Source organism: Rhinoderma darwinii, chromosome 3, assembly GCF_050947455.1.
Source record: "Rhinoderma darwinii isolate aRhiDar2 chromosome 3, aRhiDar2.hap1, whole genome shotgun sequence".
NCBI lineage: Eukaryota > Metazoa > Chordata > Amphibia > Anura > Rhinodermatidae > Rhinoderma > Rhinoderma darwinii.
Window position 1 is genome coordinate 250,830,236 of NC_134689.1, and position 72,089 is coordinate 250,902,324.

At 42.4% G+C, this 72,089-nt stretch overlaps 1 protein-coding gene across 2 annotated transcripts; it reads right to left on the minus strand.

Annotated features, from left to right (window-relative positions):
* Positions 1–16,665: 16,665 nt before the first annotated feature.
* On the minus strand, positions 16,666–57,132 carry PKM (pyruvate kinase M1/2). Of its 2 annotated transcripts, none has more exons than XM_075857719.1 (11): positions 57,025–57,132; positions 39,799–39,961; positions 39,585–39,676; positions 38,116–38,247; positions 32,699–32,885; positions 30,864–31,134; positions 29,535–29,685; positions 29,290–29,442; positions 22,959–23,125; positions 19,263–19,444; positions 16,666–17,168 (listed from the first exon to the last, which is right to left on the minus strand). In XM_075857719.1, exons 2-11 carry the CDS (start codon positions 39,953–39,955, stop codon positions 17,062–17,064), a joined length of 1,599 nt encoding a protein of 532 aa, XP_075713834.1. In that variant the 5' UTR covers positions 39,956–39,961; positions 57,025–57,132; the 3' UTR covers positions 16,666–17,061. The 2 variants fall into 2 exon arrangements, with proteins under 2 accessions (XP_075713834.1, XP_075713835.1); XM_075857720.1 differs by lacking the exon at positions 22,959–23,125 and adding an exon at positions 23,370–23,536.
* Between the last annotated feature and the right edge of the window lie 14,957 nt (positions 57,133–72,089).

Below are 72,089 nucleotides of genomic sequence, written 5' to 3' on the forward strand. Positions count from 1 at the left end.
CAATTAGTAGCTTGTGAACATATGCAATAAAACAGCACAATTTTTTTTAATATTTGTTCTTTAACAAAAAAACAACCAGATGTATTCTGGATTGCTTATTAATAATAATAATAATAATAATAATAATTTATATAGCACCAACATATTCTGTAGCACTTTACAATTCAGAGGGAACATGTACAGACAATATCAGACATTACATAGTGACAAAACTAATTAACAATTTAAACAAGAGGAGTGCGGACGCTGCTCGCAAGAGCTTACAATCTATAAGGAAATAAGGGAGGCACAAAATTTAAAAAAGTGCTTGTTAAAGGGATTGTCCACCTTCTAACAACTGATGACCTATCCACCGAATAGGTCATCAGTATGTCATCGGTGCGGGTCCGACACCCAGACCCTGCACGATAAGCCGCTCCGGTGACCTGCGGGCATCGGATGTTTGGCACATAACGCTATGAACAGAGCCCAGAAACAGTTGCATAGCGGCCGTGCTGCAGCTCTGCTCCTATTCACTTGAATAGGAGCAGAGCTGCAGTACTGCTGCCCGGCCGCTATTCCGTGGCCGGCGCCATCTCCTTCCAGCTTGTACGTCCGGTGCACAGAGGCACGGGACCAAATGACCTGTGCGGGGCCCGGTTGTCGGACCCCCACAGATCATGTACTGATGACCTATCCAGTGGATAGGTCATCAGTTGTCAGAAGCTGTAAAACCCCTTTAAGTACAATGGTCCAGCGATCTTTTATACATATGCGGTAGTACACATAAAGCTACATGAGCTGGTCACCAACCAGTATTTGTGTAGGGCAGACATGAAGTGCATTAGGGTGAAAGGAGTGCGATACTGCTGAATGAGGGGGTCAGGATTTGATAACTAATGTAATAGGGGGGACAAGGAAAGTAGTCAGATTCAGGAATGTTATAGGCCTGTCTAAAAAGATGTGTCAGGGCACGTTTAAAACTGTGGATGTTGGGAATTCATCTGATCGTCCGGGGTAGCACATTCCAGAGAACTGGTGCAGCACGAGAAATTTTTTTGAGACGGGTTATGAGTGGGACGTTGAGATTATGGAGGATGTTAATCTTAGATCGTTGGCAGAATTTAGAGAGCGGGTAGGGTGGTAGATAGACAGACACACAAATACTTAGAAGTGGTAGAGGAAATATAAGTCAGAGATTTCTTTGAAGAGCAAAATAATTTCTGCACGTTTACTTCCCATAAAAATAGATTCCTAAATTTGTAAAATGTAAATAAAAAATTAATACAGCGTTCCAGGCTTAAAAAATAAATAAATCACTTTGCCGCCAAAGAATGGGATTTTTGGTTGCAAAATTAAACATCAACATTATTACATGTAAAATAACAGACCCGCATTACACTAGAATATGAACTGACGAGCAGCAGCATTTACACTAGACCAGGGGTCTCAAGCACGCGGCCCGCGGGCCACATGCGTCCCCTGAGGCGGTCATCTGCGGCCCGCGGGACACAGAGCCGCTAGTATCGGCTCCGAGAGTCTGTGGAATCCCCCTGACATCGCTGTCGATATATGGACAGTGCTGTCAGGGTCTTCCCCAGAGTGGAGTCCCGGGCAGAGCGCTATATAGGCTCTGCTCTGGGACTCTGTGGAATTCCCTGACATCGCTGTTCATATATGGACACTGTTGTCAAGGTCTTCCCCGGAGCGGAATCCCGGGCAGAGCGCTAGTATCAACTCTGCTCCGAGTCTCTGTGGAATTCCCTGACATTGCTGTACATATATGGACAGTGTTGTTAGGGTCTTCCCCAGAGCGGAGTCCCGGACAGAGAGCTATATAGGCTCTGCTCTGGGACTCTGTGGAATTCCCTGACATCGCTGTTCATATATGGACACTGTTGTCAAGGTATTCCCCGGAGCGGAATCCCGGGCAGAGCGCTAGTATCAACTCTGCTCCGAGTCTCTGTGGAATTCCCTGACATTGCTGTACATATATGGACAGTGTTGTTAGGGTCTTCCCCAGAGCGGAGTCCCGGACAGAGAGCTATATAGGCTCTGCTCTGGGACTCTGTGGAATTCCCTGACCGCTGTTCATATATGGACACTGTTGTCAAGGTCTTCCCCAGAGCGGAGAAGAACATATTGACAGCGATGTCTAGGGCTTCCCCAAAGCTAGACAGTGATGTCAGGAGCACAGCTGGAGTCCCAGGTAGAGTGCATTATCTACAGCGGGCACTGTGGCGGTATCTACAGCGGGCACTGTGGCGGTATCTACAGCGGGCACTGTGGCGGTATCTACAGCGGGCACTGTGGCGGTATCTACAGCGGGCACTGTGGCGGTATCTACAGCGGGCACTGTGGCGGTATCTACAGCGGGCAGTGGCGGTATCTACAGCGGGCACTGTGGCGGTATCTACAGCGGGCACTGTGGCGGTATCTACAGCGGGCACTGTGGCGGTATCTACAGAACGCTGCCAACTGAGCCGCCGGACTGCATTTAGCAACACTTAAACTGCATTGTTGAAATGCAGTCCGTCAACTTCTAATTTTTTCTTTATGTGGCACTTACCCGTCCGAGTTTGAGACCCCTGCACTAGACTGTAGACTGACCACTAGCGGCAGCGTTTACACAAAACTGGGGACTGGCCACCAGCAGCAGCGCTTACGCTAGGGGATTGGGTGACCGCAGGGTTTACACTAGACTGGAGATTGGCGTACTGCTGCGTTTACACTAGTCTGTGGAATGATGTCTAGCAGTAATGCATATTTATTTATATTTAGGTGACATTGGTGTGCACAGTGTGCGCTCGCCATTTTCTTGTGTGCTGTAATTATTTAGTACTATTTGTACGCTTATAAATCTTTAGTACTATTTGTGTGCTACACGTTTTTAGTACGATTTGTATCGGTTATTGAAGAATCTAAGCATCAGGTCATACTGGAACACAGATATACTGTACCGCACGGATATGTACCATATGACCACGTACAGGACACGCTTTGAAGCGATCCTGAGATTTCTACATTACAACGATAATACGCCGTACCCGGCCGAGTTTACCCCAGTTTTGACCGCCGCTTGTTTAAAATTAGGCCCCTCATAGACCATTTCAACACCCAAGTTTGCCCAGGTTTACACCCCTGAGAAGTGCATTTATATTGATGAGTTCTTAGTACATTTTAAAGGCTTCAATTCCGCTAGTACTTGCCAAGTAAGAGGGCGAGGTGTGGCATAAAGATATCTAAGCTGTGTGAAAGATCATCATGGTAAACCCACAAGTTTTTAGGATTTATGACGGGAAGGACACCAGAATTGACACCCCCAGATTGCCCCTCCCCCTTTCGTGGGAGTTACAGGAGTAAGTGTAAGATTTACAATTTATGGGGTGTCTCTCTGGTGGCACAAGCTGGACGCAACATATTAACTCATATTACTCTGCACCATCCACAGCACATTAGAATGCTCACTACACCCCTAGATAAATGTAGTTAGGGATGTAGTTTACAAACTGGGGTCACTTGTCGGGGGTTTCCACTGTATTGGTACCTCAGGAGCTTTGCAAATCAGACATGTCACCCAAAAACCATTCCAGCAAAATCTGCGCTCCAAAAGCAAAGTGGTGCTCCTTCCATTCTGAGCCCTTCCGTGTATCCAAACAGCAATTTATGACCACATATGTGGTATTGCCGTGCTCAGGAGAAATTGTGTAACACATGTTGGGTACTTCTCCTATAGTCCTTGTAAAAATGGAAAATTTGAGCTAAAACTAGTTATTATTGGAAAAAATACATTTTCACTTTTTTACGGCTTAGTTCTAAATAATTCGCTGATACACCTGTTTGGTCAAAATTCTTACTGCACCCCTGGATAAATTCCTTTAGGTGTGTAGTCTCCTAAATTGGGTCTTTTTGGGTGTTCCTTATGTTTTACAAATCTAATAAAAAAAGAAGTTACGACTCTTGGAATGCAACCGTAAGAAAACAAAAATTAATCCTTGGTCATTAACGCGCAAAATGGCCTGGTCATTAAGGGGTTAAAACTGAAAACGTGCAAAAAAATAAATAAAATAGAAAATTTTACCTCCACGTGCTGAGCCCACTCCATACACTGCAGGTGTCGGCTGTCTTTTACAGCGGACACGCTGCTCTAACGGCCAGGAATAGCAATTTCGCTGTTCCTGGCAGTTTAAAGGGGTTGTGCCATAAAACACATGTATCCCCTATCGATAAGGAGAACAGGGGACCGAAAGTCACCAAGAGCGCTGCATGAGAAGCTTTAACTTCCGCGTTCTGTGTTCGGCAACTTCATAGAGATCAATGGGATTCTTCCGCACATGCTCTCCATTGATCTCTATGGAGCTGCGGAACAGCTAAGCCAGACACAGAACCCGGAAGTCAGGCTTCTCATGTAGCGCTTTGGGTGACTTTCGGTCCCCTGTTCTCCTTATCACTGAGAGTCCCAGCGGTCGCCCCCCCCCCCCCCCCCCCCCCAGCTCCTATCCTGTGGATAGGGGATACATGTTTTTTTTTTATGGCAAACGCCCCCCTAAACCCCATTCTAGCTTTCTGTGATCTCCCGACCACTTGATTGCATGTGGAGTTACTTGCTGAGCTACGCCGTTTGTGTAACGCCCATAGAACTGAACAGTAGTTACGGAAACAGCGTAGCTCCCATGCTACGCTGCTTCCGTAACTGCCATTCACTACAATGGGAGTTCGGGAAATAGCGTAGCTCAGCGAGTTACGCTGTTTCAGTAACTCCACATGCAACCAAGTGGCTGCTGCTTCAAGTCCCCTAGGGGAACTAATAAAATTTGTAAAAAAAAAAAAGAGAAAATATTAGCTACATTTTCAGGAGTGTAAAAAAAAACAAACCTTTTCCCATTTTTCCCCGAGCACAATGTAAAAAATAAAATAATTTGGTATCGCTAGTGCTTAAAAAAGGTTATTTAAAAAGTGATCAAAAAAATCGTATGTACCAAAAAATGGTGGCAATAGGGTATGTTCACACTGCCTATTATCGGACGTTTTTTGGTCCGTAAACGCCTGTAAAACGGCCGAAAAATCGGAAGCAGAATGCCTCCAAACATCTGCCCATTGATTTCAATGGGAAAACGGCGTTCTGTTCCGACGCAGCGTTTTTTGCTACTTTTTTTACGCGTAAAAAAAACAGACGCGAAAAAGTGCAGGACACTTCTTGCAATATTTTTGGAGCAGTTTTCCATAGACTATTGAAAAAAGCTCCAAAAACGACCGTAAAAAACGCTGTGAAGATCGCGATTGGCAAAAAAAACATCTGAAAATCAGGAGCTGTTTTCTCTTGAAAACAGCTCTGTATTTTCAGACGTTTTTGGTCACTGCGTGTGAACATACCCTAAACCTACAGCTCATCCAGCAAAAAATAAGCCCTCACACCGCTCTATCGATGAAAAAAATATATAAAAAAAGTTTTGGCTCTCTGAATGTGGTTAAACAGAATAAATAATAAAATATGGTAAATTTAACCCCTTCGGGACGGAGATTATGTTGGCCTTCAGGACCAGCCCCATTTTTCAAATCTAACATGTCACTTTATGTGGCAATAACTCGGGAATGATTTTACTTATCCAAGTGATTCTGAAATAATTTTTTCTTTGCTAGTGGTACATTTTGGTCGTATGTTTACACTTTTTTTTTATAAAAAATCTAAAATATAAAGACATTTTTGAAAAATTTTAATTTTCCTACATTTTAAATCCTGTGCTTCTAAGGGCGGATTTACACGAACGTGTAATACGTCCGTGCAACGCGCGTGTTTTTCACGCGCGTCGCATGGACCTATGCTAGTCTATCGGGCAGTGCAGACTGTCAGTGATTTTTGCGCAGCGTGAGTCCGCTGTGTAAAACTCACGACAGGTCCTATATTTCTGCGTTTTTTGCGCATCACGCACCCATTGAAGTCAATGGGTGCGTGAAAATCACGTGCACCACACGGAAGCACTTCCGTGGGACGCGCGTGATTCGCACAACAGCAGGTCAAATGTATGTTTGCAAACAGAAAAGCACCACGTGCTTTTCTGTTTACAAACATCCAAACAGAGTGTCATAATGATGGCGGCTGCGCGAAAATCATGCAGCCGCACATCCTATGTGATGACACTCGGAGCTGTTAAGTGCCTTTTGCGCACACAAAACGCTGTTTTTTTGCGTGCGCAAAACGCACACGCTCGTGTAAATCCGCCCTAAAACAGATAATGGTACCACACAAATTAGTAAATAAATAAGCTTTACTATATATGTCTTCTTTATGCAGGCATCTTTTTTTTATTTCATAATTTTTTTTTTAGAACGTTATAAGGCTTATAAGTTTACTAGAAATTTTTTTAAATACGCAACAAAATTTGCAAAACATTTTTTTAGGCACCACAATTTTGAAGTGGCTTTGAGGAGTATTTGTATTAGAAACCCCTCAGAAGTCACCCCATAAAATCTACACCCTCAACGTATTCAAAACAGCATTTAGGAAGTTTGTAAACTCTTTAGGTCTATTACAGGAGTTAAAGGTAATGTGTCGCTAGAAAAAATTAGAACAATGTTTAATCATTTATACACTAACTGTTTAGTTAGTGTATAAATGATTAAACATTGTTCTAATTATTTTTTTTTTTTTCACGAGTCAGGAAATATTATAAATTAGATTCTAATTTATAACATTTCCCAGTGCTGGTCACTAGATGGAGCAATTCCCAAAATTGCAGCATTGGCATGTGGTAAAGCAACCACATTGCTTTATGCTGCCAAATTTGAGAAAACACACTCGCTCTAGTGAGCTCACAGAATCCCCCCTCCTTTATCCTGGCTAGCGCCAGGAGAAAGGAGGGGATTGAACAGTCAAACCTCCTACACTGTGTGTCGCCATTTTTTGAGCCAACACACAGTGTAGTAGGTTTACATACAGTAAAACACGTACATACACAGAAATAACTTACCTGCTCCTGCCGCCACCGCTCCCTCCGGTCCGTCCTCTCCAAGTGCTTGCTTTAGAACACAAGTCCGGAAGCCGCGACCGGAAGTAGTAATCTTACTGTCCGGCTGCAGCTTCCGGTCCACAAGAAAATGGCGCCGGACGTCGCTCGGCCGAAGACCTTCCATTTGGACTGTGTGGGAGCACACAGACGGCGTACAGCATAGTGAATGGAACGGGTCCCGTTCGCATTCTCTATGGGGCTGTATGTGCCGTATTCCATGTCTGTATGTGTCGTTAAATCGACACATACAGAGATGAAAAAAAAAAAATGGCAGGCCCCATAGACAAGAAAAAAAGTGCAAAAATAAAAAGTAAAACACAAAACACACAAATAAATAAAACATTTTTTAATAAAACACAAAGCAAATTGATATAAAAACTTTTTTTTTTTCATGACACCCTTCCTTTAAAGCAAAGTGGAGGTCAAATTTATAAACTTCATTTTTTCTGGCAAATTTTCAATTGAATTCATTTATTTCAGTAACACAGCAGGTGTTAACAGAAAAACACTACTCAATATTTATTACATAGATTCTGCAGTTTTCAAATATATACCACAAGTGGCCTATGGCCCCATGCAGACGCCCGTGTTCGGTCTATGATATACGGTCCGCATGTCCTGGACCGACCACACTGCAGGGAGCCGGGCTCCTAGCATCATAGTGATCTATGACGCTAGGTGTCACTGCCTCACTGCGGGACAACTGTCTCGTACTGTAATCATGTTTTCAGTGCGGGACAGTAGTTCCGTGGCAGGCAGTGCCACCTAGCGTCATAGAGAAGTATGATGCTAGGAGCCCGGCTCCCTTCACGGTGTTCGGTCCGAGACATGCGGACCATATATCACGGACCGAACACTGTCATGTCCATGGGGCCTTAGTGTGCTACTGGACTCAAACACAGGCCTCAGAAATGAAGGAGCACCTAATGGATTTTGGGGCCTCCTTTTTATCAGACTGTTTTCCAGGCACCATTTCATGATTGAAAAGGCCTTGAGGTGCCAAAACATTAGATACACCCCAAAAATACCCCATTTTGGAAACTACCATGTATCTAGGGATGTAGAGAGCGTTTTGCCCCCACAGGTTTTTCATAGAATATATTAGAATTAGGCCTTGAATTTAAAAATATATATTTTTCCCGATATGTAGTTTTAGCTCAAAATTTTTCATTTCCAAGAGGCATTCAGTATATATATATATATATATATATATAATAAAAAATAAAAATAAAAGCACCCCAAAAATTGTTAGGCAATTTCTCAAGCACGGCAATACCCCAAATGTGGTCATAAACTGCTGTTTGCATACACGGCAGCGCTCAGAAGAGGAGCGCCATTTAGCTTTGAGCGCAGATATTGCTGGAATGGTTTTCTGATACCATGTCGCATTTGCAAAGCCCCTGAGGTACCTGTACAGTGGAAACCCCCAAAAAGTGACCCCATTTCGCAAACTACACTTCTTAAAGAGACGGTCACCACATTATAAGTGCCCCGTCTCCTACATAAGGAGATGGGCGCTGTAATGTAGGTGACAGTAATGCTTTTTATTTAAAAAAACAATTTTCACAAAGTTAGGAGCGATTTAAGTTTATGCCAATGAGCTTTCTTAATGCCCAAGTGGGCGTACTTTTACTTTCGACCAAGTGGGCGTTGTACAGAGGAGTGCATGACGCTGACCAATCGGCATCATGCACTCCTCTCCATTCATTTACACTGCACTAGCGATATAGATATATCGCTATGTGCAGCCTCATACACAAACCCTAACATTACTACAGTGTCCTGATAATGAATACACATGACCATCCAGCCTGGACGTCATGTGTATTCAGAATCCTGACACTTCTGACTCTTTTTTTGTGAGATTCCAGCAAGTGAAACAAAATCTCGTTTAGCTCCGAGATCTCGCGAGATTTCGTATCCGTTGCTGGAATCTCACAAAAAAAGATTCAGAAGTGTCAGGATTCTGAGTACACATGACGTCCAAGCTGGATTTCATGTGTATTCATTATCAGGACACTAGTAATGTTAGGGCTTGTGTATGAGGCTGCACATAGCGATATATTTATATCGCTAGTGCAGTGTAAATGAATGGAGAGGAGTGCATGATGCCGATTGGTCAGCGTCATGCACTCCTCTGTACAACGCCCACTTGGTCGAAAGTAAACGTACGCCCACTTGGGCAATAAGAAAGCTCATTAGCATAAACTTAAATCGCTCCTAACTTTGTGAAAAAAGATCGTTTTTTTAAATAAAAAGCATTACTGTCACCTACATTATAGCGCCGATCTCCTTATATAGGAGACAGGGCACTTATAATGTGGTGACAGTCTCTTTAAGGTATTCATCTGGGGTGTAGTGAGCATTTTGACCGCACAGGTGTTTCAGCAAATTTATTAGGATTGGACAGTAAAAACAAATAATTCCTTTTGGATAATATGGACTATATGAGAAAAAGCATAAAGTTTATAGAACATTTTCTCCTGAGTACAACTATTACCCATATATGTTCATAAACTGCTGTTTGGACCCACGGCAGGGCTCAGAATGGAAGGAGCACCATTTGACTTTTGCAGCGCAGATTTTGCTAAATTAGTTTCTGGGGGCCATGTTGCAATTGTAGAGCCCCTGAAGTACCAGCACAGTAGAAATTCCCCAGGTGTGATCCCATTTTGGAGACTACACCCCTCAAAGAATTAAATTAGGACTGTAGTGAGCATTTTGACCCCTCAGGTGTTTTATAGATTTTATTGGAATTAGACCACGAAAAATTAAAATGCTTCTGATGTCTTTACAGCTCATAATTTTTCATTTTCACAAGGAAAACCGGAGAAAATGCACCCCAAAATTTGTTACAAATAAAGAAAATACCCCATATGTGGTTGTAAACTGCTGTTAGGACGCATGGCAGGGCTCTAAAGGGAAAGAGCGCAATTCAGTTTTTGGAGTGAAAATGTTAAAAAAGTTTTTTGATGCAATGTTGCATTGCGCTGAGGTACCGGTACAGTGAAAACCCCTGAGCAGTGACCCCATTTGGAAAACTAAACCCCTTTAAGGAATTTATCATGAGTTGTAGTGAGCAATTTGACCCTACACGTTTTGCACAAATTAGTACACAATGGATGTTGCCGATTGAAAATTGCCATTTGCCCAATAGGTTGTTCTCAGCTTGTGCCACTGGAAACATACACCCCATAAATTGTTAAGCAGGTTCTCCAGAGTACATCAATACCCCATACGTTGTCGTATACTTGCGTTTGGGCACTCTGCAGGGCTTGAGAGAGCCGCCATTTGGGGGTAAATTTAGTGGAGTGTATCAGCACATAGTCAGGTAGTATAATAATGGGGTAAATAAATAATAAAATTAACCCAACCATTATGCACAGGCCAGTCTTTTTGTGGCAGGTGTCGCACTTATAAAGGGCGTCTGTGGTATTGTACAAAATATCCGCACTCTAGTATTGCCTAATCTGTGACTTCTTCACTAACCCCATATGCAGCACAAGACCCTAAACCGTCATAGCCTCCACTACATCTACCGGGTCCACCTGTAGGGCCTAACAAAAGACGCACGGTTTTAGGTGAAGGAAAAACATGATACATATGTTTTGCACAGATATTAGTCTTATCTACGGTTTCAGAAAGGAGCTACTAATCGAAAGCGATATGGCAGTCAGCTTTAAAAAAAAAAACGAGAAGACAACGCAGGGCTTAGGCCTCACACACACTCATCTGTAATTACGGCTGAAAATTACAGACGTAACAGCAGACACATTAATTTCTATTGACCACAGACACCTTCCCGTATATTTACGGATGTTTATCAGTGCCGTAGAAATGATCTGCAAATTATAGGCCATGTCCTATTCTTGTCCACAACTGCAGCACGGACTCGCACATAGGCGTCTAAGGGCACTTCCGCAATTGCGGACGGCTATGGATGTGTGTATCCGTAGCTGTCTGATCTGTATTTGTGGACAGCAAAATCCCTTACGGTCACATGTACGAGGCCCTAATCTGCAGGAAATTGCTCAGCAGGAATGTCTGCTGGAGAAAACTAGAATTAGCCAGCCTGTTGGCAGGCCGGCCCCCTGGGATGACGTTTCATCCCAGGAGAATGCTGCAGCCTGTGATTGGTCACATGGGAAGTAATGTCACTTGCGATTCTGCCACACTTGACTGTTGTAGGATTCCCATGAATTCAATGGGGAAAACCCACAACAAAATAGCGACGATTCCGTAAACACAATTGACATCCTGCAGCTTAAAAAAAAACAAGCACCGGAGGTCAATTTGTGTGCGGAATCTCCAAATATCACGTACGCTGCCAATCACAGGCTGCAGCGGTCTCCTGCCATGAAACGTCATCCCAGGAGGGAGGCCGGCCTGCTGCTGCAGTTTTCCACAGTGGAAATTCCATGCGAAAAACTGCACCAGTTTGGTGCGGTTTCTCGCTCAGAATTCCCTGCGGCGCACAGGGTGGATACGCGGCAGGCTTTTACGCAGCATATCCACCGTGTGAGCCTAAAGAGACGCAGTGTAGCCCTGGGTCAAGGGCTTGGTTCACACTGGTTTTAACTTGTGTTTTTTATTTTGGTTGATGAACTCTAATTGAGAAACAAATGCAATAAAAATGCAGAGTGAACACAGCCTAAAAAAAAAAAAAAAAAGTGTATTCACGTGCTACAGAGGAAAAAAGTTAAAATAAAAAATAATCAATAAATTGTGCAGCAATTTCTTTTTACCATAAATTTCGGCAGTTTATTTTGTGCTTAAATTCATGGTAAAAAAAAAAAAAGTGGTTAATCTGGGCGTATTTGTTCTGCACACTACCGTTGTTTACCGGCACACGTAAATACACCCTAAGGGTCAGTTCACACGTTGCGTAAATACTGCGGTCTTTCCACAACGGCATTAGTTGCGGAAAACCCACCGCAAATACAGTAGTAGGAAAGCGGATGAGATCAAACAAATCTCATCCACACGCTGCGTAAATACGGAGCAGAAAACTGATAATTGACCTGTGGTTCGGAATTTTATTCTGCACCATGTCAATTATATATGCGTAAATGTCTATTTGTTGCAGGTTTTCCCCCATTGAATTCAATGGGGAGGTAAATCCCACAACAAAATAGCAGTTGTTGCATTTTTTTTTGCAGCGGGTTCACAACCAAGAAAAAAAATAAATCTTATTCTTACCCAGAAGACTGTGTTCCTCCCTCCCGCACAGCCTCCTGGGATGGCGTTCCATCCCATGTGACCGCTGCAGCCAATCACAGGCTGTAGCAGCGGTCACATGGGATGAAATATCACCCCAGGCAGCCGGCCTGTATGACTTCAGGCGGCTGGCCTCCTGGGATGAGGCTTCATCTCATGTGCCCAGCAGCCAATCACAGGCTGCAGCAGTCTCCTGCGGTTAAACATCAGCCAAGCACTGCAGTTTTCTGCAGCAGACATTCCGGGCAAAAAAAACTGCACAGCTTTTTTTTCCCACGAACTCCCTGCGGCACACAGGGCGGATATACTACATGCTTTTATGCAGTGTATCCACCCAGCTTAATTGATCCCCTAGTTCACTTACCATCGTGTCTATGACCAGCTTAATACTATTGATAAAAGAGCAAAGGTCTGCCAATTTACATATATTGCACCCGGATAACATCCATGTGCAATGCAACTATGGGATTTGAAAAAAATTAAATAGTGATTGAGTAGACCGGTTTAAAGGAAGGGAAGAATGGCCCTTTGTTAGGCCTGTAACATCCAATCTACAACTGCAAAAAGTGAGGAAGGGTTTGATTTTGGTATTCTGGATGTTTCAGTCTTAAAGGGAATGTGTCGCTAGAATAAATTTTTTCAGTTAAACAGTTAGTATATAAGTGATTACACATTGTTTTAATTTTTTCACAAGTCAGGAAATACTATAAATTAGATTCTAAATTTATAACATTTCCATGTGGTGGTCACTAGAGGGAGCAATTCCCAAAATTGCAACATTGGCAATGTGGTAAAGTAACCTCATTGCTTTATGCTGCAAATTTGGGGTAGACACACTCGCTCTAGTGCCCTGACACAATCCCCACTCCCTTATTCTGGCTAGTGCCAGGAGAAGGAGGGTGCTGAATCTTCAAACCTCCTACACTGTGCCGACATTTTCTGAGCGAATGCAGTGTAGGAGGATTAGATACAGTGGTAATCACACAGTATAACAAACGTAAAACACACATCACATACACAAACATAACTTACCTGCTGCTGCCACCTCTGCTCCTATTCCTTGCGTTTTCGCATATGGCTGGAAGTAGTCATCTTACTGTCCGGCCGCGGCGTCCGGTCCACATGAAAATGGCGCCGGATTTCGCTCTGCCGAAAACCTTCCTTTTGGTCAGTGTGGGAGCGGCGCATGTGCTGTTCCCACACAGACGGTTCCCGTTGGCATTCTCTATGGGGATGTATGTATGTGTCGTATTCCATCTCTGTATGTGTCGTTAATGGACAGATACAGATGGAAAAAAAATAAAAAATGGCAGCCCCCATAGAGAAGTAAAAGAATGAAAAAAGTACAACACAAAACAAAATTAAAATTTATTTTAACATACTAAAAGCAATATTATATAAAAATTTATTTTCGTGACACCTTCCCTTTAAACTACTCGTATTTATTACTGCATGTATGTGAACCATTTAGGACATTTGCTATAAACTGGTCTATTACAGAATACAACTAAGGCCTTATTCACATGAAACAGACATGGAAAAAAAAAAACAGCCGTTTTTTCATGTCCGAGTTTCACCTGTGTGGGATCGGGTTTTATGGACCCCATAGACTTGAGTCTATGGCGGGATCTGTGAAAACAGGACATGTTTTATTTTTCAACGGATCCTTTACACGCTCCGTTGAAACAACGGCTGTGTGAACGGCTCCATTGAAATACATACGATAGTGTGAATAAACCCCAACCGGAAAGTTTTGAAACCTGTGTTAATGAGACATGTCATTTCTAGGAGGAAAGTGATGTCACTACAAGGACAGATTTGAAGCACACAGAAGAGTTATAGGAAAGCTAGTAGCACAGTGATGCCACCTGGCATGGATCCCTTTGTTGGGGTGGGCCCAGCATCAGCCAGTAATACTGTGAAGCCTAAAGTGGGCACCCATAGTAAGTGTGTGGGGGGACAGACTACTTTTTGCCACACGAAGGGTGCTGTGAAAGTGTGTGGGGCTTTAAAAGAGGCATCACTGTGTGTGGGGGGGGGGGGGGCACTATACTCTGTCCTGAACAAAGTAGGGCACTATGCTTACCACTCTGAAAAAAAGCCAAACACACAAATAGATAAAAACCGCTATACCTCTATCCTAAAAATGATGAGGCCACAGTGCTGTTTTAGTACTGCACCCCCTCAGTTTCACTCTGCAGTGACAGGATTCATATTAGGATGCTTATGTATCTTCCTCTCACATCGCAGTGCTTCTAGTATACTCCGTGCTGACCACTCATTCACTCCCTGGTGACAGCAGAGTACAGGCTGCTGCTGCGATCTAAGGCTAACCAGAGGCAGAAGCGGTTGTGCACTGTAATATTTTGAGCGCTTCCCACAATTAAATATCCAACACCTCTTTCCTAATTCATTGGGGAGGTATGTTCTATATGTGCTACATCTCTTCTGAAAATATTCTTGCATTATAGTGCCTACCAGATGCTGTGTCATTTGTCTTGTTGCTATTGTTTTATTTAGTGTACTTGTTTGAACTGTAACAAATTGTAAAAGTTTTGGAAAAATAAAGCCTTTCAAAAAAATTTAAAATATCCAACACCTCTCCCTCTTCGGCACCTAAGCAATTTCAGTCTCATTTGCAGAAGTGTCACTGCCTTAACACCTGTAAGAGATATTGCAACCTCTGGTGACCACGTTGTAAAGGAATGTGTCCGTTTATAGCTATGCCATTTGACTCCCCCATACACATTAGATACAACGTTTTGGGGGGAGTTCATTGTAAATGAGGAATGTTTTAGTGGTAATACATGGCAACCACCACATACGCTATTGTCATGTACCAGTATGATCTGGTCTTAAAATACAACCAAACAAATGGTATATATTGATCAGCAACTAATTAAAGATCCAAGTCAATTAGCGTACACCAATTGTTTGCCCTTAAGTTTGGTGCGACTGGGTGCATGGCAGTAGTGTTGCTGGGCCTGGGCACGTGACCCAGATGTTCCAGGCTGGTGTTTGCTTACAGTGGACCTGTCATCATACTATTCTGCCCAGTTTAAGGATAACAGAGTGTGGGGACACATCGCTCTATTGTGCAGTTTAGCTAATAGAGCCCAATAAAGAATGCAACAGACATGAATCTCCTGTATTCATGAGGGGGAGAGCTTCAACAGCCCCACATCTGTAACTGACGGGCTGCTGTGTATCTACATATATACACGGCAGCCATCAACCACCAGTGAGAGGGGTGGGGCCAAATACAAGACATAACGGAGCTACTGAGCATGCATGTCCGCCAGAACTAGATGCTTTGTGGCTGTCGAGGCAATTAAATAAGGGGGCGCCGTAACAACTTTGTACAGAAATATCTAGACCGCATTGAAAATGTTATGTCTTGCATTATCCAACAGTAATAATTGTGGGACTCGATTAAATTTGGCTAGCAAACAGACCCCATTCAGGACACTCGAGTCCACTGGTTTAACCATATAGATTCATGCATTTTAAAGAGATTGCTAAAGCTGGCCATACATACGAGACCCTGCGGCTGACCACTTGCAGAAACTGCTGTCAGATGAACATGTTTATTTCAATCTGGAGAGGGAAATAAGCTGCCGGCAGGGATGTCTGGAAGGGACTTCTCTCCCGTGGGAACAAAGAGTAGGACATGTTGAAAACCAACATGCCTGATCCTTTTTTTTACCCCTGATGTCTGCCACCATGGGGAAAGTTAGTAGGTGCCCATACACAACTGCGTCGGCTGATCCCATCGATACTGTGGGATTCGGCCGCCTTTCATGTCCAGGGTATGCCCAGGTTAAATTCGATGTATGACACTCACTTTAATACAAGAGTGCAATAGTTATTTTGCTAATAGACTGTTCCTGAGAACGGACTTACAAGATGCCAATTGTCTCATAAGTAATAAGTTCACTCTTCATCTTGCCACAACTAACAAGTGACCAATCCTAAAAATACAGATATTGACAAATTAAGTAACTGGTCCATCCTCAGGGTATGCTCAGTTTTCTTGCAGGCAGAAAAATCTCTAAAAATAAAAAATAAAATAGATCTTGACCTGCCTGCACTCTTTGCGACGTCAGCCATGGAGTGCAACGAAAACCGCTTTCTCTGCCTCCCATTGATGTCAATGGGAGGCAGAGACTGAAACGCCTGAAGAGCATTTTTTTGGGCTCGTGTGAAACAACGCCTCAAATTGAAGTCAATGGGAGGCGATTTTGGTGCGATTTCTACATCAAACACAACAGCAAAGAAAAAAAAAAAAAAAAAAAAAAAAAAGACCTGAACTAGGCCTCAGCCAACCAGATTGGTTATGGTCAGTCTTCAGTTTAGTGCGATTTAGCAGTTTAAGCGAGCCGAAACCCCCACGTGTATACATTTTTCGTATGAGTGTTCCACTTATATGCATACCCCATCATAAATAAAACAAACAAGGTGCTCAGTAGCATGGTTTTATTTATCCCTAAACTCAGCACACTGCTGCAGGTTGTTAAGATGGGATATGAACATCCCCATTACCACACCACAAGTTATACAGCGATCCAAAGACAACACACAAAGGACACTCACAGCGCACACTGATATGGGACACTAGGAGAGGAGTGTGAGCATAAATAACACTATTCCCATGGAGTGCAGCACTTCTAAGAACTGGCGATTACTAGAGGGAGTGTAAAGAGCAGCAGGACAGTGCCATGTCCGCACACAGTAATGCCTCTGTCCCATACAACAAAATGGGCTAAATGTGGCTGCGAGTGCTTCTGAAATGGGCAAAACCGTTCTAAGTGCAGAAAAAGGAGGGGGATGAGCGGGAACTGCTGGAATATGGTAACATTTAAGGAACTGGGACCACCCTCATGGTGTTGGTAAAACCGGACCCTGGCTGCCAGCCAGTTAGCACGATGACACAGTCACCAGCCTTGAAGAAACCACGGGCTTTACCTTAAAAACAAAATGTAAATAGGTTACTTTTAAAAACAAAACAGAAGGCAGAGAACAGCAAAATGCAATAATTTATATCTAAAAATCTTAACCCAAATCTTCCATAAAACTGCCATATGCAGCCTAACAAATATTCTAGGTCTGTGCACGTCTCTACCATGTTTTTTTTCTACAGATCTGCATTCCATTTACTAGTTACAGCTAAGCATGCGACCTGCCAACATAGGACTGGAAGCCATTCTCCATAACCGAGCTGTTTCTGGCTTCACGGGTTAAGCCTCCCTGCCCTGTGCTCCCCCATGTCCCTATCTGAATTATTATCTGTGACCTAAGGCCTTAATTACACGAGTGGCGCATCGCACATGAAACTGTTTTTCACGTCCGAGGTGCATCCGTACTCAACGCTGCGGGACGCGATATCTCGCATCCCCCATAGATGAGTCTATGGAGGGATGCGTGAAAAGAACGGACATGTCCTATTTTCCCACAGACCCTTCACATGGTCTGTTGAAACGGCCGCTGTGTGAACGGCCACATTCAATTACATAGGTCTGTGGGACGGCCGCTGTTTCAATGGCCGTCCCACGGATGTTTAACACGCTCGTGTGAATTAGGCCTAACCGTTAGGCAAAAAAATATAAAAAATATAGGCATCACTCAAATAGTGGAGAAGAATCGAGTGATTTATCAAGCTTGATAAAGGCCAACAAGCCGAAATGTCGCTCACTGGATTAAAATCACTTTTGAATCTATTTGAGTGCTGTTTACCTTCTTTTGCCCTGGGGAGAGTTGGGACCATACTCTGGTCTGACATACCCTATAGAACCAGAAACATATGGAGTGCTGTTCCCATGTTTGTTCTCTACCATGACAGTTAGGGTATGTTCACACGGCTTCTCAAAACACGGAGCGGTTTTCAGGCGAAAACAGCTCATGATTCAGCCGTTTTTGTAGCAACTCGCGGCTTTCGGGGCGTATTTTACGGACGTTATTGGAGCTTTTTTTCAATGGAGTCAATGAAAAACTGCTCCAACAACGTCCCAAGAAGTGACATGCACTTTTTCGCGGGCATCTTTACGCGCCGTCTTTTGACAACAACGCGTAAAACACCTCATGGGAACAGAACACCGTAAAACCCATTGCAAGCAATGGGCAGATGTTTGTAGGCGTAATGGAGCAGTTTTTTTCAGGCGTAAAACACCTGAATTACGTCTGAAAACAGTGCGTGTGAACATACCTTTAGTTTATGTACAGATTTTTTTAAATTCATGAAATAAAATTTGTTTTATCTTTTGACTTGTATCCCATTAAAAATGAATCTCCACAGACAAAAAGGGGGCAGGTCGCCATCCTTGCACTACTGACACATGTTGCTGTGTCTCATCACTTAGCCCAGGTTTTTCTCCTCATTTTTTGCACTTCGCACTTTACAATTAATTCATGGAGTCTGATGGAATAGTGGTAGAGGTTTTCTATTGGATTTCCTGTGGAGGCTGGTAAGAGATAAGAACTACGCTGTTTCCAGACACAAATGTCCGATATTTACTTTGCACTTTTATTGTATTCTATACCAATGTATATGTGGATACATGATTGATATTTGAACCCTCGGGTAAAACGGTCTTGTGTTTGGCAGTCTTTTTTGTCATCTGTGGAGATTCATTTTTAATAGTTTATGTACAGATTTTTTTAGAATTTATGAAATAAAATTAATATTTTATCTTTTGACAAAGACTCTGGTTTCTCTTTTTGGTACTATAATATATGTAAAGAGTACAGTCATGTTATGTGGGGAATGGTCTATGTAAAATGATACATGTATATACCCTGTGGATAGGTTCCATGACAGTTAGGAACCTAGACTGTTGGTCAGACAGGAAGTGATGTCATTGATAGGAAGACATCATTTGGAGCAGAAGGGGGCATTGCTCAGGAATAAGATTGCAATCACCTTTCATGCCAGGTTGTATCGGTTATAAATCAAATGTTCTACCGCAAGATCTTTCTAACTTTTATATATACAAATACAGACAATCGCGCACGGTCTGCATTGATTACTCTAGTTAGTCTGTTCTGCACCACAACCAGTCTTACCAATTTCCATGGCAAAGTTAACCCTATGATCCACATCTTCTGCCCAGGCCTGATTCACTGGCTCTTTGTATAGTACAGGAAAGATACCCCGGTAGAGATGTGCTTGCCGTGCGGTTTGTCCATTACGGGTCACCGCTATTATTGGAGCACGTGGACGATACCGAGCTACCAAATGTGCAGACCTGCAAACAGAGAGTGTAGAGGTTTTTCAAGGCAAAAATTAGTATTTTGCATTTAACCCATAGGTTTGTTTATCCACTTAAAATTCTGTGCTAGATATGTAGAAAGGTGGCTGAGAAGTGGTTGTCAGTTTATAAAAACATGAATCAGACTGTTAACAGAAACCTTAAAAAAGGTGTTATCCAAGACTGTCCACAATCAGCAGCAGGACAGGGCTTAACCCCTTCCTGACATTTGATGTATCCATACGCCAAAGTCAGGTAGGCGAAGTATGGAACGGGCTCACTGAGTGAACCCGCTCCATACGATGTCGGTGTCAGCAATTTGTTACAGCTGACAGAGTAACGAGCGGCATCGCGCTTGAGCGCAACCCCGCTCGTTTTACTCGTTAAATGCTGCGGTCAATAGCAACCGCAGCATTTAAATTGTTAGAGGGGGCCGCCCCCCCCCCTCTTTCTAACAGCTCAGCGCTGGATCGAGGGGGGGCACTTTAGGAGGTGGATATCTGCCATTTTCTTATGTTTTGCAGTCCCCTACCCTGCTGCAGAAACTTTCCGTATAACCCCTTTAACTCCACACACACACGTTACTGAAACAGACTCACAGCATAGGATTTCCTTATGTATAGGAGGTACACAGAGTACCTGAATCCCTATACAATAGAGCCACAGGCAACTATGTCATCGTATGGTGCAGTATTATGAAAATATACTCAACTAAAAGCAATACTTCTAGAGGAATATACCTCCGTAATACGACAGCTGGTGGAGTATGTAATAATTTTTTTGTTTGAATTCATGTGGAACCAAACAGAATTTTATTTTTTATTCTTTCAGTAGCAACTGCTCCTCGTTTTAATCCTGTAGTAGGGATGGAGGCACACTAGAAATCAGGATATTTGCACTCCCATTATTAAAGGGCTTATTCACATGACCGTGGGGAAACGGACATGAAAAACTGCCGTTTTCACCCGTGTGAGCTTCTCACTCAGACCACCCTCTACTCCGATTCAGGAAGAGCAGCTTTTCATTCTGCCCCTCAGCTTTCAAATGACACCAAGATAAACGGGTGCAGCACTGGTAAAAAGCAAAGATTCTGTGATTTAGAATACAAGCACTAGTACATCAATTGTGCTGCGTTAACATTTTAGTCAGAGCAATCTTTTAAAGTCATGGCAAATTGTATATGTCCATGGCAGTGAAAGCGTTAAAGTCTTTTACTTAATAATGGAAAGGTTACCTGTAAAAGTTGGTGTTCAATGAACCAAACTGTGGCAATTGTGTATGTAAAATTAAACCCTTGTACATTAAGTGTAAACCGATTTGTAAAATTTATTGCCTCAGATTCAGTCATTTCACAAACGTTTGATGTGGTGAATCCCAGAGATCGAGGATCAGCATTTATCCAAAGGGTCTTTTACACCGGCCGACACTCGATGCAGCGAGCGCCGATCAGTGAGACATTGTTGATCGGCGCTTGTTTGCTCCTGTCACACAGAGCTATGGATGGGGACGAGCAGTCGTTACTCCAATCGCTCGTCCCCATACCCATAACTATACGATCAGCAAATGAATGTGTTTGCTCGTTCATCTGCTGATCGCTGCCATGTTTACACTGGACAATTATTGGCAACAAGGGTTATATGAACGCTTATCTGCACGATAATCGCCCAGGGTAAAACCCCCTTATCACTACGTTTCTAGCAAGAGCTCCAGCTAAATCTGAAAATAAAGTTAGAGAGAGAGCTCTATAAAATGGACTAAGTGCCAAATTTGTTTTTAAAGAGGCTCTAGCACCACATTATAAGTGCCCTGTCTCCTACACGGGCGCTGTAATGTAGGTGACGGCAATGCTTTTTATTTAGAAAAACGATTTTTACCACTTTATTAGCGATTTTAGCCTTTGCAAGTTTCTTAATGCCCAAGTGGGTGTATTTTTACTTTAGACCAAGTGGGCGTTGTACAGAGGAGTGTATGACGCTGACAAAGCAGAGTCATGCACTTCTCAGTTCATATACACTGCACTAGCGATTATAGCTATATCGCTATGTGCAGCCACAAACACTACTGCAGTGTCCTGATAATGACTATATATTACCTCCAGCCAGGACGTGATGTGTATTCAGAATCCTGACACTTCTGTATCTTTTCTGTGAGATTTCCAGAAAGGCAAACGTAATCTCGCGAGATTACGATGTAAACTGTCATTTACAACGAGATTACGTTTGCCTTGCTGGAAATCACAGAAAAGATCAGGACACTGCAGTAATGTTAGTGAGTGTGTGTGTGTGTGTGTGTGTGTGTGTGTGTGTGTGTGTGTGTGTGTGTGTATATGAGGCTGCAGATAGCGATATAGCCATAACGCTAGTGCATGACGCTGAATGGTCAGCGTCATACACTCCTCTGTCCAACAGCAGAAAAAAATGGGACATAGTAAGTATGGCCTTTTTTGTGGTTTTGAAGTTAAGTGGGTGGGTGAAAACCCGTTTCCAACAGGACGCAGACAGGTCAAAAAATGCTGCATAAGGAGGGTGCATTAAATAGTTTTTCTAAATAAAAAGCATTACGGTCACCTACATTATAGCGCCGATCTCCTTATGTAGGTGATAGGGCACTTATAATGAGGTGACAGTCTCTTTAAATGTTTATTGAAACGGTAATTTCCTTGTCTACAGGCATTGAACATGATCTCTATGACCCTGCTATAGAAAGTAAAGTGCTATAAATAACCAGCAAAGAAAAGGTCACAGAGTGAAGGAACCACCATGAGAAAAGGTCATCTGAAATAAGAGTAGCAAATTAAGCTGTCTGAAGTACTAGAGGGAGAAGGGTTTTAAAAAAACAAAAAAAACCACCTGTCCTGAGATCCTACCTCTGACCAATTCCCCCCCCCCCCAGCACAACTATGGAATTGGCCATCTCTATTATCAATTGTTCAAAAGGATTCGATTTTTTGTGTACTTACAAAATTAACACAATACCATCAAAGTCCTTGGTCTGCATGACCTTTCAGTTAAAGGGCAATTCCAATCTTATAAAATGATGGCATAGCCAAGGGATATGCTATCACTTTATGCTCGGTGGGGGTTCGACCTGTGGGACCCCTACCAATCTGGAGAATGAAAAGGCTGCAGCACCGCAGTCCCTTCATAATTTCTTTGCACAGCATTGCCCCAGCCACCTGCTGTGCAGGAAACTACAGCATGGACCCATTTAAGCGAATGGGGCAGACTGCAGTTCAGTCCAGCCAGTAGGCTCGGTGCACTGCTATTAGTCTCCAGTACTGTAGAATGTAGCACGGTCTCGTACTGCAAAATTACAAGCAGTATTTAAAAATCTTAAATGGAGAAAAAACAAAAACGCTTGTTTGCTACATCAGTGCAATAAAGTAAGGGCATTAAAACATTAACAATGCATCAATTCTTCATTCTTTCAACAAATTTACCTCTAGGACCACGACCTCAAAAAGGGGATCATATGTACACCACAACTTTAAAAGTCCCCTCCCCACTCCTACCTGCCAGATTTGGTAAGGACGATGATTGCTCCACTACAACATTTGAATGACGCTTCCACTGCTCCAACAGCAGTCGCTTCGGTTGGATCCTGGGTCAACGGTGACACACGTCTCAGCTCTTCAAACAGCTGTCTGTGGTAAATGGCTGCCTCCGCCTCGCGAGCGATCTAACAGCAATTGGATAATTTTGCCAAATGCAGGCAATGGGAGGGCAATGAGCAAAAAGGAGGGGGAACAGGATGGGAGACATTCACATCAGTCAGACTTGATATTTCTTTATTACAGAGCCTACTTCACCTGATACCATTCAGATAACATCCATACTATTGACCTGCCTCATCTGTGGATTGGAATAGCGCAGAAGGTTGCAGCGTTAACAGCAAAGAGAATAATGCTGCAGATGAGCCCTACCTGCCAGATTCTGTCAGAACTATGAGCGCTCTTGCTAAACATTTAAAAGATGCCCCCACTGCGCCTACAGCCATCGCTTCCAAAGTGTGCTTTGCGCTAATGGTGAGACGGGAAAGTTCCTCGAAGAGTTGGCGGTGGAAAGCAGCAGCCTCGGCCTCCAGAGCAATCTGTGAGCCGGAGGGGATGAGAGAAGGAAAAGTAGGAGAGGAGAGAAGAGAAAGGGGTACAAACCAAAGAAAGAAAATGAAGCAGAGTGATCCTCTGCACTTAAAACTAGAGTCAAAAGTCACAAGGTTAGAGCGGAAGAGAAGGAAACACTAGGGTTAAAGAACAAACTAAAAACTAGGAAACTGAATGAGAAAAGGGACAGAACAATGGTAATAAAGATCAATCAGGCTGTTGTATCCAATACAGGATATTACAGACCACATGGAGAGGGACTCCTGAATTATTATTTTTGCTACAAAAGCATAGAGAGATAACAAAGAATAAAAAAATATATAGACACCACTCCAGTGAATCTGAAAACCCCAAAAAAAAAAAATCAGACTCCAGCCTGGTGATTATAGTCACTAAAGGCCCTTTTACACTGGGCAAGTATTGGGCAGACAAGAGTTGATAGAACGCTCGTTGCCGATAATTGCCCTGTGCAAACAGGGCACGAGCTCGTACATCTGCGGATCGTACAGTTTAAAAAAACACAAAAAAAAAACAACTGATTATCGTTGTCGGCAGCACATCTCCCTGTAAACAGGGAGACGTGCTGCCGACATGACAATGTATGGGGACGAGTGATCTGAGTTACAAGTGTTCGTCCCCTACATAGCTCCTTGTGACCGGAGAAAACGAGTGCCGATCAACGAGCTGTCTCGTTGATCGGCGCACGTTGCACTGGCCGAAGTTGGTCGGTGTGATGTGGCCTTCAGGCAGAATCAGCTGTTAAATTTTGTACAAACAAGATAAAATGCCACTAAGATGCCTTCTGTCACATTTTCCTTTAAGTAAAACTATCACAGGCACGGAAAAATCTTAGGAAGTTGGTGGTGTAAGATTGTTGTGTAAAAGGTTAATGCTAGTAAGCCATCGCTAGATTAATAAATTGCTTTATCCAGAAATACTACACTTATTTTAATAACAAAAAACATGGAATGACAAAAACATTGTTTCTTTGAAATGTATAGTATTAGTGTTTCAATAGGGCCTTAAAACACCATAAAGATATGGTTGTCTACCCAGACTCTAGTTCTCCCCTAGCAGCAGTGTTTTAGTGTTTCCTTCCATGGGAAATCAGTCCTGTGAGAAGTTCTGTTTCATGCATGAAGTGGCCTGCAATCCGGTTCTGTATTGCAGACCACATCACAGGCTGAAATGTACAAATGAAAAAATTCCTTTTGTATTCTTTAGGTGTACTTATTGTGCCCCCCCCCCCCCCAGCTTTCTAAATATGTCCAATATTCAGTGGAGATTAATTTTATAACATTGGTGAGAGCTCAGATTTCCCTGTCCAAAAAAACCAAACAAATTTATTACAGTAAGGAATGGGCCTTATTGCAAAATGGCTGAAAAATGGTGTATTCACAAGGTGCGGTCATTTTGCCGCCATATTTGACTGCACCCTTTGTATTCTAGAATGTTTTTCTGCTTTTGATCCACTACAGTAAATGTAATATGTAGAACATGAAAGCAGGCTAGTGTAAGACTTACAGACAAGGCCTTCGTACCCCATGCAGCACACTGCCACATTTCTCTATCACAGCAAAAAAAAAAAAAAAAAAAAAAGGGACGTACGGAGCATGACTTGGCACACACTGTAGTTATGGTTACATCAGATACAGTTGTATGTGCAGTGCATTTCATACAAACATGCATGCACTGCAGTGATTGCCAATAATAAAATGGCCACTTAGAAATTCTATCAATTGGGAAAATGCAAGCGTTACACTTTCTGTAAATTTCTTAATTTAGGCCATATAGCTAACCCCACAATTTAGTTGTGCAGGTCATTAAAGTGTGGGACACATGATATAATGGCTTAGTCATTGTGGCTTACAAGATGATAATCTGGCGGGTATTCAGTACATGCAGGCCATCAGTCACATGTGCGTTGTGCAATTACACTACTTCTGGGAAATTTCCAGAAAAACTTTGCACAAAAGAGGGAAGAAAAAAAAAAAAAAAAAAAAAGATTGTACTACTCATTTCTAAATGCGTTGTTCCATTTGGGATATCGCTATTCAACATAGCTTTATAAGCCAGTTGAAGTCCTGTGTGGACATAGGTCTGCAATTGTAAATCTAAGCTTACATACACCTTAGGAATTGTGAAAAAAGGTTTTAATAAACGTGACTGGCATTTAATCCTAGTACACATTTCCTCTTAGGTCAGTTAGATCACATTCTTGAAATCTACTGGTGATCCTAATACTAGAGACAATGATGTGTCAGCTTTTATTTATTTTATCACTTTCCCAGTGGATCAATTTACATACATGTGGTAAGGGTCCTCTTACACGGCCAGAAATGGGCAGTGTAAAGGAGACAGCTTTGATCGGTGCTTGTTTGCTCCTGTCATGAGGAACTATGTATGGGGTTGAACTCTCAGTACTAAGAACACTCCTCCTTATAAAATTCTATCATGTCAGCAGACCGTCTCCCTGACTACACAAGGGGATATGCTGCAGACAAAGATATTATCGGCTGCATAAACGATACAATCAGCCGAAGAACCATTGCCGATTTCTTTGCTTGACATCATGGGAAAAAAAAAATCAATAGAAATCAGCCAAGGGCCAAGCAGGCCTTGAAGGTAGGCTTTAAAATACTGCCGCAGTTACACCCCCAATTATGTCAGTTAGCCTATCAGAAGCTTTTAAAGCCATTACAGTTATCTGCATCGGAATAAATAAATAGCGCAGGGAGCTGTCAAATCGCCCTGCTCTCAGCTGCAGAGGTAGCGGAGAGCTGGGGGCATCCCTGCTCAACCGGGTGAGATCGATATTAGTATCCATCTCACCCGTTTAACCCCTCAGATATGGCACTCAATAGCGTGCACCGCATCTGAGTGGTTTTGGAGAGAGGGAGGGAGCTCACTCATCCCACCAGCACCCGGCGATAAGATCGCCGAGTGTCTGTCTCCGATGGCAGCCGGGGGCCTAATAAAGGCCCCCAGGTCTGCCTATAGTGAATGCCTGCTAGGTCATGCCTCTGAGGACGCTGCCTCAAGTAGCGAAACACGTCGGGGGGGGGGGGGGGGCTTGGAATTTACTTTTAAAATAACGTGCCTTTCTGCTGGTCTTCAATAATACACTGTCAACAAGGCCTGGCGGTCTGCAGTCGCCGGCCATCTGACACGGTGTACCATTTGCCAACAGGCACGGTCTGTAAATAAACCTCCAGCAGAGGGCGTGTTTGAATTTTAAACATACATGTGGTTCGTTAGTTTGCTGAAATAGCATAATAAAGTTATTTTATAAATAGGGATAGTTGGGAAATAGGGATGTTTGCCGGTAGCAATTTTGTATATAGTGTTATTTATACCACACGGTAAGCGACGTAAATTTAGGATGCAAAAAAAGTGTGGTGGAATTGCAGGTTTTTTTCTATCCCCCCCCCCCCCAAAAAAAACGTTGATCAATAAATTCTATGTACCCCAAAATGGTGCGATTAAAAATTACAACTTGTCCCGCAAAAAACAAGACCTTAAACAGCAGTCGACGCAAAAATACAAAATGTTATAGCTTTTGGAATAAGACGATTGAAAAAACGTAAAAAATGGCTTGATCATTAAGGTCTAAAATAGGCTGGTCATTAAGGGGTTAAAAAAGGCAGTGTCAACTTTGTGTATGTAAACTTGAGCCACTGGGAATATTAGAGACAAAAGCGGAGATACATCATTGTCTAGTATTATTCGGACATTTCACATTCTTGAAATATAGGAGGGATCCTAACTGACCTAAGGGCCTGTTCACATCAGCGTTGCCCTTCCGTCGAGGGGTTCCTTCTGAGGTTTGTCGGGTTAACCCCTCAACGGAAACCTAGCTAATGGTTTCCATTTGTCACCGTTGGTCTTGACAGAACCAATAGCGTAGTCGACAGCTATTGATGGAGAAAACGAAAGAACCCCTTCAACAGTGAAACGGAAACCATTAGCTAGGCTTCTGTCACAATGGAGTTCAATAGTGAGGGAAACGGAAGCCAAGGTTTCAGTTTGCCTTTCCGTTGAGGGGTTAACCCGACGGAAACCTCTGACTGAACAACACAGCGGAAAGGAGCGGTGATAACAGCCTTGGGCTTCATGCACACAACCGTGCCTGTAATTACGACCCGTAATTACGAGCACGGCCGGCCGCGGACACCCTCCCGTAGATATACGGGAAGATGTCCGTCGGCCATTGAAATGAATAGGCCCGTAATTCCGTGCGATTTTATGGCTGTGCGCATGGGGCCTTAGAAAGGAAACGTGTACTTGGATTAACCCCTTCCCGACATATGACGTATCCATATGCCAAAGTCGGGTAGGGGGAAATATGGAACGGGCTCACAGAGTGAACCCGCTCCATACGATACCGGTGTCAGCTGTATGTTACAGCCGACACTTCAGAATAACGAGCGCGATCCTGCTCGCTTAACACGTTAAATGCCGTGGACAATAGCGACCTCCGCCTTTAAAGAGGGGGCGACCCCCTCTAACAGCTCATCGCACCCCCCGCAATGCGATTGTGGGGTGCTGATGGTTGCTATGGCTGCCTGTGGGCTTAATGAAGGCCCCCAGGTCCGCCATCTTTGTGCTCCTATTAAGTCCTGCCACAAGGCTGGGGACTACTACTAAAAAAAAAAAAAAAAAAAAAAAAGTCAAATAAAGTGGTTGTTCTTTTATGTAAAAACAAACAAAAACGAAAATCTGAAAAATGGCTGTGGCGGGAAGGGGTTAAAGTCAGCCATGTTTTTCTAAATTCCTAAGGTGAAGGCAAAATTATGGTTCACCTGTAGAATAATGTGAACATAAAACTAGGGAAAATATTTTAAATAAAAGTCTGCATATACATTAAGTTTATGCAAGAGGCCAAAATATTATCCTTTAAATCTAGGACAATTTCTGTATTACAGACCAATTAATAAATAGCGGTGAAATCATGTCCAGATGACAGAATGAAGCACTGGTGCCTCTTCCAGCACAAAGTGTTTCACAAACTCGATAGATGCATTACACCAAGCTCTTGCAGTAGAAAATGTACGGTATAAGAAACCCTTTGTTCCAAATAATAATGTGTATACCAATAAGTGACAGAGCGTGTATTCTGATAGATGCGTCCTGTGGCTGGTTGCCCATCAGCACTCTCCCAGTGGCTAGAAAAACATGCCTGAAGAGCCACCTCAGATTCAGCCACCAGCACGACAGTCCTACCCAGCAACAAGTGTAAGGAGAATGCGGGGAAAAAATAAATAAATAACTACCAAAATCGGTCTGAGCCAACACATGAAAGTACTGTGAGGGTTTGAAGCTTATGGTGGATCAGCACAAAGTTATAGCTCTTAGAATAAATAGCGAAAATAGATGAAAGGGGAAAGAGGGAGTTCAACTTGCCAGCGCTCGCTTTAAGCTATCTAAATACTAACTACGCAAAGGCGTTAAGCAAGCAGAGCAGCGCATGCCAAACCAACCACATCTAAAACATGGTACAGCAACCACCGGACACATTTGTTGGCACGTACATACTGAATTTAAAAACATGCAGAACATACTACTGTATAAATGTGGACAATAGATCTATAATGTTTGTTCTTATTCACACACACAATATATACATTTGCACATTAAAAAAAGGTTACCTATTGTGAAGAATTTTCTATCTGAGTGTATGCGTCTTGCTACCATAGCTTGATTTAGTGTAGCTTCTAATTTTTGTTCCAACAATACTCACAGCGTGCTGCATGCGTACTGCCTCCAGTGGGTAGTCTCCCTTGGCGGTTTCCCCAGAAAGCATGATACAGTCTGCCCCATCCAATACTGCATTGGCAACATCACTGCCTTCAGCACGAGTCGGGCGTGGCTTTTTGATCATGCTCTCCAGCATCTGCAAGAGATAATGTTACCAAGCTTTGTAAGAGCTGACCTACCTAAAGGAACAGTCACATGAAAACAAAATAAACAGATACACAGCATTACCTGGGTGGCACAGATCACAGGCTTCCCAGAACGATTGCAGCGACCAATCATCATCTTCTGAGCAAGGAACACTTTTTCTGCTGGGATCTCAATACCAAGGTCCCCACGGGCCACCATGATGCCATCACTAGCGTCTAAGATTTCATCAAATCTAGAAGTAGATACTTGAATTAGGAGGAAAACCTAAGCAGTTGTTTGTCCCATTTTAAGCAATGTTTTAGAACATTGTATTCTAACATTGGTGCCCTGACATTTTGTTTCTTTACCATATACCTATGGTGGGTGCATTGTGTGAGAAATGTAACAGGATTTTGATTCAATTTGTGCCTTGCGCCCGACTCGGGTTTCAGACCTTTTGCACCTCACTAGACGGTTTTGAAAAGGGTCTAAAAAAAATGGGTGTGATTTAGGGATGGGGCATAGTGTAAAATATTGGTCTAAAGTAAAGCAATCAAGGAGGTGGCGTAAGAAAAAAAAAAAAAGTATCTAAGATGCGCCAAATTATATAGAATGCACCACTGTGATAACAATGGCATCTTCAGCCTGTCTGGTCTAGTTTTAACCCCTTCCTGACCAGACATTTAAGTTTTAACCACATGCAGATTTTATAGAAAATGGTTCCTCTAGTCCTTTGCCATCCTACATGCATTTGTTCTAGTTTCTCAGAAGACAGGGCATTGAGATGTGATAAAATGATATCATTTAAAAAAATAAAAAAGGCTTGCAGAAATCTACGTGAACAGTCTATGAGCAGTCAGCAACTGCCCCACTGAGTTCTGTAGCTAGGGAAAGGCTACCGTCCTATACATCAAATGGGGGCTTTAACAGATGCCTAGCAGATATGTCAGGAACTCATGAACTTTATGACTTATCCGTTAAACGTATGCCATAATAGTTTGTAGTTGACAGGTTATGGTACCCGTTTAATGGATAAGTCATGAAAAGCTCATGACAGATGTCAAAGTGGCATCATTCAGCCATAGGATCCAATGTTATATATATCTAATATACTGTGCATATACATTCTTCTACTGGATGTCTCTGTATGGTGTAGGCCTGTCTGCGGCACTATTACAGCAAGCAGAAAATTCAATGTATACCGCCCGACAGTGGCCAAAAGTGTACTTTGTCTATATCAGTATAATGGGTACTTTTAAAGTACGCACCAGTCAAAATGTGTGAAGAAAAAAAAAAAAAAAAAAAAGCCTTATGTTAGTAGGGACATTTTATAAAGACGGAGTATTTTAATGTGCTTCAGTTTACAAAGTCTTTATAAACCCTATTTTAGGCAGTGAATTACACGACCTCCCACCCACCAGTCAAACCTACCTTCGTACTCCCTCATGGTTCTCTATCTTGCTTATAATTTTGATGTTTTTTCCTTTCTCCCCCAAAACTTCTCGAACAGCATGCACATCAGATGCCTTGCGGATAAAGGATGCAAAGACCATGTCTACTCCCTGCTGAACTCCAAACTGAAGATCTTGGACGTCCTTGGTGGACACAGCTGGCAAGTCTACCGCAGCTCCAGGTAGGTTGACTCCCTTTTTGCTACCAAGAGATCCTCCATTCTCTATCTCAGTCAAACAATAGTCAGGGCCTATAAAAGGAGTGGAGGAAAGGATTTACTGGCATGTACAGTTGGGATACATCCATACATATTTTGGCATGTTCTGCAAACTTGGATGAAATCTGTATGGCCAGCTGAGGCCTAGGACAAGAGTTGCATGTGATTGCCACGGTCACAACAGAATATCAAGGGATGGGCAGCACTAGTGCCATTCAAGTAGCCTCAGCCTAAACCTAGGACTAAATAAAGTAAGACTTGCTCATTCCCGCTGTTCCCATTGATGCTGCCGCCTAGCTGAACCACATTATGTGGTGGAGCTGTCCTGCGCCTGTTCTAGTGTGCCATTTGCTTGGTTATTCACAAGGCGACGGGTGTTGTAATCCCCAACTCCCCCTGAAGCTATGCCACCTTTTAGGTGTAACGTGGCCCAATCTACATACAAGTCCCTCACATGACATCTTCTGCAAGCAGCCAAGACAGTTATCACTCACTGTTGAAGTCTGGATCTCCAATCCCAGAGGATTGGTTAAGGGAAATAGCCTCAGACAATGGTGGAAGGAACTCATTACCTAAACGCCTGAGGAATCCACCTGACGCATAAATACTTGGTACTGCTGGACTTCCTTCCAATCATCCTCCACTTACTGTATTTTTGTGGGATAATTCTGCCCTTTACTTATTTTCTCAATATGTGCTTTCTTCTTGGGGCATCTCGTACGGACCTTATCTAGCACAGTACCAATCCTGTCCTTTCGATTCGCTGGGCTTCGCTACACCCAATTGGCTTTTACTGCCCCCCACCTTTTGTCTCCCTCCCCAGGCTTGTTTAGTTTCCTACAGGTGGTAGGCTTTGATGTGTACATCTGCAAAATGCCCCTTTTTTATATAGGGAGTAATCAAACCGTAACAAGCAATTTCTGAGTGGGGAAATCCCAGTATTTAGGGGACTACAAAAACATTCAGAGGTTCTTTGGACTTTAGCAGTTTTGAAGAGATTTTAAAGCCTCTCAATACATTACTATAAACAGCAATTTCAGAGCTTTTTTGTAGTGAGCGATTTAAAAAAAAAAAAAAAAAAAAAAAAAAAAAAAAAAAAAAAAAAAGCAGCAAGGTATAGTAATAAAATTAGCAAAAAATAAAAAAATAAAATATAAAAATGCACATCAAATAAGTAGAAGCACGGCATGTCCCACTACCATTACAATGGTTCCTTGGAGGTTTCCTCCACTAATAATGCACCCATTTAAATGTACTTGTCCCTTTAGATCTTGGACCTTTTTATCTACTGAATTGCTCTGGATTGCCCAGGTAGACACATTATGTCTAATAATTTATATTGTAGATGACTGAAAATGTTCCCTTACTTTCCTTCCTAATTTCATTCCAGTGTTCTAAAGGGTTATTCCCATCTCAGACTTATGGCATATCCACAGGGAATGACAAAAGTCTGATAGGTGCAGGTTCCAGCTCTAGCGAGCACAGAATCATCACTATATTGAGACGTGTTTTGCAATATAAATAAATATTTAATAAAGCTAAGGATAGCATTTATAGATTACACACATTGCCAGAACACAAATGACCATCTACTGACCAAGCTCTTTAACAAGCAGGGAAATGAGTCCATCGTCTATATATATCTTGCAGCCAGGCTGTACAACCTTGATAAGATTCTTGTAATCAACCCAAAGAACATTTTCATCACATTTTTCCTGGTACGCATCATCAAGAGTCACTTTAAGGATAGCCCCCTTCTTAAGTTCAACTTCCGCAGTGCCACTCTGCAGAAACGAGACAAAATTGTTAGATTGTTAACATTGGCTTGCATATCTCAACATATGTGGCATAGTAAAGCTTTATAGTTCTAGTGGAAAAATGCCCACCGGATGATCTTTGTTGAAGGATCGATTTGTTTGAGACATGCTTAACCCCTTCCCTCTTTAGCCACTTTTGACCTTCCTGACAGAGCCTCATTTTTCATATTTGACATGTGTCACTTTATGTGGTAATAACTCCGGAATGCTTTCACCTATCCAAGCGATTCTGAGATTGTTTTCTCGCGACACATTGGACTTACTGGCAAAATTTGCTCGATATGTTCAGTATTTAATTGTGAAAAACACCAAAATTTAGCGAAAAATTGCTAAAATTTGCATTTTTCTAAATGTAAATGTATCTGCTTGTAAGACAGGCAGTTATACCACACAAAATTGTTGCTAATTAACATCCCCTATATGTCTACTTTAGATTGGCATCGTTTTTTGAACATCCTTTTATTTTTCTAGGACGTTACAAGGCTTAGAACTTTAGCAGTAATTTCTCACATTTTCAAGAAAATTTCAAAAGGCCATTTTTACAGGGGCCAGTTCAGTTGTGAAGTGGCTTTGAGGGCCTTATCTATTAGAAACCCCCAAAAAGTCACCCCATTTTAAAAACTTCACCCCTCAAAGTATTCAAAACAGCATTTAGAAAATGTCTTAACCCTTTACACATTTCACAGGAATTAAAGCAAAGTAGAGGTGAAATTTACAAATTTCATATTTTTTTGCAGAAATAAATATTTAATACATTTTTTTTTATAACACAGGTTTTACGAGAGAAATGCAACTCAATATTTGCTGCCCGGTTTCTGCAGTTTTAGGAAATATCCCACATGTGGCCTTAGCTTTCTACTGTACTGAAGCACCGGCCTCAGAAGCAAAGGTGCACCTAGTGGATTTTGGGGCCTTATTTTTGTTAGAATAAATTTTAGGCACCATGTCAGGTTTGAAGGGCTCTTGCGGTGCCAAAACAGTCAAAATCCACCAAAAGTGACCTCATCTGGGAAACTACACACCTCAAGGAAATTATCTAGGGGTACAGTGAGCATTTTGACCGCACAGGTTTTTTACAGAAATTATTGGAAGTAGGCCGTGAAAATTGAAATTTTTTTCAAAGAAAATGTAGGTTTAGCGATTTTTTTTCTCATTTCCACAAGGATTAAAGGAGAAAAAGCACTGTAAAATTTGTTAAGCAATCTCTCCCGAGTAAAACAATACCCCACATGTGGTAATAAACGGTTGTTTGGAGACACGGCGTGGCTGAGAAGGGAAAGAGCGCTATTTGGCTTTTGGAGCTCAAGTTTAGCAGGAATGGTTTGCAGAGGCCATGTCACATTTAAAAAGCCCCTGAGGGGACAAAACAGTGGAAACCCCCCACAATTGACCCCATTTTGGAAACTACACCCATTGAGGAAATCTAGGGGTATAATGAGCGTTTTGACCCAACAGGTTTTTTGCATAAATTATTGGAAGTAGGCCCTGAAAATGACCATCTAAATTTTTTCAAAGAAAATGTAGGTTTAGCTAATTTTTTCTCATTTCCACAAGGACTGAAGGAGAAAAAGCACCACATTTGTAAAGCAATTTCTCCCGAGTAAAACAATGCCCCACATGTGGTAATAAACGGCTGTTTGGAGACACGGCTTGGCTTAGAAGGGAAAGAGCGCTATTTGGCTTTTGGAGATCACATTGAGCAGGAATGGTTTGCGGAGGCCATGTCGTATTTGCAAAGCCCCTTAGGGGACAAAACAATGAAAACGCCCAAAAAGTGACAATTTAGGAAACTACACCCCTTGAGGAATTCATCTAGGGGTGTAGTGAGCATTTTGACCCCACAGATGTTTCATAGAATTTATTAGAAGTGGGCAGTGAAAATAAAAACAATCCTTTCTCTTCTGTAAGACGTAGCTTTAGCGCAAATTTTTTCATTTTCGCAACAAATAGAGGAAAAAAAAAAAAAAAAAGAACCCAACATTTGTAAAGCAATTTCTCCCAAGTACGGCAATACCCCATATGTGGTCATAAACTGCTGTTTGGGCACACGGCAGGGCTCAGAAGGGAAGGACCGCCATTTGGAGTGCAGATGTTGCTGGATTGGTTTCTGGCCGACTGTGGGCCCAAAACAGTGGAAACCCCCCAGAAGTGACCCAATTTTAGAAACTACACCCCTCAATGCATTTACCTAGTGGTGTAGTAAGCATTTTAACCCTGCAGGTGTTTTGTAGAAATTAGTGTGAACTCGATGTTGCAGAGTGAAAATGGGATTTTTTCCACAGATGTGGACAATATGTGGTGCCCATCTTGTGCCACCATAACAAGACAGCTCTCTAATTATTATGCTGGGTTTCCTGGTTTTAGAAACACCCTACATGGGGCACTAATCTTTTGCCTGGACATTCGACCAGTCTCAGTAGTGAAAGCGTACCATGTCAAATTGAGGCCTAATTTGGCAATTTACAAAGTATTGGTTCAGAACTGCAGAGGCTCAGATGTGAGATAATAAAAAGAAACCCCTGAGAAGTGACCCCATTTGGAAACTGCACCCCTCAAGGCATTTGTTAAGTGGTGTAGTGAGCATTTCACCCCACAGGTCTTTTCCATAAATGAATGCACTGCGGATGGTGCAAATTAAAAATTAATATTTTTCCCTAGATATGCCATTTCAGTGGCAAATATGTCCTGCCCAGCTTATGCCACTGGAGACACACCCCAAAAATTGCTAAAAGGGTTCTCCCGGGTATGACGGTGCCATATATGTGGAAGGAAACTGCTGTTTGGGGACGCTGTAGGGTTCAGATGGGAGGAAACGCCATTTGGCTTTTGGAGAGTGGATTTTGCTTGGTAGTAGATTTGTTTGAGTATTGCTGGTGTTTCCATTTATAATGTGGCGGTACATGTAAGCCGGGCAGAGTATATCAGGGGCATAGTCAGGTGGTATAATGGGGTAAAAAAAAAAACAATAAAATGATCCATAGATGTGTGTTACGCTGTGAAGCAATTCTTTCTGCACAGGCCGGTGTCACGCTGATATATGGCGTCCTTTATGATCCCCCTTTTGATCCACACTCCGCGCCTTTGTAGTTTGGGGAATTTTGCTGGGAAAGTGTTGTCCTGGTATAATACGGGCACAGTCGCGTCCAGCGGATATGTTTGGGCCCTCCCTTTCCTGGTTCCCTAATTTTAGGTCCTTGATAAATCGCCTCTTCAAAACAGAAGAAATGTTCCCCTCGGGCACAACTGCATATTTTTTATTTCCTGACTTATTGGAGCCATAACTAATTTTATTTTTTCATAGACGTAGCGGTATGAGGGCTGGTTTGTTGCGGGACGAGCTGTAGTCATTATTGGTACCATTTTGGGGTACATGCGACTTTATGATTACCTTTTATCCTATTTTTTGGGATGCCAGGTAAACAAAAAAAATGCAATTCTGGCATAGTTTTATTTAGTTTTTTTTATACAGCGTTCACCATGCGTTATAAACTACATGTTAACTTTATTCTGCGGGTCAGTCTGATTCCGGCGATATCTATTTTATAGGACTTTATGTTTTACAACTTTTTGCACAATAAAACTACTTTTGTAAAAAGAATGTATTTTTTCTGTCGCCAAGTTGTGAGAACCATAACTTTATTTTTTTTTGTCGACTGAGTTGTATGAGGGCTTGTCTTTTGCGAGACTAGGTATAGTTTTTATAGGTACCATTTTTGGAATACGTGCGACTTTTTATTCCTATATTTGTAGAGCAAAGTGACCAAAAACAGAAACTGATAGTTTTTTACAGGTTTTTTTACGCTGTTCACCACGTGCAATAAATATAATATTTTGATACCTCAGGTCGTTACGGTCGCGGCGATACCAAATACGTATGGTTTATTATTATTTTTTTAATAATAAAGCACTTGATAAGCGTAAAAGGGGGATTGCGTTTTATTTTATTACTTGAAACTTTTATTGTTTTCACTTTTTTTTTTTACACTTTTTCTCAAGTCCCACTAGGGGACTTGAAGGTCCAGCTGTCAGATTTATTTTTTTCTAATACATTGCACTACCTACGTAGTGCAATATATTAGGTGTCAGTTATTCACTGACAGCAAGCCGATTAGGCTTCGCCTCCCGGAGGAGCCTAATCGGCTTCCGTAATGGCAGAGCAGGAGACCATTGTGTCTCCTGTTGCCATAGCAGCAGTCGCCAGTCCCGATTGCCTGTCAGGGCTGGCGATCTGCTAGTAACCACTACGATGCAGCAATCGCTTTCGATTGCTGCATCGAAGGGGTTAATGGCAGGGATCGGAGCTAGCTCCGGTTCCTGCTGTTCCAGGTGGATGTCAGCTGTAACATACAGCTGACTTCCACCGCTGACGCCGCCGGATCAGCTCCTGAGCCGGCGCCATCTTGCCGGCAGCTACGGAAGCCGATCAGGCTCCGCCGCCGGGCGGATCTTGACCGGTTTCCGTGCTAGGCAGACCGGGAAGCCAGTATTAGGCCTCCGGTTGCCATTGCAGCCACCGGAACCCCGGCAATTTCATTGCTGGGGTTCCGATGAGCTGCAAACACCTTAAATGCAGCGATCGCGTTTGAGCGCTGCACTTAAGGGGTTAATGGCGGGGATCGAAGCTAATTTCGGTTACAGCCGGATGTCAGCTGTAAGATACAGCTGAGATCCGGTGATGGCACCGGCTCAGCTTCTGAGCCGGTCCCAAACATTCGGCGTATGGGTACGGCAAGATGCGGGAAGTCATTGCTTTCCATGGCGTACCCATACGGCAAATGTCGGGAAGGGGTTAAAATATTATATTTTTATGTTTATTTAAAGAAAAAAAAAAAAGAAACCTTACGGAACAGAAAACAATTGAATTGGAAGCCTTACCATTGAAATTAATGGTAATGCAAAGGAAGCTATGGTTTAAAGTTTGGCTTTCCGTTCATAGGTTCCTCCGTCAGAAAGGTCTAACGTAACCAATGAATGGAAGGCCGACACCGAGGTGAACAGGCCTTAACATCTATTTACAAACTGCATACACTATTAAAGTACTGTATTTGTACCTAGAACATGATTGTACCAAATCCATCTCAGAATGGAATTACAGTATATTCAGTGCAGTCTTATAGGATTTTCCATGTATTGTTATGCCTCTGCACTGCCAAAAGGCAGTTTTGCACTCCATAACAGTGCCAATTAGAATACTTACGCCTTTTATAAGCCCAGTGCGAATTTCTGGTCCCTTGGTGTCTAGTGCAACAGCCACTGGTCTATACAGGATGGGGTTAGAAGCAAAGCTCTCTGTGGCTTCACGGACATTTTTGATGGTACCCTCATGGTACTGTGAGAAAATATAAATAAAATATTGAAATTAAATGAGTAAAGTCATTTTTTAGACAATTATACTGTGAAAACAAAAAAAAAGGTATTGTTAAAGAGTCTGTCACCACATGATAAGTGCCCTCTCCTATATAAGGAGATGGGCGCTGTAATGTAGGTGACAGTAATGCTTTTTATTTAAAAAACTATCTTTTTTCACAACTTTAGGAGCGATTTTGGTTTATGCTAATGAGTTGCTTAATGCCCAAGTGGGCGTACTTTTACTTTCGACCAAGTGGGCGTTGTACAGAGGAGTGCATGACGCTGACCAATCGGCATCATGCACTCCTCTCCATTCATTTACACTGCACTAGCGATAGATATATCACTATGTGCAGCCTCATACACAAGCCCTAACATTACTACAGTGTCCTGATAATGAATACACATGACCATCCAGCCTGGACGTCATGTGTACTCAGAATCCTGACACTTCTGAATCTTTTTAGTGAGATTCCAGCAACGGATACGAAATCTCGCGAGATCACGGAGCTAAACGAGATTTGGTTTCACTTGCCGGAATCTCACAAAAAAAAAAAAGAGTCAGAAGTGTCAGGATTCTGAGCACACATGACGTCCAGGCTGGATTTCATGTGTATTCATTATCCTTGGTCGAAAGTAAAAGTACGCCCACTTGGGGATTAAGAAAGCTCATTAGCATAAACCAAAATCGCTCCTAAAGTTGTGAAAAAAGATCGTTTTTTAAATAAAAAGCATTACTGTCACCTACATTACAGCGCCCATCTCCTTATATAGGAGACAGGGCACTTCTAATGTGGTGACAGAGCCTCTTTAAGGCCCTTTTACACAGAGAAACACGGCAGCGGTCAGCTGACTAACAAATCTTCCCATACATACCGATCAGTGCTCAGTTTAAATTGATCAAAACGAGAGCCAATCAGCATGCGGTATTGTCAATCAGCACTCATTTACCAGGCAGAAAAACTTGCCTGTGTCAAAGGGCCCTTAGTTCTTTGTGGATACAATTCAAGTATATTAACACAAAATAGATACCTCCAGAGATAAATGAGCTTTACAGGCTCAGGCTGCCAGCTGGCCCTGTGCAAGTAACATGAATAAAAAACACCCAACCCTTAGACATATATCTGCCACGTCTGGCATTTAAAAAAATAAATACATATTTATATAAAAAATATATGTTTGAAAGACATATAGAACACAAACTATACACCCCACAAATATATATTTATAGCATAGAGCTGCAGAGAACAGATTGGATTTCTCCAGTGACCTTCTACTGTACTGGCTGAGAAGGTTATTGACATACGCAAACCTAACCTCATGTGTCCCATGGGAAAAGTTCAGACGAGCGATGTTCATTCCTGATTTGATCATTTCTTTGAGAATTTCAACCGAGCGAGATGCTGGGCCTAGAGGGAAAAAATTAAATAGGAGATAGAGATCTCTAAGCACAGAACAAGCTCAATGTGTTTCCAAATTTTATTCTATGTAACATGATTTCTTGGAAACAATACGGACATGAAAAACGTACCAATAGTGCAGATAATGCCAGTATTGCGTGCCACTATGGGCTCAGAGTCGATGTCCAGGCGGCACATGTGCTCCAAAAATGTGTCCGCCATTGCAGCGTGCAGTTGCTGAGTCTGGATAAAGGCACTACCGGCCTCTGATGCATGGGATTTTGACATTGTGACCTGCACAAAGAAAATAGTTATCAGCAAACATATTACAAAGTACAAAGCTAGAAGCTGACATGAAATATGGGTAATAGACTCTGCACTGCTCTGTATTTGTCAATATCGTGTTTTATAAGCATGGCATTAGGCCTCATGCCCACTTCAGTTATTTTCTTCAGAGTACTGTCAGTTATTTTTTTTTTTTATTTTTTTTTAAACATAGCACACTGACACATTCATTTCTATGGGGCCATGCACACTTCAGAACAGTGTGGCCATTCTGACAAAAATAGGACAGGTCCGTTTTTGATGGAACAGTCTCTGCCATTTCATTCATTTGGTCTGTTGAAACAAACTGCACACGGAAGCCGTCTGTGTACGAATCCATGATACACGGACTATCATTAGCGGCTGTACGACTAGCAACATGTGTTCATGAGGCCTTATTTCAGTGTATTTTTCCCATCCATACTTTATTTACGTTGCCACTAAATAGAATATATAAAATGTACATACAAGATGTTAGGAAGGGGTGGTCACTGCAGAATAGGTGATACATTCACTTTAAAATCAATATTTAGAGTGGTCTACTGAGGTTTAAACTTTTTTGTACGTAAAATATCTACAGTAGTATTGGGCTGCCAATCTTCTCTAGCACACTCCCACTCAGCTCATACAAGAAGATAATGTAAAGTTGGCCATTCACCGGAATAATACGTTACCTTTAGGTCTTGTCCATACACAACAGAAATGCTGCAGATATTCTGTTTAAAGTAGCAGACATTCCACTGTGGAAAAGACGCACCATTTCCTATGCGTTTTTTACTGTAGAAAATGATGCAGCTTTTGCTGCGTTCTCCTCAATGTTGGGAGATGGTGACATCTCCTCAGAAAAACGCAGCAATTCAGTCCACTATCCGCAGCAGAAATTGACCGGCTGTGGTACAAAAGATACGCACTGCAGGTCAATTTCGGGTCGGAAGTTTTTACGAAGCGTGGTTGAGATTTATTAAATCTCACCTTTGCTGCTACTGTATTCTGCTGCGCATTTTCTGTCCGCAATTCCAATTCCGCTACGTGTGGACAAGCCCTTATTCTATCAGTTGATATGACTACGGTGATACCCAAAAAATGCATATTTTTTTCATGAAATGTGCTTTTATTGTGTAAAAGTAGTTAAAGTGTAGCTAAACGTTTGACAAACTACTGACATGTCATAGACATGTCAGAAGATTGGATTGGTGGGGGTCCGAGGACTGAGACCCCCACCAGTCGCTGGAACAAAGCCGCTTCGTGTGTTCGGCTATTTTTGGTTATAAATGTATCTGTGTACGGACTCAATACAAAGTCTATGGGCCTGTACTCCGATACATCGGCTTTCCGGAAAAATCCAAACAGACACGAAGCGGCTGAGAGCTCACACGAGCACTTCAGCTGCTTCGTTCTAGCGATTGTTGGAGGTCTCAGTGCTCGGACCCCCACCAATCCAAACTTCCTACATGTCACTATGACATGTAAGAAGTTTGTCAAACTTTTAGCTACACTTTAAGTTTTTGTTTTTATGTCTCCGCATATCAAGAGTGATAATTTTTTCATTGATGTAGCAATGTGAGGGCTTGTTTTTTTGCAAGAGTCGTCATTTTTTAATAGAACCATTTTAGGTAACAATACATTAATATAATGGGGGTTTTTTTCCACCCCAAAAAATTATTTAGCGCTGTTCACCATGTGGTTAAAAATATATATATTTTTGTAAATTAGTGTAGGGGTTGTTACAACTCCAGCGATACCACGGGTATTATTTGTTACACTCCCTCTGACTAAGCACCAAGATGCTGCAGTCACTATTGACAGCGGCATCGAAGAGGTTAAGCGACTGGGACCAGAGGCAACTCCAATCTCAAGCATTGCAGAGGTACGTTAGAAGTATATTACAGCAAGCAACAATTACAGATGGCGTGGGAATGACATCCAATGGATGTAACTGTACGCCTATTTGTGGGAAGGCACCGCTAAAACGGACAAACAGTTATGTCCAAATGCGGAAAGGGGTTAAAAGGCTATGAACTCTTTATGAAATGCATTTATTTAGCGATAAAGACTACTTAAAGAGGCTCTGTCACCAGATATTGCAACCCCTATCTGCTATTGCAGCAGATCGGCGCTGCAATGTAGATTACAGTAACGTTTTTATTTTTAAAAACAGAGCATTTTTGGCCAAGTTATGACCATTTTTGTATTTATGCAAATGAGGCTTGCAAAAGTCCAACTGGGCGTGTATTATGTATGTACATCTGGGCGTGTTTACTTCTTTTACTAGCTGGGCGTTAGGAATGGGAGTGTATGATGCGACGAATCAGCATCATCCACTTCTGTTCGTTAACACCCAGCTTCTGGCAGTGCAGACACACAGCGTGTTCGAGAGATCACGCTGTGACGTCACTCACTTCCTGCCCCAGGTCCTGCATCGTGTCGGCCACATCGGCACCTGAGGCTACAGTTGATTCTGCAGCAGCATCAGCGTTTGCAGGTAAGTAGCTACATCGACTTACCTGAAAACGCCGATGCTGCTGCAGAATCAACTGTAGCCTCTGGTGCCGATGTGTCCTCGCTCGTCCGACACGATGCAGGACCTGGGGCAGGAAGTGAGTGACGTCACAGCTTGATCTCTCGAGAACACGCTGTGTGTCTGCACTGCCAGAAGCTGGGCGTTCTGAAGAGAAGTGGATGATACTTCTCGTCAGAACGCCCAGCTAGTAAAAGTAGTAAAAACGCCCCGATGTACACACATAATACACGCCCAGTTGTACTTTTACTTTAAACACGCCCACTTAGACTTTTGCAAGCCTCATTTGCATAAATACAAAAATGGTCATAACTTGGCCAAAAATGCTCGTTTTTTAAAAATAAAAACGTTACTGTAATCTACATTGCAGCTTTATCTGCTGCAATAGCAGATAGGGGTTGCAAAATCTGGTGACAGCCTCTAAGTTAATCAAGGAGCCCACAGGAGCAGTCATCAGCCAAGCTGTTAGTGCAGCTCACTGACTGATTTGGCTCAGAATGGCTTTCTGCAGCTTCTCTGTAATGTAAAGCATAGAAGCTGCAGAAGTGAACAGTGCAATTTTTTTTATTTTTTTTTATAAAAGTGAAAACTTACAAACATTATCTTTATTACTAAATAATTGCATTTAATTAAAAAAAAAAAAACTAACGATTTTAAAGCATGCTGGGAAACGCAAATGAACAGCAATACGAAGAGCAGAGGCAAGCAGTTTTCTTAAAGGGGGTTATCCCACGAGGATACGCGAGCTACGTGGTTTCCACATTCATGTTCGGAAGTCAGCCGAAACACAGAGGTAGAACGGGGCTTAGGGGTCCTATTCTAGAGATAAGCGCAGGTCCCAGTGGTGGTACCCGCATCTATCTGACATATCCTGTGGATAGGTCATAAGTGTCCTTCGTGGGAAAACCCCTTTAAGAGTTTTAACAGATTTTTATCAAACATAGCAATATTATTACACCCAGAGACACATACCCTGAAGAGGTTATCAAATTCCCTGCTAATATGCATTAAAGTGAACCACCTGTCAGGAGGATTTAGGCCCCAAAATTGCCACCAGCCTTGTATCTAACAACGCAATAGGTTGACAATAATGCCCTTGTATATTCTGGTAACTGCAGAATAATGTAGAAAAAGAACACACCATATCCATTGACCTGAAGAGTCATAGGGGTGGTCCCGCTCCTCTGCAGTTACACTGTCTGGTCCCCCTCCTGGCTTGGTTGACGCTCCCCAGGCAGGTATACGTCGTCACAAGACAGCTCTAGTGGCATCTAGGGATGTCACGATACCAGAATTTGGACTTCGATACCGATACTTCGTTTAGTATTGCGATTTCGATACCAAAACGACACTTTGCCAACAGTAGAAAAAAAATCCTTCTGTTTTCTGATGTGAGGCGCGATGAATTTTGAATGTGCCTCATATTAATAGTAATTAACCCCATCATGTTTCTCAGTCATAATGGGTTAGTGTAAGGTACATGATGGGGTTAATTACTATTAATGTGAGGCACATGGAGGTTAAATTCATCACACCTCGTGCCTCACATTAATTAAAGAAAGCAGTTTTTATTTTATTTTTTACAGTGTACACATCATAAATGATGCAAAAAAATTGTTGAATGTTATTACGGCCGCGCCAACACCGAATATGTGTATGTTTTATGTATTGAGACTTAGTAATATTAAACTTAAAAAAATACACCTTTTTTTACAATAAACATTAAAATATGTTTTTACTTTATTTTTAAACTTTAATGTACTGGCATAAATCTATATTACAGTACATTAGCCGATGTACTGATAGTACACAGGCAGTTGCTAGGACACACCTAAGTATGTCCTAACAGGAACTATGGTAAGACAGCCCTGGGGTCCTTCAATGGACCCTGGGCTGTCTGCCCATATATGGTATGTCCCTCAATCGCGTCACAGGGATTCCTGTGATGCAATCCAAGGGGCATCCCCCCTTCTCACTTACTCTTGAATGCTGCGATCAAAGTGGACTGCAGCATTCAGGAGAATAGCAGCGGAGAGGAGAGGTTTCTCTGATCTCCGCAGTTATAGAGCAGGGCTGCGGTTGTGTAATACAGTCATGGCCCCGCTCCTGACAGGAAGTGCGCGTGCGGTCAGCATGAGGATGCAGCCGGCGCTGCACTAATAACCGGCGGCGCAGGCACTGAAGACAGAACATGGGGGTGTTTTGCAGAGCGCCCGCCATGTTCTGTCTTCAGTGCCGCAGATCATTAGTGCAGCGCATCATCCTGACTGCGCGCACATTGTCAGGACTTGGGAACGGGGCAAAGGCTGTATCACACAGCCGCAGCCCCGCTCTCATACATTCATGTGTTACTATACTTAGCTGTGTGGCCGCAGCCCCGCTCTCATACATTCATGTGTTACTATACTTAGCTGTGCGGCCGCAGCCCCGCTCTCATACATTCATGTATTACTATACTTAGCTGTGTGGCCAAACATCTTAGTATCGAAATACATGAAACGGTATCGAACTGTTTGGGGATGCACAGTATCGAAGTTGATGCATCGTGCATCCCTAGCAGCATCCGGAGCCTGCACAGTGAAGCAAGGTGTACTGGCCTTTGAGCTAATAAATGGAATTACTACTTTTATTCTTGTGTTCTACAAAGAAAAAAGGTTAATAAATTTTTTTTATATTTCCTTCTACACTACACAAACATCTTATCATGGATATAAAGTACCAAATTGGAGTCCTCTCCTGTGCTATTTACATGCATGTAAGCAATAAGGAAACAGTCGTGAATAGCAAGAAAATATATACAAATGCCTTGCCTGCAGAAACGGTTAACATTTGAAATGCCTTTATAATTTTCCATCTCTTTACCAAATCAAGGAAAACAAAAAGATAGCACACATATGCCAAGATGCCTTCATATAGGGCACATCACTACCAAGTAGTGTGGCAGAAGGAAAATTCCACCCACAGGCAGACGGTCTGAAATGACTACAGCGAAAAACTAACCCTGCAGTGCATTATAAAATGAATCATGTCAAACAAGATTACTCACAACTTCTGGGAAAAGAAAGAAAAAATAAATCTATGAATGCTGAAACCAGTCACAGCCTTGCCACTCCAGCGTCAGTGTCCCCAGCACACATTGTAATACCACCTGCTAAGTGCATCCCTTCCTAATTCAATGTTTCACAAACACTCAATATATTTCTCTCAAATACCAGCAGAATCGTGTCACGCTGAACAGTGGAGGGTGGACCTGATCCAATGCTTGCTGCCTCTTCTCAGGGACTGACACTGACTGTTCTGCCAGCATCTCCTATGCAGCTAGATCACTCCCCTCCTGTAGGACATGCCCCCTCCCTGTGCCTGGAAGCCCCAGACTGTACGTGCAGCTGCCCACGACCACATCACATGGAGAGACCCCCCAGTTCTAGAGTTCCCCTCACAGGTAAATCCTGCTCAGTCTCACACAAATGTACAGAGATTTACAATACCGACAGCCAATAAGGTCCCCTCCTTTTATTACTCTGTTTTCAATAGTTTTTTATTAAACAGTTTTTTGTAATATAATAATAACACAGACTCGCAGAGTCTCAACTTTTGCATATCAATAATACAATTAAACAAAGTATTAGACCAACATGGTCTCCAATAAATCTCACATTATATATCATTCATGATGTCAACACTCCTGCCAAATATATAGTATATAAATGTCTTCATTACTAACATAGGTAACCAATCTTGACATCACATTGCTTTATAGAGTACCTTAACTTGGCCTCTATGGAAAAAATATAAGAGAGAGAAAAACAAAACACACACAATAAACAAAAGAAGGATAAGGAGGGGGGGAAGGAAAGGTGTAGGGTAGAAGGGTCTCCTAACCATCTCTATGTATTCACGAAAATGTGTGGTTCCTCCATAGGTCCCAAATGGCATCAAATTTGTCTAATGTACCCGCCAGCAGATGTGTTAGGCGGTCATTAACCATTATCCATGAGATCTTAGCGATCAACATCTCCATAGACAACGTGGATGTTCGCCAGGCCCTAGCAATAGTTATTTTAGCTGCCAGAAACACATATCGGAGAAATTTACATGCGGGGGCCCGAACCTCGGGAATAGGACCGCATAGCAGAGCCGTAATCACATCCCTGGGGGGTTTGACTTGGATCACTGTGTTAATAAGCTGGTATACCTGGTTCCAAAATGTGGCAACCACTGGACACTCCCATAGAATATGCATTAGTGTACCCTCCGCACCACATTGTCTAAAGCAGTGCTTATCCACCAATGGGTTAAAGCGAGCTATACGAGTAGGGACCATATACCATCTCATTAATACTTTATAACCCGCTTCCACCAAGGATGTATTGATAGATAGTTTTGAGGTCGTACATGCCATCTCCCGCCACTGCTCCAATTCCACTCCCGTACCTAAATCGTGTTCCCATCGGGTCATGTAAGGGAGTTTACCTTCCGGAGTAACCAGATCGGAATATAACGTGGAAATTTTATGTCGTAAGCCAGAAAGCCAACACAGCCGTTCAAAAGTGGTCAATGTGCTGATGTCCCCCCTCCTGGATTTCCAGTTCAACAAGAAGTGGTGTATCTGGATATATCTAAAATGCTCCGATGGGGGCATCGAGTGTGAGTCCTTAAAGTAATCCAGAGTTCTGATGTCCCCCCCTACAAAAAAGTCCTTAATCCTGTAAAACCCCTTATTGAGCCACCACCGGAATTCCATTCTACGCAGACCCGGAGGAAAGGCAGAATTACCCGTGATGGTCATGAGCGGATTATGGAGTGATTTAATATGGAATCTCTTTCTAAGCGAGTCCCACAGCTGTAACATCTGAGAAAGCACAGGGGAGAGAACCGGAGGCCTGTCCGAGGACTCCATCCACAGTAGCGTTTCCAGCGGGAAACTGGTACATGCGGCCGTCTCAATTTGCGTCCACTGGGGGCAGTATGGTCTCGCATACATATCTGTAAATTGCGCCAGACGTGCTGCGTGATAGTATTGTTGGATATTGGGAACCCCCAGACCCCCCGCCGTTTTAGGGGTGAATAAGTTTGTCTCTGTATTCTCGGTCTTTTAGAACCCCAAATAAACCCCATGATGAGCCCTTGGATTTGTCTAAGCGCCTTCTGAGGGACCACAATAGGGAGCGTGCGAAAATAATATAGCAATCTGGGCAATATCGTCATTTTGATGGAGGCAATGCGGCCAAACCATGAAAGATTAAGAGGGGACCATCTAGTGAGATCCGTAGCTATTTGTTGAAAAAGTGGAGGGAAATTGTCCTCGTAGAGGGACTCTATGGTGGGCGTCAATTTAATACCTAAATACGTCAATCTACGTGCATCCCAATGAAAATCAAAGTTAATTTTTAGGAGCTTCACTACCCCTATTGGCAATGTAAGATTCATTGCCACCGACTTGGAGTGGTTGACCTTAAGCCCAGACAGCTTGCCAAACTGATCAAGAATATGAAAGAGATTCGGCAATGATGTGAGAGGTGTCGATATGAAAAGCAGTATGTCATCCGCAAACAAGGCACATTTGTGTTCTACTCCTCCCACCTTCACCCCCCTAATGTCGGGAGAATCTCGTATGAGGTTGGCCAATGGCTCAATAGCCAGCGCAAACAGGGAAGGCGATAGCGGGCACCCCTGTCTCGTTCCTCTGCATATTGGAAAAGCTCCCGACATAAATCCCCTAGAATTTATTTTTGCTGTAGGAAGACAATATAAGATCTTAAGAATAGACAAAAAACCCGTACCGAAGCCCATTCTCTCAAGGACATAAAACAAATAGTCCCAGGATAGCGAGTCAAAGGCTTTCTGAAGGTCAAGGCTTAATAACATACTTTGACGTCCGGAAGTACCATCCCACCCCGAACGAACAGCTGAGATAATGTCCACAGCCCGTCTCGTCTGGTCTTCCGCCTGGCGGAGGGGTATAAATCCCGCCTGATCCTTATGTATATATGTGGCTAGGAATGAATTCAATCTAACCGCCAGAATTTTTGTCATAATCTTAAGATCCACATCAAGAAGGGATATCGGGCGATAGTTAGCCTGATCTGTATGATCCTTATGAGGCTTGGGGATAAGATGTATATAGGCTAGATTCGAAAAAGGGGGCAAATTGTTACCCTCCCGATAAGCATTGAACAATTCAACCATGTGCGGGGCCAGGACCTCCCTAAAGTGTTTGTAATAACCTGAGGAAAACCCATCTGGCCCCGGGGCTTTATGAGCCTTCAGATTTTTAATAACATCCAATACCTCCTCCAATCTAAATTCAGCATCCAGTGTTTCTCTATCCCCTTGGGAAAGTTTAGTAGGGAATGTTTTTTCCAACAAGACCCTAGCCTTATTTTTATCAAACTGAGGTGGAGCTGAGTACAACTCTGAATAAAAATCCTGAAAGGCCTTTACAACTTTTGTGGGATTCTGTGATAAAGATCCATCCGCCAATCGCAGTTTCGGTGGTGTTGAGGTGTCTAGAGAGTAATGTTCCCGGTTTATCCCCTTGTGTAAAAAACTTATGTTGTGACCAACGCAGACTTTTTTCCGCCCAACTTGTCAGACATAAATTTAATTCTGTTCTAGCTTCCGCTAATTTTGCTTTAATATCTGCTGAGGGGTTTATTTTAAATTGCTTAGACAGATCCGCAAACCTCCTCTCTTTTAACGCCAGAACCTCCTTCAACCGTTTCTTATTACGCGAGGCTATCTGGATGAATTTCCCCCTAATCACTGCTTTGTGAGCCGCCCAATTGGACATAATTGAGGTATCTGGTGCCTTATTAAGTAGAAAATATGTGTCCAAATCCCTTTGGATTTCTTTAACTATCTCCTGATCCGATAGTAGTGACTCATTCAATCTCCAAGAGGAGATAGGCGGTCTCCCACATAAATCTGACAACCGAACCACAATCGGGTCATGATCAGACCAGGGTGTAGCCAAAATCCTAGCATCCGTGACCTTAGGGAGTAAGCTAGTTGACATCATAACATGATCGATACGGGTGTGGATATTATGGGCTGAGGAGAAATAAGTATAATCCCTCGCTGTGGGGTTAAAATCCCGCCAGACATCTATGACGTCCACCGAATGGAAGAAACGTGCTACTTGTATGCTGGTTGACGTAGGAGGTATAAGTCGCACCCTGAATGCGTGGGATTTATCCATGGACGCGTCCAAGGCGATATTAGAATCCCCACCCATGATTATCGGGCCCTCTATCGATGAATGGATCTTGCGCCACATACCCTGGAAGAACGCCGGTTGATTGGAGTTCGGGGCATAGTAGTTAATAAAGGTTATTGGAGATTCATGTAACAGACCCGAGACCAGGATGTACCTGCCATCCGGGTCAGAGATCGTGTTGTGAGGTGTAAACGGGACCGACCGAGACAACCATATGCCCACTCCCCTGTGCTTAGTAGAGGCACTAGCCAAAAATTTTTGTGAGTAGTGTTTATGAAAGTACGATGGAGCAGAGGAGGTAGAAAAATGCGTTTCCTGTAAAAATAGTATATCAACATGAGAGGATTTATAATACAAGAAAGCTTTTCGACGCTTGATCGGGGAATTAAGGCCCTGCACATTATGTGTGAGTAAGCTAAAGGTTTTAGCAGATTCCATGGCCGCCATCATAGAGCAGGAGGTAGAACCATGTGCATATTGGGATCCCGCCATAGAGACAAAGGTCAGAAATAGGAAAGAAAGGAAAGGGAAGGGGGTAAAAGACAGAACAAAAATAAGACATACACAAGGTATCAATAGTACCGAACATAGTCTACCGACTAGGCAGTCAAGAAAAGACTGCTAACAGGGGGACAGCAGACCGTCGTGAAGGCACAGCATTTCCGAAAATATATATCCAGACATTCAACCCCTTAACCTATATCAACCCTGAGCATAATAGGCATTCCCATGTTAAATATAAGGTAAAGCAAACTTTCATATTTTTTTTTTTTTTTTTAAAAAGAAAAAAAACATATCTATAGCCATAGTACCAACTCACTGCGAACTTGACCCATCCAGACCCTTCCTCGCCTTTTTTCGGGTCAGCTTATAAACAAATTTCCATTACTATAAGTGGGAGTCCAGAGCAGCAAAAGAAATCCCCACATCCCCCCCAACGTATGGATCCCCGGCTCCCAGTCCGCTGAGAACTGCAAATGGCGGTATCCGGCTGAAATTCAGCATCCGTGCTGCTTGAAGACATCTCCGGCCGATATGAAGAATAAAGAAAGAGAAAGAAAAAGAAACAATCTGCTTCTATAATCGACCTCCTTTCCGTCATGTCGGATTCAATTGTTGCCGACGAGATTCCACCCTCTGTTCCCGAGGAAACTCTGGACGGCCTCCTTGGGTACGCCATATTGGTGACAACGGGGGATCCCATATGGGGAGTCGGGAGGAGCTAGCTTTATCCTGGGGTGGTAGAATATGTAAGTCCCTCAGCAGGTCCTCTCCCTCCTGTAGCGTAGAGAAGCCATATTGCCTATTATTGCGCATGAAGAGGAGACGAAATGGGAATGCCCACCGGTATGGAATCGCATGGTGTTTGAGGGTCTGCAGAATAGGGCGAAGCATCCGCCTTTTTTGAATGGTTTGGGGAGCCAAATCAGCATATATCTGAACCGCTGTATTATAAATGGTGATCACCGGGAGCTTCCTAGCTCTTTCCATCACCTTCTCTTTAATCGAATAATAGTGTGGTTTCACTATAATATCTCTGGGAAGTCCATCCCTCCTCATGGCCGTCAATGCTCTATGGGCCCGGTCAATTTCCATATGTGATTCCGATATATCAGGTATCAATGTAGTGAGTAGCAGGCGAACCACCCCCGGTACCTCCGTCTGAGATTCCGGGACCCCTCTGATCCTGAAGTTATAGCGTCGAGAACGATTTTCCAGGTCCTCAATTCTGGTGTTCGCTTCCTCCAATTGCTCCTGCAGATCCTCCATAAATCTAGTATTCTGGTTAACTCTTGCAGTGACTGAGGTCATTTTGGTCTCAATAGCCTGCATATGCGCCCCCACTTTGTGTAAATCTTGATGTACCGCGGCTATCTTGGAGCTTATTTACCCCATCTGAGCTTGCATGGCTCTTGATATGCAGGAAAAGATGGCGTCCTCTGTCAACCCGGAAGTAATGGCCGGCTGCATGGGCGAGTGCTGTGAGACGTGAACGGGCGCTAATTGCGGCAGTCCCAGGTCTGGGATCGGGCCCTCTCCTTGTAAATCCTCCTGTGCCTGCAATAGTGATGTGCTGCTATTTTCCCGCAGGAGCACAGGATAATCCTGTGATAACACCGCCGAACTGGATTCTATCTGTGTCCCCTGCTGCTGCTGCAGCAGGCCTTGCTCCGCCATGTTCGGCGCCGCCATCAGCATATCTGCCACGGACCTCTGAGCCTGGGTTTGCTTACCCCTTCTTCCACTCCCTCTGGCCATAGGTGGATGCCCGAACCTCTAAGGTACCTCTCCTTTCTTTTATGGGTCTCTATGTCTGCTGTTAGCGATATAAATGCTGGATTGCCTTCACGAGGTGCGGAGCCTGGTTAGAACGCGTCCACCATGTTCAGCTGCGCGCATGCGCCCCCCCTTTTATTACTCTGAAGCCAAAATCACATCATGCGGATATACTAACTAAAAATAATGCAACAAGCTCACATTAGAAAGCAGAGTACAGCACCATAATGTAAGGATAGCGTGTAATACATTACATCATAGACTACACAGGCTAACAACGCATGCTCAGGTAGGGAGCTCAAGCCTACACCCAGAACTAAAAGGAAAAGCTGCATCTAGTAAATTCTAATGTCAGTCATTCCAGCACAAGCGCTTCATTGCAGGGACGGTCCCTCCAGCACGTGTCATACAACTAAAAGGATATTACTCAGCTATTCCGTTATATTGCTGCATACAGGAAGTCCCTGACAAAGCAATGAGGATGTCAAGAATATATACTTACAACATATTAACACTTAGAAAAAAATAAGACATAGGAGATCTGGACCTACTGGCCAATTAACCCCATAGCAACAGTTTCATATCAAAGAAAGCTTGATAACAAGCATATCTTATATCTGGAAACTGGCCATCCTTCTCACTCCTGCTGAAAGCTACTCCCATGTTTAAAATGAAACACTGGACCGTATGTAGATCAGAGATGTCACGTGCAAGGACACACTGACCTTCAGCTACACATCCTTAGGCCTTAGACAAACGTGTAATACGTCAGAAACAACGGCCGTCACACGGACCTATATAATTCAGTGTGGCAGTTTACACAGCCGTTGTTTCAACGGACCGTGCGAAGAGTCCTTGAGAAAATATGGGTATGTTCACACAGCTTATTTTCAGGCCGTAAACATCCCGAAAGACGGCTGTTAAATCGGAAGTAGAACGCCTACAAACATCTGCCCCTTGATTTCAATGGCAAATACTGCTTTCTGTTCCGATGGGGCGTTTTTTTACACCTCATTTTCAAGTAAAAAAAAAAAAAAAAAAAAGAAGACGTACATGTCACTTCTTGAGCCGTTTTTGGGGATGTTTTTTTATGGACTATAGAAAACAGCTCCAAAACCGGCAGTAAAAAATGCTGCGAAAATTGCTAATTTGATTAAAAAACAGCTGAAGATCAGGAGCTGTTTTTGCTTGAACACAGCTCTATTTTGTTAACCATGTGAACATACCCTAAGGCGTCCTATTTTTTCACCCTTCAAGTATTCCTCCATAGATTCTAGTCTATGGGGGATGCGATATATCACATCCCGCAGCACAGAGCACCGATGCACCTCAGACGTAAAAAAACTGCTATTTTTCACGTCCGAAATGCACAACGCCCATGTGAATCTAGCCTTACTGTAAGGCTGGGTTCACACGACCTATTTTCAGACGTAAACGAGGCGTATTAGGCCTCATTTTACGCCTGAAAATAGGGCTACAATACGTCGGCAAACATCTGCCCATTCATTTGAATGGGTTTGCCTACGTATTCTGCAGACGACCTGTCATTTACGCATCGTCGTTTGACAGCTGTCAAACGACGATGCGTAAATTGACTACCTCGGCAAAGAAGTGCAGGGCACTTCTTTGCAACGTAATTTGAGCCGTTTTTCATTGAACTCAATGAAGAGCAGCTCAAGATTTACGAGCGTCACAGACGCCTCGCATAATACGAGGAGGAGCTTTTACGGCTGAAACGAGGCACCTGGTTTCTCTTGAAAACAGTCTGTCTTTTCACACGTAAAAGCCTGCTACCGTGTGCACATACCCCAATTATGAAACCTCTCCTACATATTACTGCAGAGAAACAGGTAACAGCAGATCGTATACATTACAAATAAGAGCTATTTATACGGAATGCTAATGGTGCATCAAGACTATACATACATATACTGATTTTACCGCAATTGCATTTAGGGTCTCTTCTGGTGGCTTGATGCAATTGCAGTAATCGGCAAAACTGGGCCATTTTTTTTTATCAAAACCGCTGAATTTTAGCCACGAATAGCGCATTTGTAGCAGAAACCGTTTAAAAAAAACGACTCATGTAAACATACCTTTAGGCAGGGTTCACACGACCGGGTCGTTCCCGAGCCCGAGTGTCGGCCGGTAAAATCGGCCATTTTGCATTAAGTTTTGCATCCGTGCCGGGCCGATCCGGACAGTGACATCAGCGGCAACTCCTGAAGGGGAATCCCCATGTGTTCGGGGATTCCGCTTCAGGAGTTTCCCCTGATGTCACTGCCCAGATATGGACAGAGACATCAAGCACTCTGTCCAGGAGCGGAATCCCCGAAAACACGGGGATTCCGCTCCTTCAAGGAGCTAAAGTGCAGCTAGCACATAGCAGAGCGGGGAGATACCTCCCTGCTCTGCTATAGTGGCGTCGCTGCAGTAGTAGCAGCCGCAGCAGCTGCTAGCGGCGCCATCGAAGGTGTCGCCGGGCCCGGGTGCTTTTCAAGCAGGGGAAGGGAGCCAGCGCAGCGCTCCCTTCCACCTGCTGTACACCCCGGCCCTGCCACACAGTGTACAGCGATCTCCTCCTCCTCACATGCACTCTGCGCTGTGAGGAGGAGGAGGAGGAGATAGAGCGCAAGCTCCGGAAAACCCGGCCATCACTCGGGACACATCCCGGTCATGGCCGTGTAATACCCGGCCCCATAGACTTCTATGGGAGCCGGGCGAAGATAGAGCATGTCCTATTTTTTGACGGCCGTCAAAAAAAATCGGTCGTGTGAATAGCCCCATTAGGGGGTCTATTATTCCTAATGCAGCCGGGTGCCGGCCGATTTATGAACGGCCAGCACCCGGCCGGGAAACCCTGCCGTGTGAATGAGGCCTTAGGCCACTTTCACACAGCAGTATTTGTAAAACAAAACCAGGAGTGAATCCATAACATGGAAGAGGTACAAATCTTTCCATTTCACATTTTCTCAGCGTAGTTTCCAGTCCTTGATTTGCCTTCCAAATACTGAGACGAAAAAAAAAAACACTAATTAAAATACTGCTGTGTGAAAGTGAAATCTCTGGTGTAAATCAGACAGGGTGGCCACGCCCTTCTGTCAAGCCCCACCCACTTTTTGAAAAGCAGCGCAGCATAAAAGGTTGCAAATATTTTTGCAAAAGAGGCGTACACCAACGTTTTCTATTTTTTTTCCGTTGCGTAAACCTCTTAAGTGACCCCCCCCCCGAGACTTTTTGTAGTGAGATTTTCCAATTTTAACTACCGAGGGACAGCTGCAGTTTACAGAAGTGCACAAAACTCAACGGAGAAGATTTAGCAAAACTGGTGCAAAGGAAAGCGAAGCAGTTGCTTTACAGAAACCAATCAGCTTCCAGCTTATTTTTCTGAGGCCCTTTTTCAAATGAAAGCTGCAACCCAATTGGTTACTATGGTCAATTACTCCTTTTCAAGACTACAGAAAGCCTGGGTGTAGCCCTGGCCTAAGGTGATGTACAGAGGAAGTTACACATCAGGTCATTCACACTAGATGAATCCATGTTATTATAGGAAAGAACATTTGTACATATACCACATACGGCTGGGGTCATATAGTGATGGGACCAGGGTCTACGTGCCGCTCTGACAACCTGTTGACCCATAATCCAGGCTTTGAACAGCTACTGATCTAGTCAGTCACTGGCCTGTACTGGGAAGTCATTAGCTATTCATGCACAAGCGACCTTGACAAGTTCACACTGCATCTCCCTGAAGGATGCTTTATTTAGACACGCCATTGATATCCACTTCTCAAAATACCACCACCACCTCCTCCTCTTCAGAGCTGTGCACTACAGTATGGAACGGCCATAAATATAATCAGAACTCCTTGTACGAATAGAGTGCAGGGAGAGGCTCTTATTGGTACTTTCCTTATACCATGTGGCCATTGTATTAGATGTGCAATTCATATAAGACAAAAGTGGAAAATGATGTTTACTTTTTCGATCATGCCCCTCATCCCCTTTAGATTGTTAGTTCTTATGGCGCAAGGTCCGCTTTCCTGCTCGTGTCATCGAGGTTCATTTATTTTTGTGATTTATCATTTTGTAGGTTTCCGGTCTTTCCTGATAGTAAAATGCAGGCACTGTATAACTAAAGGTTATTACTAATCAAGGAAGACAAAAAGCCACATAAACAGCTAATATCACATGAATAAACTACGCCTTTCCAAGTTGGAATCTGTCTACAAGTTCCAATCTGCCCCTAGTCGGTCTGATTACACCATGTAATTATTAAAGGGGTGTGCCTGGCAAGATGCCGCGTTGTGTAGCGGGTCTCACCACGAAGGATATAAAACTACAAATAAAAAGCTAAACTGCAGGCGCATCAGAAACAAGCACATCTGACAGGTTTGCTTTTAATTACATGGTATGTGTCATATTAAAGCATTACAAAAGAAAGAGCAACTTTCATAAAATGGATTAATAAAAAGGCAACACACACACATGAATAAATGTATAGGATTTTCTGACATATAGAACCTCATGTAATGACCTTGCTCACACCAGCCAACCACAGTCCACCACTCATCATGCTAGTGCAATTTAAAATAAACAGAAGATGGCTCTGATTGGTCCATGAATCCCTTTCCATAGTGATGCTTATTGTTTAATAGAATATGGAGCCACTGGTTTTGAGAAGCTACTGGATCCCAAGGCCTGTAAAAAAATAGGAGCAACCGAATAGACACACCTCTATCTCCATGGTGACTACTGATGCAGCGCTTTATAGAGGGGAAGCAGACATCTTTATATTCTCATATCCTCTCCCTATATGTCATGACTTAATTAAAGCAGCAGTTCTATAAACCGAAGACCTAGAGACTAACATTCTACGTATAACAGATACTTGTGAATATGTCTATAATATAGCAAAATGTCAAAAATTCTTCCATAAATAAGGCTGCTAACATAAATATTGGCGGAGACGTTACCTAGGATGAGCTTATATAGAAATAGCGGTAAGGCGTTTATTACCTGGGTGTGTCAGGACAATTACACTTCACTCCGCTCTCTTCACTCTTCGTCGTCCGTGTGGCACTTGCCGGCAGCTTCTCATAAGGAAGGTGATCCCTGCAGAGCCGAAGCACGGCCCACTCCTGCCGCACAGATCCTGGCGCCTAGTTTATTTACGTCATTTCCACTCTGTTTATCCTACAGAGAAAACTCAGTTGGCTATTTCTCTACCCGTTCTTTTAATAATTAATTTATCTGCGTTAACTACAATATTATAAAGAATAAACGGTGCGGGACTATTTTTTTATGCGGAAAGATCATTGAATGGAAGATGACGCATTTTAATTGCTAACCAATCGGACAACAGTAAGGTAGCAGCTGCCGAGTGCGTGCTCGGAGAAGTGAACTGCGCATGCGTAAAACACTTACCGCATAATCCAGATCTCATTCAGACTGGAGTACCGTGTTATTTGTACGTTCTGCGCCCACGTACATGTAAGCAGCGTGTATCACTCTTTATTATTTTAGGCCGCAACAGAGAACTGTAAAATGACTCCTTTGCGCACACACACATTTTTTTAAGTGTTTTAGCTGGACTCACACGCCACGATCAATTTGTGTAATTTGCGTTATTTGACACGGTTTTCGATAATTAGCGAGAAGCCTATAAAAAACATACCAAGACCGGATTCACATGTAGCATAAATACTGCGGATTTTCAGCAACGGATTTAGTTGCGGAAAATCCGCAGCACAATGTAGTAGCAACAAATCTCATCCAATGCTTCGTAAATAATAAGCGGAAAAACGCTCCAAAATTGACGTGCGGTGCGTTTTCTTTAATCCGCAGCATGTGAATAGTATTTGCAAAATTGCTTCTTTTTTTGTTGCGGGTTTTCCCCATTAAATTCAATGGGGCGGTAAAACCCGCAACAATAGCAGATGTAGTAATTTTTGCGGCAGAAAAGCTGTGATTCCGCCACAAAATACGCAACGCAGAAAAAAATATATATTTTATCCAGAATTCTGTGCTTCTTCCAGGCAGGCCTCCCGGAATGATGTTTTATCCCATGTGACCGCTGCAGCCAATCCTAGGCTGCAGCAGTCACATGGGAAAAAAAAGTCATCTCAGGAGGCCGCGCTGCAGAACGGCAGAGGGACGGTAAGTCTTCCGCAGCGGACATTCCGGCTGAAAAACGGCACCACAATTTGGTGCGGTTTTTCAGCTGGAATTCCCTGCAACGACCAGGGCGGATACGCAATGTACTTTTACGCAGAGTATTTGCCCTGTGTGAACATACCCTTAGAACTCATCCCACTCACTCTCCCCCAATATACCAGAAACCAAAACTTTTTTTATGTAGAATATCTCATATTTTACTATAGACTTTAACCCCTAAGGCCGCTGTGGAATTTCCGCAACGGAATTCTGTGCGGAAATTCCGCAACATTTACAGTAGCAGCAAAGTGGATGAGATTTAGAAAATCTCATGCCTACACTGCGAAAAAAAAAACGCAGTGTAAATGTTAATAAATTGACCTTTTGTTGCGGAATTTAACTCTGCAGCATGTCAATTCATGTGGCGTTTTAGTTACATTTTCAGTTGCTGGTTTTCCCCATTGAATTCAATGGGGATGCAAATTCCGCGACAGAAAGTCAAGTGCTGTGACTTTTGCATTGTATTTGAGGCGAGAGAAATCTCTCATCTCCACCGCTATTCCCTTGAATGCTGCGATCACAGCTGACCGCAGCATTCAAGGGGTAAATGAGAAGGGGGATACCCTTTGGATCGCGTCGAGGGACATACCATATATGGGCAGACAGCCCAGGGTCCATTGAGGGACCCCAGGGCTGTCTGACCATATTTCCTGTTAGGGAATACTTAGGTATGTCCTAACAACTGCCTGTGTACTATCAGTATATAGATTTATGCCAGTACTTTAAAGTTTAAAAATAAAAAGTAAAAAAAAATAAAGTAATGTTAAAGGGGTTGTCCGAGATAAATTTTTATTTAAAAGTTAAACACACAATCCACACATTAAATATTCCCTAATATACTTACCTGTGCAATCTTGCTTCTGTTCTCCGTTCTGGCAGCTCTTTTCTTCCGATCACCTGTCTTCTGACGTCACGTTTTCTTCCTCCTCCACTGTCGTGTCGTGTCCCGATCACATGGTCTCGCCCCAGCGAGACCTCGGATGGGACACGACACGTCACTGGAGACGTGTCGTTTCTGCGGGTGCCCGCCCAGCCTATGCAGTTTTTTTTCACTGTGAGCGCGCCTATGCGTGTTCACAGTGAAAAAAGTGAAGAGGGACGGCACCTGCGGGAATGTCGGGTCTCCGGCTGTCAGTGACTGCCGGGGACCCGGAGGAGAAGATAGAAGCAGCTTTCGCTGCTTCTGTCTTCTCCGATGTCTTTTTACACAGCGTTCAATGAACGCTGTGTATAGGAATAGAGACATGAGCAGCGGCGCTGTCTCTATTCCTCCCGGTGATCATGTGACTGGTCACATGATCACCGGGTGCCGTTAGTGGCAGACTGCTGCTGGGTCTAATCAGACCCAGCACAGCCCTATTAGTGACAATCGTCACTATGAGAGGGCTGATTACCCCTGTAACTGGGGCTGCTGTGCAGCTCCAGTTACAGTGGAAAAGATGGTGTAAAAAAAATATATAAAGTTCCCCAAAGGTCTTTTTTGACCTTTCAGGGACAGACAATAATAATAAAAAAATAGCAAAGTACAAAAAAAAATTTAATAATAAATACACATAAAATACCCACCCCAAAAAATACAGTTCCCCCTGTCAATCATTGTTGTAACGCTCGCGCTGACCCAATTACCCTAATATAGACATGTAATATATAGAAATTTACGGTAGACAATGACGATCACAAATAAAAGGTCTATTTTAGGGTAAAACTATGTTATTACCAAAAAAAATAGTTGAAACGTAAAAAAGCTTATTTTTTTTACTATTATTTTCAAACTTTATGAATGAAAATTCTAAAATGGCAAAAAAGGTGTGTATAAAAACGATAAAAAAATAAACCTGCATTGTCTACGGAAAAAACGCCGCAAAAATAACGTCGTTAGCGCAACAAATAAAAGTTATAGCCATTTAACTAACACGTGCTAAAAAGGGCTAAACGGTGCCCCGTCCTGAACTAGATAAGATCTTCTGGGGTCCTGTATCTAAGCCTACATTGTTAGGCTTAGATACAGGGTCTAACAAACAGTGTCACACATGGAGCCTGTATCTAAGCCTAACACAATGTAGGCTTAGATACAGGACCCCAGATGACATTCTTTTTATTCCTGTATAAGGGTATGTTCACACGGCCTATTTACGGACGTAATTCGGGCGTATTAACCCCCGAATTACGTCCGAAATTACGGCTTGAAATCGTTGGCAAACATCTGCCCATTGAAAGCAATGGGCTGACGTTTGTCTGTTCACACGAGGCGTATATTTACGCGTCGCTGTCAAAAGACGGCGCGTAAATAGACGCCCGCGCCAGAGAAGTGTCATGTCACTTCTTCAGACGTAAATGGAGCCGTTTTCCATGGACTACATGGAAAACCAGCTACAGTTACGTCCGTAATGGACGCGGCATTCAAGCGCCTGCACATGCCGTTGCGGTCCTTCTCATTTATTAAAAAATTTATTATTAGTTCATTATTAATGGCCACTGTCTAACAGCGTCCATTAGTAAGGCTTCATGCACACTAGCGTGTGTATTTTCCGCGCGTGAAAAACTTGCGTCAATCCCATCCGTGTGTTTGCGTTAGGGCGGATTAACACGAACGTGCTATACGTCCGTGCAACCCGCGTGGTATTCACGCGGGTCGCACAGACCTATGCAAGTCTATGGGGCAGTGCAGACAGTCCGTGAGTTTTACGCAGCGTGAGTCCGCTGCGTAAACTCGCGACATGTTCTATATTTCTGCGTTTTTCGAGCATCACGTACCTATTGAAGTCAATAGGTGCGTGAAAATCAGGCGCATCCCATGGAAGCACTTCCGTGGGACGAGCGTGATTCGCGCAACAGCAGTAAAATAATGAATGTAAACAGAAAAGCACCACGTGCTACAAACATCCAGAGTGTCATAATGATGGCGGCTGCGCGAAAACCGCAGCCGCGCATCCGTATGAACATGACTCGGAGCTGTCAAGTGCATTTTGCGCACGCAAAACGCCACCGTATTTGTGTGCGCAAAACGCACACGCTCGTTTAAATCCGCCCTTATGCATCAGTGTGCTTTTCGATTGTCATGTTTTATTCACGCACTCACAAAGCCAGCCCATTTTTACCTTCTTTTTTACAACAAATTGCTGTGTAAATCACGCACCAAACACGTGTGTGCTGTTTGTGGTTTTCACGCATGCATTGACTTCAATGTGAGTGTAGGTGCATGATAACGCACCAATAGAGGACATGCAGTATGTTTCACGCAGCGGACTCTCGCTGCGTGAAAAGTCACGCATGTGTCAACGGCCCCATTGAAATAAATGGGTTGCGTGTGTTGTGCGTTTTTTCAAAGCACAGCACACAGACTTGATTCACGCTAGTGTAAATCGCGCATAAGGCCCCATTCACACCACGTCGAAACCACGCACAGCACACGCGACCCATTTATTTCAATGGTGCCGTTTTCACGCAGCAAGAGTTCGCTGCGTGAAACATACTGCATGTCCTCTATTGGTGCGTTATCATGCACCTACACTCAAGTAGATGCATGCGTGAAAACCATGCACCAAACAAGCGTGTTTGGTGCGTGATTTATGCTGCAATTTGTTGTAACAAGCATTAAAATCGAGCATTAAAACTGCCTTGCGGGAAAAAGAAGCGACATGCTCCATCTTCGGGCGTTTACGCCTCTGACCTCCCATTGACTTCAATGGGAGGCAGAGAAAGCGTATTTCGCTTTGTTTTATGCCTGCGGCGCTCAATTGCCGCGGGCGAAAAACGCCACGGAAAACGACGCAAAAACCGCAGCAAAAAAAGCCACAAACAATGCCGCAAAAAACAGACGCAAAAAAAAAACGCCGAAAAGGCTACGATAAATGCCGCGAAAAACATCACAAATAAAGCCGCGAACAAAGAGGCAAAGAACGCCACGAAAAACGACAGGGAAAACGACACGAAAGACGCAATGAAAAACGCAGAAAAAAAACCGCAAAAAAAATGCGAAAAACGACGCAAAAAAGGCTACGATAAACGCCACGGAAAAACCTGCGAAAAACATAGCGGAAAAAGACGCGAGAAACGCCGCAAACAGAGGCCAAGAACGCAGCGAAAATCAACTGGGAAAACGCCACGAAAGACGCAATGAAAAACGCAGCAAAAATAGGCGCAAACAACGACGCAAAAAAAGAAACGATAAACGACGTGAAAAAGGCTACGATAAACGCAATGGAAAACACAGCAAAAAACATCGCAAAAAAAGACGCAAACAAACAAGCAAAAAACGCCAAGATAAACGAAGCGAAAAACGCCCCGAACAAAGCGGCAAAAAAATACGCAAACAGCGCACAATAAACTCCGGGAAAAACTACGCAAAAATCAACGTGCAGGGAGAGGTAAATCTGCCGCAAACTTCAAGACGGAATTTTGAGGCAGATATTCCTCTTGCAAAAAAACTCAGTGTGAACATAGCCTTAGTGGAGAGAGACATGAGATAGAAGAGGGTGGACGAGGGTGAGGGAGACACGAAGAGGTTTATAGACCTGAAAAGAGAAATAAAACATAAATGTGAAAAACATAATGGGGGGGGGGGTAACATTTGCTCATCATCCTTCAAGAATGTCAGCAAGGAGACAAGTCCTGTGAAGGAGGTCAGCGGGGAGGAGCAAGGACAGCTCACGTGAACTCTTGGAAGGTACGTGCACGCTCATTGCAGCCTGCAATGAGCGTGCACGGGAAAAAAGTTTCATCACAAGGAAAGATCAACAAACCAGAGCTGAACTGCATGTAAACAAACTGTGCTGAATTCAAAGCAGAAATGTGCTAAGTAGAATTTTTAAAAAAAATAATGCTTTATTTATGTTGTCTGTATAAGGGGTAATGTATGACAGAGTTTTTGAAAAAATGTTGGTATCTCGGACAACCCCTTTAAATTAAAAAAATAATTATTTTTTTTACAATGAACATTAAAATAAGTCTCAATACATAAAATATACACATATTCGGTATCGTCGCAACCATAATAAATTTATAGCGTAATTTATGTTTACGCAGTTATAAAATAAAATAAAAACTGCTTTCTTCCACTTATTAACCCCTTCAGGACTGAGCCTGTTTTGGCCTTCAGGACGAAGCCGATTTTTCAAATCTGACATGTGTCACTTTATGTGGTAATAACTTGGGAATGCTTTTACCTATCCAAGCGATTCTGAGATTGTTTTCTCGTGACATATTGTACTTTATGTTAGGGAAAAAATTTGGTCGATAAATTCAATATTTATTTGTAAAAAACACCAAGATTTAGAGAAAATTAGCAAAAATTTGCATTTTTCTAAATTTAAATGTATCTACTTGTAAAACAGATAGTAATACCACACAAAATAGTTACTAGTTTACATTTCCCATATTGAAAAAAGAAAAAATGATCCAGGAATATGACTAGGCACTCTTGGGTTAAATAAAATTCAACATAATATTTTATTTTTGATTCCGGATAATACCGGCAATATTAATTTGTACAATAACAACAATATTTTTTTAAAAAAAACCTCCTGGCCAGGAAAGAAAACATACAATAGCACCTTTGATACATTAGTGATATTGCCCAATGAATATACAGCATACCATACACATACAGAGCAATTTTGAAAAGTAAGAAATTCCAAATGAAAAACCGCTGGGTTGTGTTCACACTTGCGGTTTTCAACCATATGTATTATTTTTATCACAAAGTGGCCAAATTTCCTATTTGAAGTAGCTGGTAATGATGTTTTTAAAGAAATTCCTTTTATGTATATATGGTATGATATACTTAAAAAATTAGGAAAATAGCCCCATGTGTCAAGGGGATGTGGTATGCAGCGTGCTTTTTTTCCCCCTCTCATGAGTGGATCCTTGGTTCTAATTTGAATCTTGTGATGGTAGGAAGTCTTTTTACAGACCCTATGGGTCAATGTGTAGCCCTCGTAATCTTGAGCATCAAAACAAGGCACTTTTATAACTTGTATAGGATTTTTACCTTTGACATCCAGCGAGTGCTGGGAAATCACACGTGGAGGCAGTCAGCCCAAGGATGGACAGTAGCAGATCTCCACAGAGGCAAAGTTCATCTGTATGGCCACACATTTAATTCAAAGCCTCCAAGTCTCCACCATCACATCAATTAACGCTCTCCTCCCTTGATCCATGTGGGCATTCACCACTGCACTCAAAGAGACACGGACCCGACAAGGCAGGATCGCACGCCGGCATCCAAGTGAACCCAGGAGCACTCCGAGGGACACCGACCCGACAGGGCAAGATCGCACGCCGGCAACCAGGTGAGTTGAAATTCCAAAGTATGTTTCCTTCCACGTGGTGTCTCCAACACTGGACAGGGATTCTCAGGGCAGGGTTTGGACGTCACTACCCGCCCTGTTAATTAGAACAGCTGACGCGTTTCATCCCTGAACGGGATTTCTTCAGAGCAGTTTGACAGATGCTGCCAAACACAAAATATTTATAGTGTCCCAAATTCATTCATTGGTTCCGTGGTCACAGACATAATGTTTCGTGGGGATAATCAAAAAAACTTTATGGATAATATATGTGGATCTTTCATAAGACACCACAAACAATTTTGATAACAAGCATAAACGTTTTTATAATCGAACAAGCAATTCATATATCCATTAAATCATATCTATAAGATATATTCAATATTTTCATGGAGAGGGCAATCAGTAGTGCATCTCTACATAGTCATGGCAGGAACAATAATTAAGTATTAGTTTTCCATAGGAATATAACCACTCCCTGGGTCCAATTATCAATATTAATTTTCCAGAAATATAATTGGCTACTGCTATCTAAACCCTATAGTGGAATTATGGAAAGATGAATTTTTTCCTCAACATGGAATCCTTTGCTACACCGTTTACACTATTAAATTATGCCATACACTGTGTATGATTAAGATTAGCAAAATTCATTAGTATTTTGAAGCTAAACAGATAATTTGTTTAATTTTATAACTATTTATATATATGTACATATGGGATTCATAAGGTACTTCAGGGGAAGCAGGGAGAGAGGACCATCACCTTTTAAGGTATTAGGACCTGGGTCCCCACCACCCCCAAAATAAAGCCAATGCCATCAAAAGTTAATATCGATTGCAAAAGATGGATAATATGTTCATTTATTTTATTTTATTTACCCAATTAATTCAATATTTCATATTGGGAACAATATTGCTCATGCTCATTCTACAAAGATCAAATTCCCAATACATAGACAATGAGATATCCAGACCAGAGGCACATTGTTACAATCAATATCAGGTTCCAAGGAAAAAATATCAAATCCATAAATTTCATACCTCATTTTATTCTACCATTCTCCAACGGAGACAAGGTTAGAGCTCCATTTTGGATCTAACATTTTTCTATGAAGGATTATTTACCTAATGCTAAGTAACTCGGAAAATACAGGAAATTGAGAAGGGAATATAGTACTAGGAGACAGAACAGTCTCACGTACTTGTATCGAGGAGGGGAGAGAGTAAGTGGAGACCAATACAAATGCAGAAGATGTGGCCATCCTAGTGGGAATCCATTGTCTCCCATCTGTTTAGATCTCAGAGGAACATATTAAATTTTATTTCATTATTTAATCCTCTAGGATTCAAGGTTCCTAGTGTGTAAATCCACATGGTTTCTTTTTGAAGGAGTGTTCGGTTAAGATCACCCCCCCTTCTGTCTTGGAATAGTTGATAAATCCCCATAAATTTTAAGCCAGTTGCTAATTGGGCATGATATGTTTTAAAATGTGCAGCTAAAGGATTTGTCATTTCACCCTTGGTAATGTCCCGAATATGTTCACTGATGCGAATATGTAATTCTCGTTTCGTTTTGCCAATGTATTGTTTCCCACAGGGGCAGATAATGGAATAGACAACCATGGTCGAACGGCAATTAATAAAGTTGTAAACTTTAAATTCCCTTTTGTGTTCACTATCAAGAAAGGTGTCAGATTTTAACACGTACTTGCAACATCTACAGGAGCCACACATGAACATTCCTTTTGGACGTTTCTGTAGCCATTTCTCATTGCCTGGGGTCCTTCTCTTAAACTCAGAACTCACCAACATATCCCTCAGCGTGGGGGCCTTTCTGGGAACCATACTCGGTAAATTCCCCACTATTGAGTTAATTATTTTATCCAAAGTCAAATGTGGCCAGTTTTTTATCATCAAATTCCGAAGTATATCCCAATGGGACCCATACCTTGAAATGAATCTGACTCTATTATCACCGTTATCTTTTTTACCTCTCTTGAGGATTTCCTCTCTATTCTGTCTGGATGCCCTATTATATCCTTTCTTGATCAATTTTTTGGAGTAACCCCTATTTTCAAAGCGAGAAGACAGATCTTGTGCTTCACTTTTGAAATCCCTGAAATCAGTACAGTTGCGGTGAATTCGAAGAAATTCGCTTATCGGGATCCCCTTGATTTGAGAGGGAAAGTGATGGCTACTTGCTGCTAATAGGGTATTGCCTGATGTTGGTTTCCGATATGTAGTCGTTTTTAATCTGTTTCCCTCCCTATGAATATTAAGATCAAGAAAGCTGATATGATCTTCGCTGTAAGTAAAGGTCAGAAGGATATTTAGGTCGTTGACATTTAAATCTCTAATAAAGCTTTCCAGCAAATCCAATGGTCCCCTCCAACATAGGAGAACATCATCCATGTATCTAAGCCAAGCGGAAGCGCATTTTCTGAAGAGGGGGTGTGGGTATACTATAAATTCTTCCCACCATCCCAAATGTAAACAGGCGTATGATGGTGCACATGAGGATCCCATGGCTGTTCCACGGGTCTGGCGATAGAATTTGCCATCAAACGAAAAACAATTGTAATTCAAGACGAACTCCAACATTTCAATAATGAATTCATTTTGGTGAGCCCAGTCTCTTCCTCTCCTCTCCAGAAAATGCGCGACCGCTTTGAGGCCAACATCATGTGGAATGGAAGTGTACAACGACTCCACATCTAATCCTATCAGGATGAAGTCCTCCTCAAGGGTCAATTTGTCAATTTTATCTAAGAGATCCCCTGTATCCAACACAAAGGATGGAAGTGTGCGAACAAAGGGTTTCAATTTTTCGTCTATGTATTTCCCAAGGTGATCTGTTGGGCCATCACACCCCGAAATAATAGGTCTACCCGGAGGTGTATTCCTATTTTTGTGCACCTTGGGAAGCACATATATAGTAGGCATGCGAGGTTCCCTTACCTCCAAATATTGGAACTCATTTTTATTAATTAAGTCCTCATCCAATGCAAAAATCAGTTTTCTATTCAAAGTCCCCATTATATTATCCGATGGATTATCATTCAAAAGGGAATATGTGTCCGTTTCCAATTGTCTTTTAATCTCACCGACATAGTCCTCCTCTCTGAGTAGGACAACATTTCCACCCTTATCACTGGGCTTGATAACAATATTCTCAATATTCTGCAATTCCTTCAGGGCTTTTCTTTCCCTTTCAGTTAAGTTGTCCTGACACAGAAAGGAGGACCAGTCGATGACACTTATATCTTTAAGCATGGCCTCCAAAAAAGCATGTGTGTATCTATTGGAGTATATGCTTGGCATGGTACTGCTTTTTTTCCGCAAACCCGTATATTCTGGGATGATATCAGTAAGATCCTCTTCAGGATTATCTGTATTCTCCAATGTGTTGCCTTCCCTCCATAACTCATTTAAATCTGCCAAAGTATTCAGATCAGACATTTCTAAATTAGGGATCATTCCAAATTCCATTATTTCTCTCTGTGACTGTGATACAATATTCTTATTTTGACTATTCCCCTCATTTTTTTCCCCATGCCTCAGAATCTTTCTGAGAAAGAGGTGAAGATCTTTGCATATCTAAAATTCTTTTCCAGGGGTAACCGGTGAAAAGCCCAGTCCACGATTTAATAAGGATATATGGTGTGTTGATAGGGGGAAGTCGGTTAAGTTTATTATATTAATAGCATTATTTTCTATCTTCCCCTGCGTTGTCTTGTATTGGGTCCTCCTTTTTTCTCTACTATTCTTTCCTCTCCGAATTTCCCTCTGTTTCGATCCCCTAAAGTGGGAATTTGATCTTTGTAGAATGAGCATGAGCAATATTGTTCCCAATATGAAATATTGAATTAATTGGGTAAATAAAATAAAATAAATGAACATATTATCCATCTTTTGCAATCGATATTAACTTTTGATGGCATTGGCTTTATTTTGGGGGTGGTGGGGACCCAGGTCCTAATACCTTAAAAGGTGATGGTCCTCTCTCCCTGCTTCCCCTGAAGTACCTTATGAATCCCATATGTACATATATATAAATAGTTATAAAATTAAACAAATTATCTGTTTAGCTTCAAAATACTAATGAATTTTGCTAATCTTAATCATACACAGTGTATGGCATAATTTAATAGTGTAAACGGTGTAGCAAAGGATTCCATGTTGAGGAAAAAATTCATCTTTCCATAATTCCACTATAGGGTTTAGATAGCAGTAGCCAATTATATTTCTGGAAAATTAATATTGATAATTGGACCCAGGGAGTGGTTATATTCCTATGGAAAACTAATACTTAATTATTGTTCCTGCCATGACTATGTAGAGATGCACTACTGATTGCCCTCTCCATGAAAATATTGAATATATCTTATAGATATGATTTAATGGATATATGAATTGCTTGTTCGATTATAAAAACGTTTATGCTTGTTATCAAAATTGTTTGTGGTGTCTTATGAAAGATCCACATATATTATCCATAACGTTTTTTTGATTATCCCCACGAAACATTATGTCTGTGACCACGGAACCAATGAATGAATTTGGGACACTATAAATATTTTGTGTTTGGCAGCATCTGTCAAACTGCTCTGAAGAAATCCCGTTCAGGGATGAAACGCGTCAGCTGTTCTAATTAACAGGGCGGGTAGTGACGTCCAAACCCTGCCCTGAGAATCCCTGTCCAGTGTTGGAGACACCACGTGGAAGGAAACATACTTTTTTAATTTCAACTCACCTGGTTGCCGGCGTGCGATCTTGCCCTGTCGGGTCGGTGTCCCTCGGAGTGCTCCTGGGTTCACTTGGATGCCGGCGTGCGATCCTGCCTTGTCGGGTCCGTGTCTCTTTGAGTGCAGTGGTGAATGCCCGCATGGATCAAGGGAGGAGAGCGTCAATTGATGTGATGGTGGAGACTTGGAGGCTTTGAATTAAATGTGTGGCCATACAGATGAACTTTGCCTCTGTGGAGATCTGCTACTGTCCATCCTTGGGCTGACTGCCTCCACGTGTGATTTCCCAGCACTCGCTGGATGTCAAAGGTAAAAATCCTATACAAGTTATAAAAGTGCCTTGTTTTGATGCTCAAGATTACGAGGGCTACACATTGACCCATAGGGTCTGTAAAAATATTGTTGTTATTGTACAAATTAATATTGCCGGTATTATCCGGATTCAAAAATAGAATATTATGTTGAATTTTATTTAACCCAAGAGTGCCTAGTCATATTCCTGGATCATTTTTTCTTTTTTCTTTTTTCAATAATCTTTATCAGGAATGGCACCGTGCTATATTATATTGCAAATTTGAGTTTGCTAGGTATGGTTTGGTTATAACCACATATTTTTCTATATAATACATTTCCCATATGTCTACTCTATGTTTGCATAGTTTTTTGAACATTCTTTTATTTTTCTAGGACATTACAAGGCTTAGAACTTTAGCAGCAATTTCTCATATTTTCAAGAAAATGTCAAAAGACTATTTTTTCAGGGACCAGTTCAGTTCTGAAGTGGCTTTGAGGGCCTTATATATTAGAAAGTCCCCATAAATCACCCCATTTTGAAACCTCAAAGTATTCAAAACAGCATTGAGAAAGTGTTTTAACCCTTTAGGCGTTTCACAGGAATTAAAGCAAAGTAGAGGTGAAATGTACAAATTTCTTTTTTTGAAAATTCATTTGTAATACATTTTTTCTGTACCACAGAAGGTTTTACCCAAGAAATGCAACTCAATATTTATTGCCCAGATTCTGCAGTTTTTAGAAATATCCCACATGTGGCTCTAGTGCGGTAATTGACTGAAACACAGGCCTCAGAAGCAAAGGGGCACCTAGTGGATTTTGGGGCCTCCTTTTTTTAGAATATATTTTAGGCACCAAGTTAGGTTTGAATAGGTCTTGTGGTACCAAAACAGTAAAGACCCCCCAAAAGTGACCCCATTTTGGAAACTACACCCCTCAAGGAATTTATCTATGGGTATAGTTAGCATTTTGAACCCACAGTTTTTTTGCTAAATTTATTTGAATTAGTATGTGAAGATGAAAATCTACTTTTTTTATAAAAAAACATAGAAATTTTTCATTTTTACAAGGAATAAAGCAGAAAAAACACCACAACATATGTGAAGCAATTTCTTCCGATTATAGCAATACCCCATATGTGGTAATAAACTGCTGTTTGAACCCACAGCAGGGCTCAGAAGGGAAGGAGCGCCATTTGGATTTTGGATTTCTGATTTTGCTGGAATAGTTTTCAGTGCCGTGTCGCGTTTACAATGCACTGGAGGAACCAAAATAGTGGAAACCCCCCAAAAGTGACCCCATTTTGGGAAATACACCCCTCAAGGAATTTTTTTAGGGGTAAAGTTAGCATTTTGACCAAACAGTTGCTTTGCTGAATTCATTGGAATTAGTCTGTAAAGGTAAAAATCTACTTATTTGCTGAAAAAACGTAGACATTTTTAATTTTTACAAGGAATAAAGGAGAAAAAGCACCCCAACATTTGTAAAACAATTTCTCCCGATTACGTAAATACGCCATATGTGGTAATAAAGTGCTGTTTGGACCCACAGCGGGGCTTAGAAGGCAAGGAGCGCTATTTGGCTTTTGGAGCTCAAATTTAGCTGGAATAGTTTTTGGGTGTCATGTCGAATTTGCAAAGCCTCCGAGGGACCAAAACAGTGGACGCCCCCCAAAAGTAACCCCATTTGTAAAACTACACCACTTAAGGAATCTATCTAGGGGTATAGTGAGCATTTAGACCCCACACGTCTTTTGCAGAATTGATTCGAATTAGGCCGTGAAAATTTATATCAACATTATTTCCACTAAAATGTAGAATTTTTTCAATTTCACGAAGGATAAAGGAGAAAAAGCATTTGTACAGCAATTTCTCCCGAGTACGGTAATACCTCACATGTCATCATAAATGGTTTTTCATTAGAAAGTAATTAACCCTTTCCGGACTGATCCATGTTTTGCTTTTTCTTTTTAATTTTTCCCTCCCCGCTTTCCGAGAGCCATAATTTTTTTATTTTTCCGTCAATAGAGCGGTGTGAGGGCTTATTTTTTGCGGGACGAGCTGTAGTTTTTGGTACCATTTTTTGGTACATACAACTTTTTTAGCACTTTTTATTACTTTTTTTGGTAGAGCCAAGGTGACCGTGACTCGGTCACCGTGCGAGTTAAATAATGGTATATTGTAATAGTTTGGACTTTTATGGACACAGCTGTATTTTTGAATTTTTTTTTTTTAAATGTGAAAAGGTTGTTTTTTTGGACTAAATATTTATACAAATTTTTCCACTAATAATAACTATTTACTTTTGTTTTTACACATTTTATTAGTCCCCATAGGAGACTTGAAACAGCGATCGTTAAATCACTGGTAGAATACACTGCAATACTAATGTATTGCAGTATATTGTGATTTTTACAGGCTCCTGTAACAGCGGGTGTCAGCTATAAGGGTATGTTCACACGGCAGCCTCCGTTACATAAATGGCGCCCGATCTTATCCGCTTTTGGAACACTGCACATTTTGCATCACTATATTCTGGGAGCC

Coding starts and splice junctions, on each gene's coding strand:
- PKM (XM_075857719.1), bottom strand. CDS start 39,955: ATGTCAAAATCCCATGCATCAGAGGCCGGTAGTGCCTTTATCCAGACT. Junction 31,135..32,698: donor CCTGCTTGTTAAAGAGCTTG/GTCAGTAGATGG, acceptor CTCCTTTTATAG/GCCCTGACTATTGTTTGACT. Junction 29,686..30,863: donor AACCATGAGGGAGTACGAAG/GTAGGTTTGACT, acceptor ATCTACTTCTAG/ATTTGATGAAATCTTAGACG.